Source organism: Tenrec ecaudatus, chromosome 6 (genome assembly GCF_050624435.1).
Source record: "Tenrec ecaudatus isolate mTenEca1 chromosome 6, mTenEca1.hap1, whole genome shotgun sequence".
Lineage (NCBI taxonomy): Eukaryota > Metazoa > Chordata > Mammalia > Afrosoricida > Tenrecidae > Tenrec > Tenrec ecaudatus.
In genome coordinates, this window is record NC_134535.1 from 168,865,575 (window position 1) to 168,937,009 (window position 71,435).

Here is a 71,435-nt window from a genome sequence, read left to right on the forward strand (position 1 = left end):
GATGGCACCCAGCTATCAAAAGATATAGCGTCCAGGGTCTTAAAGGCTTGAAGATAAATAAGCAGCCATCAAGCTGAGAAGCAACAAAGCCCACATGGGAGAAGCACACCAGTCAGTGTGATCATGAGGTATCGACATCAAAGAACAAAAACTCTTATCATTGTGAATGAGGGGGAGTGATGAATGGGGACCCAAAGCCCATGTAGGCAACTGGACATTCCCTTACAGAAGGGCCAAAAGGAAGAGACAAGCCAGTCAGGGTGCAGTATAGCAACCATGAAACATACGACTTTCCTCTAGTTCTTAAATGCTTCCTCTCTCCACCCCTCGCCACCATTATGACCCCAATTCTACTTTACAAATCTGGCTTGACCAGAGGATGTACACTGGTACAGATAGGAACTGGAAACACAGGGAATCCAGGACAGATGAATCCCTCAGGACTAGTAGTGGCGATACTGGGAGGGTGCAGGGAAGATGGGGTAGAAATGAGGAACGGATTACAAGGATCTACATGTAACCCCCTCCCTGGGGAACATACAACAGAAAAGTGGGTGAAGGGAGATGTTAGACAGTGTAAGATGACAAAATAACAATAATTTATAAATTATCAAGGGATCATAAGGGAGGGGGGAGCAGGGAGGGAGGAGAAAAAAGAGGACCTGATACCAAGGGCTCAAGCAGAAAGCCAATGTTTTGCGAATGATGATGGCAAAAAATGTACAAACATGCTTGATGCAATGGGTGGATGGATGGATTGCGATAAGAGTTGTATGAGCCCCCAATAAAATGATTTAAAAAAAAAATCTTATATGGGTAACTCTATGGTCATCCAAAGGACTTTAGTATGTTTGCCCTTAGTTTATTATGAGGTGGAAATGATTCGTGTGCCTTAATTTTTCCAGTTAACCAGTAATTTGTCAATGCCAACTGAAATATGTCGGACACATGAACTAGAAACCAAAGAATAATTATTTCCTTCTTTCAATTGATGAAAAATTGTGTGTGTGTGTGTGTGTGTGTGTGTATTAGCACAATGGTATTCTAGGATTTTTTCCCAATTGAAATTCTTTCTTTTTTTTTTTTTAAGAGGAGAGCACGAACGCAGTCCCCCACTACCACAAATGATGCAGTCGAGTTTTCCACATTTGGGGAGATCGCAGGGGTCAGCACATCCGTAGTGCAATGGATAAGCCTCGCCTGGGGAAACCACCTTCGTGATCATGGCATCCCCCCTGCCAGGCAAGTATCCAGTTGAAATTATTAACAGCATTTTAAACATGTACAACTGGCAATCCAGTCACAAAATACAACACTTAGCACACAGTTGGCTTTGTGGTTTGCCTCTCATGCTCCACTTATGTGACTGCCCAGAAGCAAAATTAAAATAAGGTTTTCCCAGGTTGATCGGAGAAATCTGTCATCTTTCTGTTGATATTTTTCATAATCACAATTTGAGTTTAGGCTTCAACTTGGATTCTCAGAAAAAAGAAAATATTCTCTTCTTGATGCCGCTTGGGTATTTATATTGTATAAAAGCTAAGAAAGTATTATAATCGTGTGTGGAATAATATAAAACTTACATCTTGAAGACTTATTGCTTTTAATATTCGGCAGAGGGAGGCCTCAACAATGCATAACCTGTGAATGTATTTGTTGCTGTTCTTATTGTGGTTGTGTTTAGGAAGCCCCGAGGGTCCCATGATGAAACACTTGACCGCTAACTGAAAGTGAGAGATTTGAACCCACAAACTGCTCTAGAGGTGAAAACTCTCCCTGAGAGACATTCCTGTTGACAGGACACATGGAGCTATGCTAGACTCCTGGAGCTGGAGAAGCCACGTGGGGACCCGTGCCAGCGTTGAGATACTTTCAGTGCCACTGGATCCACAAGACTTTCCACCCACTGGCCTGTGGCCTTTCCACCTGCATTTGGCATCATTGCATGTGCTGCATGAGCCTGAAGAAGAATTTATAGATTGGTATCAAACATATAGACTAATATCGGAATTATGGACTCGATCTGAACTGGGATGTGATGTTTTCTTAATATACAAATATGTACTCTTTGATATAAAGTTCTTTCTTGTTTGGATTTATTGTTTGGATTTATTGCTCTAGTCAACTCAGACTGACACAATGCCCTAGCGTGAGAAGAAGAAATTGACCACTGTCCCAAGGTTATTGATTGGAAGTCATTGGACTTTGATTCAAATCTCTTGGTTTGAAGCTGCCCTTGACAACTCAAGAATACCATGTGTGTGGTATTCTCATACCCTCTTTGCTTTTTTGTGACATGTCTTAGTGTAGCCTTTGTAAATGAGTATTATTGAAAGTTTCGCCCAATCTCCAAGCCTCATTGTCTGCATAGTGTCCAGTCACATTTTTAGTCTGTACAAGTCAACAATTTACTCATTTTAGTCTAATGAGCTATCCTGTGAATATATTTTCCTTTTCCCTATGGTATTTTCAATTATCTATCATTGGCTAAATTAATGATACTATCAACAGAATTACTGTATGCCCCATGAGGAAGATTTATAATGTTCTCCAATAAAAGGATAAAGATATCTCTAAATTGGACCAGGGATATATATAAATCATAGATATGTGAAAGGATTTTGAGTTTGCACTTAATTGTAGCCCAAGTCTAAGAACAATTAATTCTTATGACAAGACCCTACTAAATGTTGCCCTCATGACAGATCACTGAAGATATGGATGGTTCAGCAACATGAGGTGAAGAAACCAGATGTTGCCCTGCTATCAGAAAGGCAGGCATCCGAGGTCTAAGGGCCTGCTTTAAAACAAGCAGTCATCAAAGCGATGAAGTGTCAGCTAAGCCCACACAGAAGAAGCACGCAAGCCTGTGTGACCCAAAGATTATAAATAATAAAATCCAAGACCAGAAAAGGAAACAGTACTGGGGCTTAAATTCTGACACCTGGTTGGCAGAAGGCTATGCATGACAGTAAAAGGCCCAAAGTCATTTGCGGGGTCTCAACGTGAATGCAGCCTCCGGTGAATTTCCTCTGACCACCAAACAGACATATGAACAGCCTGGCTATCCGTCAGAGTGCATTGGAAAGTGGATTCATGCACAGTTACTTTAAAATTAACATCTCACCATTTGTTCTCACTCTTGGCCTATTTTAAAAGTGTACTAGTTTTAAAGATTTCCTGCTGTCCTTTCTATTGCGGTTTTCCTGTTTTATTTTGTTATTGCTGTTGGGCTTTTGTTTGTTTTGTATGTTTTTTTCTTTATATGAAATCAGGATAGGTAAATCTATAGAGACAGTGACTGGATGCATAATTTCTTAGGGTTTTGACAGGAGAAATTGAAGGGAAATGGGGAGCTGAATACAAGAAAGAAGAAAATGTTCTCAATTGTTGTGATGATTACAAAGCTCTTTTTAATATGCTTAACATACCATTGAATTGTATGATATGTGAATTATATACCAATAAAACTGTTAAAAATTTAAAAACTCATTACAGCCTTTGAAACGCTATAGAACAGTTCTAGTCTGCCCTTTATGTTATTCACTATGAATAACCTTTTTCTGATACCATATAACATATCTGTTTTTTTCATTTTTTCCCCAAAATCTCAAGATGTATTACCCATAGATTATTGGATCGATAACATACAAATAATAATGTCAATGATTTGCGATGACTCCATTTCAGACAAAAGTCTATTGCTAACCTTTCCTAATTAGTATTTTCTTTTTGTGAAAAACTGAATTTTATTCCATAAATGTGGTAGATAGAAAAGAGAGATGAGATATAGACTGATACACCATTGAAGCTATGTTTGACTAAATCCCTCTAAATCATCTTATATAAAAAGCTTCTCAAAGTAGCTTCAATTTTTAATTCTGAGCTAAGTTGATTTTAAACCTTAACTGAGTTCTCAAGGAAGAATTGCCCATGTTCATTTTTACTTTCATAGTGGAGAGACCATTTCCTCAAGACTTATTTTAAAATAGAAATGATATAAGCAGATAGTAGACATTCAATTCCTTTCAAAGTGATAAGAAAATTCAAATTAGGCATCTAGGTGGATTTCTTATAAATATATAAAGAAAAAGATTAGTTCATATTCAACTTAGGGTTATGAAATATAATTCTACACTCAATCAACCCCTCAATCATTACACACTTATTGGAGATTTATTATGTACAAGGAGGAAGACTAGGTTACTATTGGTTAAGTTCATAACTATAATGATATACGTGCATACTCCTGCATTCAGAGAGTCTTGTATACTTCAGTTGAAGAGCATAAGATTTAATCAGCAGATTAAATGAAATGAAATGGAAAGAAAAATCAGCTTAAAATGCAACAGCAGTTTAAGAAGAAGCAAATAATGGATGCTGGTATATTTAAGTAAAACTAGGAGGGGCGGACTTTATCCTTGACCGTGGGATATGCTTCCATCTGTGTTGGTCTCTTTTGTTTTCTAAAACAATGCCCAGTGGTTTTCTTTGGACGGGTCTTGTTTTCCTTTGAGGAGGAATTTTTTAGGCAGGGAGTCAAGACCTGAGAAGAGTTTTCACAAGAGGCTTAGAGGAAGAGGGGCCTCGCCTGGAGGAGAAGAATACACAAACTCCCAGAGATGGCAGTGAGCAGAGCTTGTTCCTGCGGGCAGTAAAGTGTTTAACTTGATAGGAGCCGAGGGCTCCTTTTGGATGGCCGTTTCCCATTTGGATAGCCACCGGCAGAAACGCATGGAAACATGTCAGGAATTCAGATGGAATGATCAAGAATAGAAGTCTGCTGCAGGGTTTGAGTTTAAAACAAAAAACAGTGTTATAAATAGTTACCAGTTGCTTAACCGAACTGTAATGAGTAGGTCATTGCGCTGCTGTGCGCCATTAGCGGACTTCCAGTCAGAGACCCCATGTGACAAAGTAGATCTGCCCCCAGGGGGGCATTTCGGGCAAGCAGATTGCCCGGTCTGACTTCCAGGGAGTCACAGGATGGCTTCAAACATCTAGCTTTGGGGTTAGCAGCCAAGGCTTAAGCATTTCCCCTCCAAGGAGACTTAATTGTGAGCCTCTAATTTGGGAAAGGTTTTACTAAATGAGGAGGGAAAGAAAAGGACACATCTTACATTCCAGTTGCTTAAGTTTAGTCATATTTTCGTCTTCTTCCACCCAAAAAGAACGGCGCTTAGTTCACGAAATAACGCTTGCAGGAAGGTGAAGTGTAAGACGGGTAGGAAAAGAATGGAGAAAGGCGCTACTTCCACAATTGAGTGCAATAATATATCCATTGAGGACCCGCTACTTGATAATATGAGGCCAGTAAATGTAAGCCCGACTTCTGTGTCCACGGGGTTTACAAGATAGTAGATGTGCTTAGGAATGTTCTTCAGGTAGTTTTTGTAAATGGCAGACAGATGGAGTTAAACATCCCATGAGCCTTCACAGAAAACCAAAGTCATTTTTCAAGCCGATGAATCAGAGTGGGGGGGGGAGCTTCATAGAAACACAACCTGTTTCCTTGATCTCAAAATAAGGTATGTTTGCCTCTTAGAGACAGAAGGAATGGCTAAGGGGCCTGAGAGAGGTAGCATTTACTCTGGGGGCTATGTGTTTGCTAAAAATATGACGTTCTCTATTAGACAAAAAGAGGGAGAGTGGACTCGAGGAACATGGATGTATCTGTTACCCCTGGTTTGTGCAGCAGGAAGACCACATCTGGCTACTATGTCGAGCCTGTGTGTGCCCCACTGGCCAAACAGGTTGTAATAGTGCCTTAGTGAGCACGTTGTGGTCCATGAAATACAGGCGTTGCTCAGGAGGGGTGGAGAACCGGGTTTGAAGCACTGGGGTACATGGAAGAAGTGGAGACTATCTTCTGATGCTTGCTTTTACATGTTTCCATTCTCGGCTTTGTCCTTGTGGCAACCAAGCCCCTTTTGCATATTCATACCTCAGTACTGAAGTCCGTGGGCCCCGTGTTATCTTTATTCAACAAGGTCCCCCAGAAATTAAAATTCAGACTCCCGGGTGGACCAGGCTTTTGGTCCACATTTCATACTATCCAGCTACCCACTGCCATCAAATCTATTCCAATGCTGAGCAACCCAAAAGACAGGGTGGAACTGCCCCGTGTGGGTTTCTGAGTCTAATTCGTGCCAGGAGCTGATCACCTTGTCTTTCTCCTCAGAGAGGCTGGTGGTTTCGACGGCCCAACATGTAAACGTTATCCCACCTGGGCTCCTAATATCCAGCTCCAGTGGTTGACAGACTGGATCTCTATGTGAACTGAACAAGCTGGCAAACCTCAAGTTACGCAGAACACACCCCTCTTACATTTAGCTCACAGATGTCCCCCTGGCATCCCTGCTCCTGCATTCAAGACCTGTATTGACCACAGAGCAATCTCCAGTATATTTTTCCTTAGCAACAACAAGAAAAAGACAGCCAGTTAATTGGACTGGAGAGACTAATTTGCATATCTTCAAATAACAATTTATTATCATTAAAATAACAAGATACTTGACATTCTGGACTGGGCTAGAAAGACATCCCTAAAGGTCAATTCATTCAGCAAATGGCTATCTAAATATTTAATGGCATGAAAACACTTGTGCTAAGTGGATTCTTGTTTGTTTATGTGAAGAAAACAATGCCGCTTTACACACAGCTGCCAGGTTTTTGGTCAAGAAGATGAAGATAGGCTTGGGAAACCTGGGCGGATTTCACTGGAAAGCAAAGCGAGAACTTCAGGTGCCTCTTCCCAACAATGGCGGTGATTTCACACAATGTTTTCTCCCCAAGCGGCTTGCTATTTCCCCTGGTTGTTCCTCAAGATCTCCTTCAAGTCTAACTGTTAATGAGACCCATGGCTCCTTCTTCACATCAGTTTCTTTCTTGGTGGATCACAACTAATCTCTAGTCTTGAAGAACTACTTGGGGGGTGACAAGCCCAATTTCCCATCTCCAGCTCTGCCCCCTCCCCTGAAATCCAGTCTCAGGTACGCCAGGGCCTTCACTGCGTCACACAGGTGCTTAATAACAAGTAACTCACACGTAATGCATTCCAAACAGAACTTCCCCTCCTCCCCCCGCCCCCAAATAACTTTTCACTTTCTTCCCCAATTCCATCGATGGTAACTCCATTCTCCCAAATTGTTCCGGTATAGAATCTTGGTGTCATTCTTGAATCTTCTCTACTGAGAGACAGACTACAGAGAGCTGTAGGCAGAGTGAGGGAAAAGAGGCCCCTGGGGAAGCTTTAGGAGGAGCAGGACATCTGGAGGGGTGATTTCAACAGCCCAGGACCATTTAAATCTTAAGCCAGCAACCATCAGACCCCCTAGGGCGATTTTTCAATGGCAAACTCAAGATTCTTTTTGCTGACCTATTGCTGACTTACTTCACTGTCCATGCTTGTGCAAGATATAGCGAAATAACTGTAGGCAGCGCATGACCAGGTTCATGATTGGAGCCGAGAAATAGGACCAGACCCAGGATTGTTCCATTCACAACCGGGAGACACAGACAGGCCAAGTACCCACACTTGATAAATAAGGCTGTAATCTGCAATTCACTCATGTTCCCACCTGCTTTCCTTTCCTTTCTAAATAAACTTTGCTTTCTTTCTTTTTTTAAAAAATCATTTTATTGGGAGCTCATACAACTCTGATCATAATCCGTACATCCATTGTGTCAAGCACATTTGTACATTTATTGCCATCATCATTCTCAAAACATTTTCTTTCTACGTGAGCCTTTGGTGTCAGCTCCTCATTTCCCCCTCCCTCCTTCACCCTCCCTCCCTTAATAACTTATAAAACATTTTTTTCAAGTCTTATACTGACCTATGTCTCCCTTCACCCACTTTTCAGCTGTCCATACCCCTGGGAAGGGGTTATAGATAGATCATTGTGATAGATCGGTTCCCCCTTCCCCTCCTCCCCCCCACCTTTCCCTTACCCTCCTGGTACGACTACTCTCAATATTGGTCCTGAGGGGTTTATCCCTCCTAGACTGCCTATGTTTCCAGCTCTTACCTGTATTAGTGTATATCCTCTGGTCTAGCTAGATTTGTAACATAGAATTGGGGTCATGATAGTGGAGGGTAGGAAGTATTAAAGAACTAGAGGAGATTTCGTCCAGTGAGAGCCTTGTGGGGTACGTTTCCGGCAGCAGGGCCTTGACCATTATTAAAACTTGTTGGGCCCGGCCCTGGTCAAAAAAAAAGAACTAGAGGAAAGTCGTATGTTTCATTGATGCTCTACTGCACCCTGACTCCTCCCCTCCACCCTTCTGTAAGGGGACCTCCAGTTGCCTACAGATGGGCTTTGGGTTTCCACTCTGCATTCTCCTTCATTCACATTAATATGATTTTTTGTTCTGGGTCTTTGATGCCTGATACCTGATCCTATCGACACCTCTTGATCACACAGGCTCAGGCTGGTGTGCTTCTTCCATGTGGAAGCTAGATAGCTACTTGTTTATCTTCAAACTTTTAAGACCCCAGATGCTATCTCTTTTGATAGCCAGGCACCATCAGCTTTCTTCATCCCATTTGCTTATGTACCCGCTTTGTCTTCAGCAATCATGTCAGGAAAGTGAGCATCATGGAATGCCAGGTTAATAGAACAAAGTGTTCTTGCATGGAGGGAGTACTTGAGTAGAGGCTCAATGTCCATCTACTACCTTAATACTAAACCTATAAATATATGTTTGCTTTCTGTTTGCTGTTTGTGGTCCGTGAGTCCAGACTGCCCTTCTGAAAGACAAAGAAGCCCTGAACACATCAGAGGAGTTGCAACGCTGCTATCGCACCTACTATCTGTGAACAAATCCTACGGCTATACCTTCAAACCAGACTCCCTGTGCTTTCCCTACTTCCACCACGATGCCCACACCCAAGACCTCTTCTTCTCACTCACTCATTCATTGCCCGATTCTGACTCGTAGAAACACTGTAGCACTGCACAGAGCTGCCTCTTTGGGTTTCTGAGGCTGCAGGTCTGTAAGAGTAATTGATGAGTTTGAATTGCCGACCTTGGCACAATTCATAGCCCACCACACCAACAGTATTCTGACTAGCTTCCCTGCTTCAATGCTACTTCTTTGTTTGTTAAACTTAAGGTGGATTCTTAAGCAGGGATAATCCTTTAAAACAACCTCTGCCACACCCGCCAGTGTATTTCCACCTCAGTCCAAAGCCCTCACAATGGCCTCGAATTCTCTTTATAATCTATTCACCACACGACCCACCTTTGCTCCAGCCACGTTGATGTTCTCCAACACTCCAGAGTCTTCTCTCCCCAGCCCCTTTGCTCTTGTTGCTTCTCTGCCATGACCACTCTTCCCCCCACATGCCCTCACTTTCTCGAGTGTTTATCAGACCACCTATGTGAAATTGCACCGCCTGCCACCACGCTAATACTCCCTATCCCAGACTCTTCTTTGCTTTTCTCCCAAGCACCCATAACATCCTGATGGACGTTCTACTTCCGAAATCAAGCTCACTGCCACTGAGTCCATTTTGACTTATACAGACCCTGTAGCCCAGGACAGAATGGGCCCTGTGAGTTTCAGAGGCTGTGAATCTTTACAGAAATAGAACACCCCATCTGTCTCCCGAGGAGCTGGTTGGTGGCTTTGAACTGCTGACCTTTGCATAAGCACTATGCCACCATGGCTCCTTATTCTTTATTCTCTCTCCCTCCTCACTAAAATGTAAAGCTCAGGAAGACAGGAGATTTTGTCTGTTTTTTTTCACCTATCCCATTGTAAGTGCTCAATGTTGAATGAATAAATAAGTTTATAATGAGTACAGGGGGGTGGCCTCAAAAGGCTTGTGGGAAATAGGATGAAAAGATCATAGAATTTTTTCCACAAACTTTTTAAAGCCCCCCTTATACTTACGATTAACAACAAATATGTATATATGCAAATCTATTTATAGCACAATATGAGAGTGCTTTCATGAAGGGTAGGTCCTTAAGAGTGATCATCACGTCTTATTCGTTTTTGGAACTGTACATCTAATGTAGTGCTTTGCCATCCATATTATAGGCTCTCCAAAAACACTTGTTGAATTTTACTGAATATTTGCTGAAGAGTACAGACTAAAGGTAGGTTCTCTGCGCTCAAATTCCAAATCCTCTACTGACTATATAACTTGTGTAACCTAGGTGAAAGCAATTAACTTCTCTACCTAGTGTTTTTTTTTATAAAGTAGAAACAATAATTACATATGGATTTGTTGTGATGAATCAATAAGAAAATATTTTTAAAGCACATAAATTTATTTATTATTTGTTACACATTATATTTATTGTATGTCATGTTAATTACTTTGCTATACATCATCTCATATTTCATATTTATTTACTATAAATAGACTTAAAGTATTCATTTACTATAAATAGACTTAAAGTGCTTTGGACATAATGAATTGTTTGGTGGTGTCACATTGGTTCCAACTCATGGTGACTTTGTGCACAACAGAACATTGCCCTGTCCTTAACCTTCTTCACAATAAATGATGATGATCATGGAAGTTCCACAAAACTCATAATGAAATGGGAATCAATCTTCAGAGCAGATTTCAACCCTCTAAGCTACTGCAAAGTGAAATGGTTACATGAATTGAATTAGGCAGCCAAATGACAGCATGTCACGCCTCAGCTAAAAATCTGTGAATAGAGATAACTGTCTTCATGCTAAGACACAAATTTCCAATCCAGCAATCAAGGCTTACCAGTATTTGGGCCCAATGGTTAACTGAAAAGTTAATAAGGTGTTCTTCTTTGGAGGGGTTGTTTGTTGGTTGGTTGGTTGGTTGGTTTTTTTCCCCAAAACCACAACATAGATCATATTTCAAAGTTACCAGAAGACTGATTGTTATTTTCAATCTATAGCAAAATGAAATTCAGAGAAAATAAATCATTGGCTTGAGAATTACAACAGTTTGGTGCTTCGTGTGTGTGTGTGTGTGTGTGTGTGTGTGTGTGTGTGTGAGAGAGAGAGAGAGAGAGAGAGAGAGAGAGAGAGAGAGAGAGAGAGAGAGAGAGAGAGAGAGAGAGAGAGAGAGAAAGGAAGTAGTCTGCTTCCATCAATACTTACAGCTTTGGAAAGATCACAGGCAGTTCTGCAGGCTCACTATGCATAGAAATCAACCCCAAAGCAGTTTACTGTTTGGCAATATGGGTTTATCCCTGAATGGCACTAAACTGAAAGGTTGGCAGTTTCACTGCACCCAGAGGCACTGCAGAAGAAGTGCCTGGCAATCTACTTCTGAAACGTAGATTCCCTATGGAGGCATTTCCTATGGGGGGCATTTCCAGACACAAGGAGTCAACGTGAGTTGAAACTGTGTTGATAGCAACTAGTTGTTTTGTGTATTTTTAAAAAAATAATTGCTTAAGATAAAAATATATTTCTTCTTTAGATGACTTATTAGATTTGTCTGAGTAACCAGAGAATTGACAGCATTTGACAGAAAAAACACTAACCCTCAAATCCTGTTGCTTTCCAAATCGTTGAGGTGCCTTTTTAGAAAAGGTATAAAAACTACTCTAGTTGGCCCATAAATTCTTTTACAATTTACAACTCGTCTTTCCAACAAAATACACTTTACCGAGGATGCACCGTTTGCATGACTTGAGTCATTTTCTTCTGAATCAAAGACTATCTCACCATGCCCTATAAGAACCCATGTTTCCTTCTGGATAGACCTGTGGTTCCAGCCCATTGTGTTCTTGTATTTGGACGGTTAGAGAGATATGATCTTAAATGGTTTTACGTATCTCTTACATCGAGGTTTAAAACCTTCCGCATTAACATGCTTCAAGTACATCTAGCATGTTCTAGATATGATAAAAACAGAACATAGCATGATATTTATATTTAAAAACCATATATTTAAAAATAACTGTATTTGTAACTGAGCTGAGAGCAACTGCCTTAGAAGAATGTACCAGATGCTATATAATAGAGTCATATATTTTCTATGTCAACGACAGAAAGATAAAGTAGTATTTAAACACCCAGAAAACCTTTGTTTTTTCTAATGCTAATGTGAAGAGGTATCACAAACACAACAGTGGTGGAAAAGGAAATGGGTGGGAGGAGAGTGGGAATAGAAAGAAATGGAGCCTTTTTGTGTGTGTGTGTGGTTTTAGTTGTTGACGGTGATTGGTCTCAAAACAGGGAGGCGAGGGGCTTCCTGTTGTTGGATTTTGCCTTTCTGAAATTCCCTAAACAACTCTTCCTAGTTCTCCAAGCCGTCCCAGTCAATTAACCTGCCGGCTTTCAAGCATCAAAATCCAGGAAGCTCACATCCCGCAACCCCTCCTCCCTAACTTCCGCTCCTGCTTTCTGCATTGCACCTGTCGAGAACATGTCGGGAGAAATGTGATCAGAGAAGGGAAGCACACATGGTCCAAGTTTAGTGGTCACCATGTCTAGGCATTCTGCAGATAATACATTTACATGGTTGTGCAGGCTGCTCATATAAACTGTTATTCCCTGGCATCTGCACACCAGGGCAGAAGTCCAAACTTGTGAGTGGGCAGCCAGCCATACCGACAGATGGGCACAGGGATGACAGCCAAGGGACTATGTATGTGCATCAAGTATAGGTGTCGAGAACAGGAGCTCCAACTGAGAAGATCAAAATCACTGTCTGTCTCAGGGCTGTGGTGGAGAGTTGTCAATTCATGCCTTGTTTAGTGTAAATGGACTGGAATTCAAGAGACACCACGGGATTTTGAAAAAAATAATCTGACTATGTTTATAATTTGTAAAAACAAATATAAAATAACTTAGACATCTAGAATCAATCCTCTGGTAGCATTTTCTGGACAGAAAATCCGTCAGCTTTTCAGTGAGTTTTTTGTGACTATAAATGCTTCTCTTAAAGAAATATAGAATGGAACCCTTCTATAGAACTGACTCATTAGTTCACCATTTGTTATTAAACTTCATATGTGCATCCAACTGTATTATTTCAATATCACGTTATAATTCTTAAGGAAATGCATCTAATAGATCAATTAAATTGAGTGCCCAATTTGGCCTGTCTGTGAAATTTCAAAAATGCCTGAGAATTTACTTTACATTTTTCTAATGTAAGAGATATAATTCAGAAGGGGTATTAGCTCATTATAATCATATTTTGAGTTTTCTTTCTAGAAATAATTGCAAATCTTAAAACTACACGATTTGAAATACAAATGAGAGGAGAGGCAAGCAGGAGTGAGATTCCGATTCCCTGAAGATCCTTAGCATGAACAGAGAAGGAAACATATGGCTTACACTACTCTCAGTGCTTTTTTCCTAATTAGAAAAATTAAGGAATTGAACCAGTCCATCTTTGGCCTCTTCTAAAATTCTGTATTCCTAATTCAATCAAAATAAAATGGTGCTCTCCTTTCAAAATCGGAATCAAAAGTGTGCGTAGGAATCCCTCAGACTCGTGTGATTGGAATCCTGGAAGAAGGCAGGGCCCCATGGTTCCCCCTGCACCATCCTAGTTGCCCTGGATTCCTAAGCCCTTGGAGAGTGAGGAAGGGTTGACTCATCCCCAGGATCTCAAAGGCCTTTCAGAAACAAACTCCTCCGTAAAAATATTTTTAAACTTTCATTGAAGAGGAATATAAACAGAAAGGGGCACACATTGCGAGCATCCAGTTCAAGAATTGCCCTAACTGGAACAGAGCGATGAAAACACCAAGAGACAAGAAGCCGAACATTGCCACCACCCAGAACTCACGGCTCCCTCCAAACCCACTCCTTCAAGAACAACCTTCCCCCTGACTTCAGACTACATAGATTAGCCATAACTGTCTTGTGAACGTTACATACATAGAGTGATACCACGGGACGTGTTTGGGTGTCTGACTTCATTTGTCCGACATTTGCTCACTTCATTTACTCATGAGATTAATTTGTATCAGTGCATGTCGCTTTAGCATGTCATTCACATTGCAGCGTAGAATTCCAGTTGTTTATCTACTTTACTAGCACTTGGCTAGTCTCCAGATTTGGAAATAGTGTTCTTATTATACACAGTATTCCTAAGAACATTCTAGTATATATCTTTCAGTGAAGCTATGCATGTATTTTTTAGGGCATACACAGAAGACTAGAATTGCTAGGTGATAGATTGCCTGTATATTTAGCACCAGTACATACTGCCAGTTTCCCTGAGTCATAACCGATTTAGACATCCACTGACAGTGTCTTGGAGTTCTGGTTGCTCCTCATCCCCAACAATTTGTATTGCATTTCTGTGCTATTTTTTATTTTTTAAATGATAATAGTTGTATTGCCATATTCACATGACTATATTGTTGTTCACATGTCATTCAATCCCATCGCGTGGGGTTATCCAATCATCGATGCTATCAGCTCTCCTAGATCCCCTTCACATTGATCTGGTTGTATGTTTTTGAACTTCTCTGATCTCTCTTCCAGTCGACACCTCGTGATCACACACTCTGTCAAAGTAGCACCACTTTCTATTGCTACCGCATTTTCGTTATTCCAAACAGAAATCATAAAAAATGGTGAGGTTTTTTAAAACTCATTTTATTAGGAGATTATACAACTCATCACTATCCATACATACATCAATTGTGTAAAGCACATGTGCACATTCATTGCCCTCATCATTCTCAAAACATTTGCTCTCGACTTAAGCCCTTGGCATCAGCTCCTCATTCCCCCCCTCCCTCCCACTCGCCCCTCCCTCGTGAACCCTTGATGATTTATAAATTATTATTTTGTCATCGCTTACAGTGTCTGATGTCTCCCTTCACCCACTTTTCTATTGTCTGTCCCTCAAATGGTGAATTATTAAGCAACAACTCCCCATTTCTCTACCTGTAAGGCTCGGGCAAGGCGCCCTGGTGACTTAGCCAGTTACTCACTAGATTGCTAGCCACAATCCAGTAGTTCGAAACCACTACCCACTCCATAGGAGAGAGACGAGTCTGTTGTTTGTTTGTTTTTAAATTTTTTTATCGGGGGCTCTTACAACTCTTTTACAATCCGTACATCAATTGCATCTGGCATGTTTGTCCATATGCTGCCATTGTTCTTTTCTAGACATTTACTTTCTATTGCGCCCTTGAAGCTTTCTACTCTTGTAAAGATTCCCAGAGTCTGAGGGCGCACCTCAGATCTGCTGAGGGATGAGACAGCTTCCCAGGTTCAAGGTCACAGGAAGGTGAAAGCTTTAAGAAGGTAAACAAGGTCAGCAGACAAAGAGTCTCCACCCTGAAAGGTGTCCGGGCTCATTTCTATGCACCCTCCTGCCTGCTGTTACCAAAAGAGTCATCATCTCTCGGGGACAGGAGAAACCACGCTGCACGTGTGCTCAACGCCCTCACCCTCGGAGTGAAGCCCGTGAGCCGGAGGTTGCACCGGTTTTGCCTCGGTGGCGAAATCCTGCAACCGTGGTGAGCTGGAGGAGGCTCCCGCGGCTGGAATTGCCAATACTTCACAGAGCCCTCAAAGTGAGCGTGCCCCTTCGACTGCTGTCGCAGCAACCTCATCAGGTAAACGTGAGGACGGCTCCAGCCGCGAAGAAGAGGAGAGAGAGGTCAAGACCCTCAGAGTCGTCTCAGGATGCGAATGTACCCAGCAATCCTCGAGATGAGATAGTGGCATTGTTGGTGAATTTCCTGCTGCTCGGGTATCCAATGAAAGAGCCGGTCACAAAGACAGACACGCTGACCGGTGTCATCCCACAATGGGGAGACCGTTTCCTTGAGAGCATCTAAACACATGGAGTTGGTTTGTGGCCTTGACCTGGAGGAAGTGGATCCCATCAACCACAGCCTCACCCATGGTGGCAGGGCGAGCAAGGCAGAGGGCATGCCAAAGACTAGAGTCTTGATTCTTGGGCGTGAGCTTCAGGAAGGACCACCGCGCCCCTGCAGAGAAAGTCTGGGAAATTCTGAATGTGGCTGGGCTGGATTCTGGGTAGAAGCACTTCAGCTTTGGCGAACCTAGAAGCTCATCACCCGAAAATTGATGCAGGAAAAAACCTAGGTACTAGAAGATGCCCACCAGTCATCCCCCATGGTATGAATTCCTGTGAGTTCGAAGAGGCATGCCGGACCCACTAAGACCAAAGTTCTGGTGTTTGGGGCCAAGGTCCATGGGACTGACCCAAGTTTTTCCCATCCACTTTAAAACAGTGGTTCTCCATCTCCCTACTGCCGCGACCCTTTAATAGAGTTCCTCATGTTGTAGTGACCCCCCCAACCATATTATTTTCGTTGCTACTTCATAAATGTCATTTTGCTACTGTGATAAATCAGGCGACCCCTGTGAAAGGGTCTTTCGACCCTCAAAGGGGGGTCGCGACCCACAGGTTGAGAACCGCTGGTTTAATGTGTTCTGCACAATGACATTTATATGCATGTGGATTTTTTCAGCTTTTCCAAGAATGTATGAGAAATAAAGCTTCCTAAATTACAACAACAACAAAGATTTACAGCCTCAGAAACCTACCCAGGCAGTTCTACTCTGTCCCATAGGGTTTCTGTAAGTTAAAATTGAGCCATGGCAGTGAGTGAGAGGCTCCTGCCAACCTCTGGCTCTATGTAATTTCCCATTTTAGAGATTTCTCATAAATAGGATCACACAATATTTTTCCTTTTGCAATGGGCTTACTTCACTCGGCATGTTTTCAAGGTTCATCCATGCCTTAGCATGTATCAGGACTTAATTATTCCTTAAGGCTGAAACATTCACATTGCATGGATATATCACAATTAGTTTTTCCATTCACATGTTGAAAACACGTGGGTCGTTTCTACCTTCTGGCTAGTGTGAAGAGGGATGCTATAAACATACATATGTTATTTGTTTGAGTATCTCTTTAGAATTCTTTTGAATATACCTAGAAGGGAAATTGCTGAGTCCCATAATAATACTATGTTTAACTGGTTGAGGATTCACCAAATTGCTTGCTCAGGAGGTAAAACATTTTACATTCCCACCAGTCATGGCCTTTCAGTGGGTGTAAAGTGGTTTAGACTTAACATGTTTCCATAAAGACCGATAATATTGAACAACTTTTCAGGCTCTGGTTGGCCATTTATGTACCTTCTTTGGAAACCTATCTATTCAAGCCCTTTATCCAATGTTTGTTTTCTGTTATTGAATTGTAAAACTTCTCGATATATCCTGGGAATTAGATCCTTAGCCGATAGTATGGTTTTTCTTTTCTTAGGATATCCTTGCTTAGCTTGATTATTAGGTGAAATTGAGGTCATAGAATGAGCAAGGAAGTATTTCTCCTCTTCTAAGTTTTAGAAGAGTTTGAGAAGAGCTGGTGTTAGTTCTTTAAATGTTTGGTAGAATAAACCATGGTCTTCATTTGCATTTCCCTAATGACTAAGAAAGCTGAGCATCTCTCCAAAGGTTTGATGGTTATTTTTATGAATCTTTTTGAAGTACATGCTCAAGTTTTTTGTCCATTTCCTTTGGGCACTATGTCTTTTACTTTTCTTTATACAAGCCAATAGTTTATTCATCTTAAGAAGAGTTGTACAATACTCGCCACAGTGGATTTTAGAACCTCTTTGTTCTTGTGCTTTACTCTTTTTGTAGAATTTTTTTCATGTGCTGTATATAAGTATGAAAACCATGTGTTCTCCCAATCTTAATTTGTCTTTTCACTTATAAGGGTGTCTTTTGGACCTAGAATGTTTAACTTTAATGTGATCCTGTTTTGTGTGTGTGTGTGTGTGTGTTTAGCCCTATTGATGTTGGGGTTCAGCTCTTTAGGCTTACTTCAAGGTCATAACGATCCCTCCTGGGTTCTCTTCTAGAAACGCTACAGTTTTACCTTCCACGTGCAATTTATCTATAATTTACTTTTGTGAATTATGAGTTGAGTCATATCTTTCCCACACAGATAGTCAATTGACTCAGCATCAGTAATTTCCTCATTGTCCTGTAGTGCTACTTTTATCATAAGTCAGGTAACCACCTATGGGCGGGCCTTTCTCGAGTCTTCATTCTGCTTTGTATGGTGGTATGTTTATCTATGCATCACCAGCATGTTGTCCTAATTAAAGTCACTTTATTGTAAGTCTTAGTATCTGACAGTGCAAGCCCTCCAAACCAGTTTTTCAAGACTGCCTTGGTTGTTCTTGGCATTTTCCCATTAATTTTAAGGTCAGTTTAATAATCTCTGCAACAACAACAAAAAAAAAAAACACTGCTGGGATTTTGATTGGGAGTGTGTGATTGCATGGGGCTTTAAAATCTAGAGGGCAAAAAGAACACCTCCAGGACTGATGGACAGGATCAGAAGAAACATTATGCACTCAACAAGCACTTGTCCAATGGCTGACCAGGGCCATCCTGTCTAAGAGGTGCGGTAGTGGTAAGGACATGGTGGTCGATAAGACACGGCATTTGCACTCAGAGAGCAGGCTAGATCATCTCTGAATTTGACACGGAGACTCTTGTCATCATGGCTCTTGTCTAGTGTGTGGCGATAGGCACTAATTGAGGCATTTCATGGTCATTTGTAGAATGTTCCTGATGTGGCTGGGTACTTCCAATCCTCATCAGATCCCACTTAGGATGTAGAGGTCCAAAGACTGTTGAGTGCTGACAAGGGGCTACTAAGCACAATAAAGTCTTTTATTGAATTCTCATGACACCACCGCCCAACAATGAAGTAAGTTTTGTGGTCCTTGTTTTTATAGACGAGGAAACCAGCTTTAAAAGGTTGATCGATTTGTCCCAAATCATACAATAAGTAGATTATAGGGCGGGGTGGGAGTGGGGTGGTGCCGACAAACTGTCTAGAGTGGCGGGGAATCTCGGAGTTGGTTTCTAGCCCAAGTGGACCTGGACATTTTAGTATTCAGGAATGGGACTTTAAAATACATGACTCAGTTAACTATAATATTATTTGTGGCCACCTGGCTTGAAGCAACCATTTAATACATGGCATTGGAAGACTGATGGCCTGTTTCCAATAAATATTCTGAAAAGCCAGAGTAGTTCCACAACTATTATAGGTGAGGTGCTTCTAATGGTATTGGACGGCTTGAAGAAAGAGATTGGACAAAATAACATTTCTAAGCACTCAGCTTTTGTCACGAACTAAAACTTAGGAAATTATTCTTCAAAAATCTCTTAGTCATTTTGTAGCAAGGCTAATAGACCCAAAAATCAACACTGAGGTTGTTGAAACTCAGTCAAGGTAGAGCCTGCAGGGTGTCAAGTTACCAACATTATCAGATTCCCCAAGTTCACATTTAAACGTTGAATGGGAAAACGTGGAATTGCAATACAGATATAAAGGGAAATTAGAAAAATTCAAGCTGTACTAAATCTCCAAACCCCACTGAGTCTCTCTTGCCAATTGACGTTGATTAAACTCATCTTGCCTTCCTTCAAGATTCTGTACATACCTGGCCTGATGATAATTGTTTTCTTCATACCTGTCTTCACGTACTCCTAGCTGTGTTTGTCAATCTATCTAGTTATACACATAGCTATATATGTTCATATATACATGTGTGTGTTTATACAGCTATGAACACATTTAGCTATCGACTGATTGACAGATGAGTACATCCTCAAATGCCTGGAGGGAGAGAGAGTAATAAGGAAAGCAAACAAAAGCAAGACCATCTATACACTAACAGAATTGTAGAATGATGGCTGATTTATATTCACAATATTGGGAAATGTATCCTAGGGTGTTAGACAAGAGGATGGGACATAATTTTAGATCAGGCTGAGTTTGTGGAGCTCACTAGCTCAAACAGCTGGGAATGGTTCTAATGGTTTGTCCAGTTGATTGAAGGAAACCTGGTTGAAGGAAAGAGACATGTCCCCAATTCCTTTTTATATAATCAAGGAACAGATCCTTAAGAATCTTATAAGGAGTCGATTTATCAAGCTCACCTACCTCTTAACTATGACTGTTTAGAAAGCCAAGAAGATCCTACTTTGACAGAAGTCTTTAAAGTACACATCACTGAGGGGAAGTACCAGCACTTATAAACAAGCTAATGTTATACTGGCCATTCCTCATAGCATGGGGATTTGTCGGGTGAGGTGCGCCCTGCACTTTATTGGTGACTTGAATTGGGAACACCAAGGTGGGAAGGTAATAAAAGTTAAGTGGGTAGTGAAGATACACCCAGGCCAGGTGGTGTGGCACAGAACAGAACTGGTAAATAGAATGAGCTTAACAAGAAACTGTGTTAGAGGCTATTTGAGTATTTTTTTTTCCCCTAGAGCCAAACTAGATGGTCAACCCAGTAAGAATTTACTGTAAATAACCAAAAACTTTCTAAATATAGTGAACAAAGACCTGCTTTAAGCCTTGATCATGGATATTCAGGGCCACTCACCTAATTCCTGAACCCAAGTCAGAAACCTCGTCTTTTCTGTTTTTTTAAAGGGAGACTGAGCACTGTTGGAGAAACGGCCCTGAATAGCACTGCACATATTTGGACTTGGGACTTTCCCAGAGGCACCTGCACTCATTGATCGCAGCAAGTGTACACCATAATGGCAAATACCCACATGTTTTGAGGCAATTGGAAACTGAGTCCAAACTAACTCTAATTTCTGGATGAAATAGGACGCAATAGGATCACTTCTTTTGCTTCTTCTAACCTCTACTTAAATCGTACCAATTGGGTAAGGCTTTCCCAACTGACCACCCTAATTGAAAGTGGGAAACACTTCCCCATCCAGAACTCTCTATCAGTCTTCCTTCATTTAGTTTTGCTCTGTAGATTTTTTTTGCCTTCTTATTTATTTAGTTGTCTTTTTTCTTGCTTTAGGTTTTAAGTTCCATGAGGCAATATTTTCAGCCATTTTTACCCCTGTGTTTAAAGCATAAGAACAATGTCTAGCATATGGTAGAAAGGTCATAAGTACTTACCGAATGCATAAAAGTGGAAAATAAAGTTCTGATATGAATTTGTTCTACACAGTCCTAGTAGGACCCTGAACCCAGATTGTATTTAGTTCCTGTTTTCTTAAGAGCATAAAGGAACGAGTAAAATTATAAACTAAAGGCATCCCCTGCAGATTGTTTGTTTTGGCAAAAGAAAGAGCTACTGTAGACAAAAAAGATCATATTATATCCCTTGGAGAAGCTCTTCTGCCCTTCCTTATACCAGCGAGGCACCAAAGACAATACCCCATCCTTGAGGGATTGCAGAACTCAAGGGCATTATTAAAAAAAATACCTGAAAGTTGTGGGAATAATGAGTGCTTTACATCTCTGTTTAACTCATCTGCATGCTCAGTGAAGTCATAGGATGTCTTGACAAGGCCTGTGTGTCATCCTCAATCACCTAATAGATAAAGAAGCAAGGCAGCGGGTGTATGCCCATGGGATTGCCTTAGCCCAGGGGTGCTCAATACAGCGGTCGTGATCTACTAGTCGATCTCAAATGTAGTGTGGGTCGATCGCATGGCATTAAAAAAAATACGGTTAATTGATAAACAGCCAATCAGATGCAACCTTAGGTGTCAAGCGCATGCTCAAACAACTGCGCTAAGTGCAGCAAAACTGACAAGCTAAGTTATCGCCAATTTTTAGACCTTGTTTTTTTTCTCTTAAACATAAGAAAGGTTGGATTGATTGAGCCCATCTAACAGCGCGGCCCGTCGGGGTCAGAAGTCAGATGCTGAGGGCGGCGTGCCGGGCCCTGGGTTCGATTCGGGTGCAGGCAGGGATCCACTCCCAGGGTGTCAGAGGGAGTGAGGGCCAGACTTCCCTCTGCCCAGTGGCGCCTGCAGCCCCAAGGTCACCTCCTCCAGGCCGCCCGCGGATTTGCCATCAAAAAAGCAGTCACAGTCCAGCCGAGCCAAGGAGATGACCCGCCCCCTTCCACGACGCTCAAGGACTACCAGAACGTCTCTGCGGTCGAGAAGGTTGATGATGTTGCAAGAAAACTCTTGTCTTTGGAAATGGCTAAAAAGAAGGAGAAGCTGAAAGTCAAGCAAGACGTGTTGATGAACAAGATCGTGCAAAACCCTGAGGACACCGGCTCCCTGGAGGCTTGAATTGTCGCCTGACTGTCAAGATCCGCAGTTACGAAGCGCACCTGGAGAAGCATCGCAAGAGTGAGGACCGCCGCGTGTGGGGTGCGTGCTGTGACGTTGCGGGGATTGCAATCAATGACGTGAAACAAAGACAAAGCCCACAAGCGCTACCTGCTCGTGAGCATCGACCAGAGGAAGAAGATGCTCAAAAACCTGCGCAAAACCAACTAGGCCGTCTTTGGAGAAGACGTGCGGGGAGCTAGGCATTGAGCACACCTTCCCCCCGCTCTACTACAGGAAGGCCCACCGCCGCGCGGTGGCCAAGGGGACGCTGTGCACTCGGGTTTACCAGGAGATTCCAAAGCTGAAGAAGCAAAAAAAGGGCCTTAAAAGGTGCCTGGAGACAAGGCCAGAAGAGCCCAGAGGGGCCTGCGGAAGCCAGACCAGAGGCACCCGGGGGAAAAAAACCAAAACAAAACATAAGAAAGGGTATTAAAACGAGTGGGGGAGCTGGACCAAGTAAGAAGACAAAAACGTATCACTTTCATACGGAATGGGAGATTTTGACACTACAAGCCAGCCTTCAGCTGAAGTCCAGAGCGCATGAACAGTTCTGGAACTTACTCGCGGAGGGAAAGTACCCACACATGAGGAAATGTGCTACCTCCTTGACTGCATTTTTCGGCTCCACTTATTGATGTGAGTCAGCCTTTTCCCACATCAAGATCATTAAGTCCAAGTACCGTTCCACCATGACTGATGCTCATTTGGAATGTGCTTGAGGCTGGCTGTCAGCAGCTACTGTCCAGACTATGCATCCCAGGCGCATTCTATTCAGTGCAAGTCATCAGAGTCAACTCAGGTCATGACCAAAAATGTACATAGTTAATTGTGTTGTGTTGTGCAATATGAAGTCATGCGGTTATGCAAGGTACATCAACATACATCGCACATATAAAGAATTCTCAATGTATTTATGAATAGATGTAATAAATAAATTAAAATGAATATATGTCTTGCATTTTTGCAGTTGGTAGATCATTTTGACTTGATCATTTTACAAGTAGCTCGCATGCTGACAAAGTGGGAGCCACCTGACTTAGCCTATCTCTACCACACAGAACTCCCCTGGCCCCCCAAAATGATGAAACGGACTCCCGAGGACGCCCGCCATGATACGGGCGCTTGGTACATAGATGGGCATGCTTCCTTATGGAATGTAGCCAGTGTTCTGAACCAGTCACTGATTCTCCCATGATGACAACAGACAGAATTCAGGGTCAAGAGGTGAATGTAAGAGTGAACTGTACCCTAATGACACATCTGAAAAAATGACGTTTATTTGTTTGTTTGTTTGTCCCCCCTGCCCCTCAGTGACACTGGGTTCTGTCGTAGAGGTGTTAGCATGCAAGGAAGGAATGCTTCCATCAGATGTTAAAATTTTGCTTTTAATTATAAGCTGTGGGTCACATGGACAATTCAGGTTTCTCATACCAGGAAGTAACAAGCACAAGAAAGTGTTATTTGGGCGAGGGGTGGTGGGGTTGTTTGGTTTTGTTTTTTTCAGGTGAAAGAAAAACAAGGTTGTCTCCAGATAAAGAGTAAAAGAAAAGTGTACATAGGTTCGAGAGGGTACGCTGGCATGCCTCCTAATGTCACCTTGCCACTCATGAAAGTGACCGAAACCCCTCTTTGGAGGACCAGCAAGGAATCGGCTCCTTCAGGAAGGATGGTCCGAGTTATTCCATTGGAGTAAGAATCCCAGTCAGCTGAGGGAACGTGTAGTCGAGAAGGAAAACCCAAACATCTCTGGGCTGGTGATTCTCTAATGAATATGAATAAATATAAGTATTTAAAAATAAACATAAATGTGTGTATATGTATGGATTGTGGTAAGAGTTGTATGAGTCCCTAATAAAATGTAAAAGAAGAAAAGAGAAAAAAATGATTAGGGCAAAGACTGTACAGATGTGCTTTATACAATTGATGTATGTATATGTATGAACTGTGAAAAGAATTGTATCAGCCCCAATAAATTGTTAAAATAAATAAATAAATTAATTAAAAAAAACATAAAGGAAAACTCTAGAATCCAAGTCTGTGTTCTTCTTTGGTGAGTCACATATATATTTGTGCATTTTACTAATCTCCCACTTCTTCCCCCGCCCCCACTATTTTATACACATTATAAGCTAATTTCGTGATTAATTTTACGAGGTCGATAGGTTTCAGAATGTTGAAATAGTGATGAAACTTAAAAAAAAATGCCTGTCATCCTGAGATTCTGACTTAGCACTGGATGCAGTGAATGATTGCAGTTTAACCACATTGCGGAAGGAGGCAAGCTTTGTCATTCATTGTACTGGGTCTTACTCATCATATAAATTAAAATAATTTCTCTCCTTCCAAGATTATTTTCTCTTCTCTCCCTCCAACTCTCCCCACCCTCTCCCATTCTTTCTTGCCGCTCATCCTTTTTCTTTCCTCCTTCCTTTGTTTAGAGTTTAAATAGGGGAAGATTTTATGCTGATATTAATCAGTCAAAGGGGTGACATTCAGAACCGGGGCAGATATTTGTCATCATTTTGCCACCCAATATCTGAATTCCCTGTATTTGGAGAATTCTTCACTTAATAAAGCACAGCCTACCATGCTCTATGCTGAACACAAGAAATGTGTATCTAGTCTTTTTCAGGTATTTTACACCTAAGGGAGGACTGTGAATGAGGCTTGATCTTTTAGAAATATCTAGAAATTCAGAGTCTTGGGAACCAGCAATATAAAGATAGAAGTCCTGAGCCGGTATAGGAAGTAGTTACTGCAATTCTCTCCTGTGCCCAGAATCAATGTTAGTGGCCAGCTAGTGTGTCCATCGCAGCGCGGGGCTACCGTGTTGGCTGGATCAGTGGTGGTTAGGTGCTGGTGAGTCTGGTCCAACTCACAGCTACTCACAGGACAACAGAAGGAAGCACCACCGGGTCCTATGCCATCTTCACAATTCTTCTGCTTGCGATTGCATAGTGGTCAGTTTTACAACTCCTGTGTCCATCCATCTCCTGGAAGGCCTTCCCCTCTTTCACTGACCCTCCACTGTACCAAGTGTCTTTCTCCAGGGACTTGTCTTTCCCAATAACATGCCCCGAGTTTGGGAGACAAAGTCTTGCCATCTTTGCCTTTAAGGAACATTCTGGATGCATATTTTCCAAGACAGATGTTTAGGGTTTTTTTCTTTTGGGGGGGGGGGCACTTCATGGCACTTTCAATAGTCTTCACCAATGTTCTAGCTCATATATATCAACTGTTTTTTCGGTTTTCCTTATTTCAATGTGCAACTTTCCTCGTGGCCATTGAAAACACCATGGCTTAGGTCAGGTGCCCTTTAGTCCTCAAAGTGACATCCTGGCATTTCAACACCTTAGCGAGGGCTTACCGAATGCAAGGTGTCATTTGCTCTCTTGGCGGCGGCTGCCAGGAGCGTAGGTGGATCCGAGCAAGATGAATTCCTTGACCTCCTTTTATCATGATGTCACCCAATGGTCCAGCTGTGAGAATTTGGGTTTTATTTACTCTGAGCTGGAATCCATAGTGCAGGCTGCCATCCTTGACCTTCAGCAGCAAGTGCTTCCAGTGCGCCTCGCGTCCAGCAAGCGAGGCTGTGTCATCTGCACATCGCAGGTTGTTCATCAGCCTTCCCTCCAGTTCTGATGCCACATTCGTCTTCATATAAGCCAGATTCTCTGATGACTTGTTCATATATAAATTGAATAAGTGCTGAGAGGATACAACTCACACCTTTCCTGATTTTAAACCATGTAGCATTCCCTTATTCTGTTCGAACAACTGCCTCTGGATCTACGTACAGGCTCCCCTTGAGCATACAGGGGTGTCCTGGCATTCCCATTCTTCTTAAGACCCTGCAGAGTTTGTTCTGAACCACACAGTCAAATGGCTTTGTACAGTCAATGAAACACAAATAAATACCTTTCTGGCATTCTCTGCTTTAGCCAAGATCCATCTGACATCAGCAATGCTATTCCTTGTTGCGTGTCCTCTCCCGAGTCTGGCCTGAGTGTCCGGCAGCTCTTTGTCAATGTACTGCTGTAGTGTTGGATGTATTGTTGGATGATCTTTAGCAGCATTTCACTTGCTTGTGACAGCAATGATATCGTTCCCGAATTTGAACATTCTGTTGGGCCCCTCTCTTTAGAGTGGGTACGAATATGGATCCCTCCCAGTCATTGGCCAAGTAGTTTTCTTCCAAATTTCCTGATATACACAGATGAGTGCTTCATCAGCCTACTTGGTGTTTTGATTGGTGTTCTATTAATTCCCGAAGCTTTGTTTTTGGCTAATGCATTCTGTGCAGCTTGTACTTTTTCCTTTAGTACCTTGATTCTTGCTCATATGTTATGTCTTGAAGTGGTTGGATGTTGGCTAGTTCTTTTGGGTACGGTGACTTTGTGCATTCTTTCCATCTCCCTTTGATAACTTGCTGCATCATTCAATATTTTGTCCACAGACCTTTCAGTATTGAAACACAGGCTTGAATTTCTTCTCGAGCCTTTTCCCTTTAGGTTGTCTAACTGTAAGTCTTTTCATATTTCAGTATAATATTTGACTATCTTCTTAAGCTGCCCTTTAAATGTTTCTGCTCACTTCTTTGACTTTATCATTTCTTGCATTTGCTTTAGCTACTCTCCTACTAAGAGCAAGTTTCAGAGTCTGCCCTAGTGGCAGTTCAACCTTGTTCAATAGGGTCCCTGGGAGTCAGTATCCACTCCTTGCCAGTGAATTTGTTGTGGTTATTGCTTTGGTATTATTTACACCATGAAATTAGCAAAGGCCACATATCGTGGCTTGATTTATTGTTTGTTTGTTTTGTTTTAGATCTTCTGTCTAGGCTTTAAGTGACATAGAAATGTGAATAATACAAGTTAAACCCAAAATGGTTTCTACTTTTCATTCTGAAGCTTAACTTCAGTTTATAAGAATAGCCCACCTTCTAGACAGTAGTCCCCTTCTTATTTAAAATTGTTTATCTTTCTATGTATTTCAACGGAGCTTTAATATCGCTTCTCCTTACGATGATCTCTTCCCACTGTGCCACACATGTGAGGCTCTAGTCTACTGGAGACCTACTTTGTGGTTTTAAAGAATGAAGCCGCTCGTTGTAAAGGTCATGTATATTTAGTGCCTGCTGTGTGTAAAATGCCGGTGAGCTCAAATCTTGATGCCTAGATTTCGGCTGTTTCTGTGAACCCCCAATTGGCTTCTAATAAGTATATCTTTGTTTAAGCTAGACATAGTTAATTATTGCCTGTGATAAGTAAACAAAGTAAAGTAACTAGATTTCAAAATTATTCTAACCATAAAAATTTCTTCGGAACCCCCAAAAGGCACAAAACATAAAAGAAAAATACTGAGAAAATAATCTTTATAAAACAAAATGTTTTCCTTGTTGAAAGTCAACTGTTAAGAAAATTATAAAAACAAGTGGCAGTTCTCTCAAGAAGAGATGAGCAAACAAAACACCCAAACCTGTTGCCATTGTCAATTCCAATTCAGAGTGACAGTATAGGATGGGTCGGACTACACAGTAGGGTTTCCTGAATGTTATGGAAGAAGACTGCCTTCCTCTCTCCCACAGAGCCACAGGGGGTTTGAACCAGCAGCCTTTAGGTGAGCAGCTCAATGGCTAACCACAGGCTCCTTCACAAACAAATGGATAACTTGGATCATCCAATAACTACTCAGAAAAATAAATGTGTAGTCCGAGATCTCATAACAAGGAAAACTGAAGGCCGCTGGTAATTCTATCAAACATTTGAGGAAGGAACAATACCTAAATGCCATAAACCCTTCCAGAAAGTGGAAGAGAAGCGAGGCCAACATTACCTTGACATCCAATGCCAAAAAAGACTGCATAAAAAAGAAACCTACAGGTCAAGAGCTCTCATAAATATGCAGACAAAACTCATTAACAAAATATTAGTAAGTCCCCTCCGGTAATAATATGAAAAGGCTAATATATCAAGACCAAGTGGACTTTATCTAGGAATGAGGTTAGGCTCAGATTTTTAAATCAATCGATATAATTCACTCTTTCAACTATAGAAGAAAAACATTATGATCATCTCAGTAGATACAGAAAAAGACTGACAAGATTTAGAGGAGCTCTGATGGCATAGTGGTTATATGTTGGGCTGGGATCCAAAAGGTCAGCAGTTCAAGACTGCCGGCTGCTCCTCATGAGAACGATGGGGCTTTCTACTCCCTTAAAGAGTTAAAGTGTTGGAAAAAGACTGACAAAATTTAGCATCTATTAATGGTAGATAAAGAAAACCCCAACTGTTAATGCAAGGAACATTTCTCAATTTGAGAAAGAGCTTTTATGAAGAAATCTACAGTTGACATCATCATGGTGAAAGGGAAAAAAAAAAAAGATTTCCCCAGAAGATGAGGACTAAGTCGAGGATGTTCACGTTTATGCCCCTCCTCCGACTACTCCTATTCGGCATGGCACTCTGCGGTGGTCCATTCTTGCTGTCTGCCTTGCAAACCGTTCTGACTCGGTGCCCACAGAACAGAGGCAAGCTGCCCCATAGGGTTTCACGGCTGTCACCTTTGGGAACAGATCATCAGAGCTTTTCTCCCTTTGAGTCATTGGCTGAATTTGAACTGCCAACCTTTCTGTTAGCAGCTGAATGCTTGACCACTTGTGTCACCGCGTCTTCTCTTTCACTAAAGCACTGAAAACAAATAAGAGGCATGCAAAATGTATTGCTATCAGGGCTCCAGTTCGTAGACAGATGGGTTTATTCCAACTAAAACGTGTCCAAACAGGTCTCTGCAGACAAAGGTTCACAGCAGTACACTTGTCTCTGTCTCATTAAGAAGCCATCAAAAAATGCCTAATCAAAACTGGTTTCTAAAAGAATCTGCTGGGCTAGTTCAGTTCAAGACAGAGAAATCAACTCAGAAGGCTCTGGTGACTGTGCTGAGGGATTCCAAAGGATCATCTTAACAAAAATTTCTTGACAAGCACAGGAAGTTTTAAGAATACAGAAAAGTTCACTGGAAGAAAAAGGCCAGGAAAATTGCTGAGGAAAGTTTTCATCTTTCCATCACAATAAAGCCCCTACTCATTCTTCATTCGTGGCAAGTCTGTCCTACAAGGATTTTGTTAGGATATCTTAACCCATCTGAGACAGTTAAAGTTTATTGTGCCAACCTGGTTGATAAACACATGTGGGGTTAACGGACAGGTGGAGAAATAAAAGGCTTGGTGAGCCTCGCCTTTCTAGTTCTCGGGTCTCTTGCTTTCTGATGGTCGGACCAGGGTGCAGCTGCCTTAGCCAGTTCTCTGCTTACTGGTACCAGAGGCAGGAAGGAGAGGACAAGCTACATTTACTGTTTATGGACTACTGAGTTTCAAAGTATGGTGAAGGGAAAATCACAGTGATAAAGAGCAAAGTTGTAAAGCTGAGTATTGTAAGTGCTATCAATACAGTCAGTGTACACCTATAAAAAGCTGAATTGACCAAAGGTGTATGATAGATTGTATTTACAACAAGAAACAATAACTTCTGAGGCTGTTTATGTACAACCAAACCTCTGGGATTTGGTTCCTTGGATTGGAGGCTTAAGTCATGGTTTCCTGGGAAACTTCAGTTAATTGGTCTAACAATATCTTTGGTTCTTCGGTTCCACTTCCTAGTTTATTGTGTAGTGCCCAGGGTCTCAAAAGCTTGCAAGCAGCGAGCATCCAAGGCACAAGACTGCTTCTTATTCACCTGGAGCAACAGAGGAAGGAGAGTTAGGAATAGCAGTAGAAAATATGGAATGTGTGGCCAACTGCCTCCATTAGCAACTGTCTTCTTTTGTCTTTAGGCCAGAAGACCTAGTTCAATGGTTCTCAACCTTCCTAATGCCACAACCCTTTCATATAGTTCCTCATGTGGTGGTGACCTCCCAATCATAAAATTATTTTCGTTGCTACTTCATCATTGTAGTTTTGTTACTGTTAAGAATCAGGCGACCCCTGTGAAAGGGTTGTTTGACCCCCAAAGGGGTTGCGACTCACAGGTTGAGAACCAGTGACCCAGCAGATGCCCAACTGGCATTAATGAACCTTGTGATTAAAGAATTAAAAAAAGGGGGGGGAAATATTGATCAAAAGGGGGAGAACATGCAGAACAGACTTTCAAATTTGTATTAACTCCAAATTTTCTTGAGCCACGAAGACTGAATGAACCCCTGAAATTATTGCACTGAGATAAACTTTAAGAACTTAAACAACAACAAAAATGCCCTCTGAAGTCTTCTTCTAAACAATAGTTTGCCTAAAGTAGTAAAGAATGCCTATCCTTGGCATTATGCTCTGTATTAAACTGACAACAATAATTCAAAAGATTAGATAGGACCCTTAGGGGTCAATGGGTTTATGTTACTGGAGTAAGAGTGATTTAGAAAAAGAGTTGGGACTGGCTGTACAGCTAGCATCATATAGTCGGTGTCACTTGACTGTACAGGTAAAAATGGTTGACTTGGCTTATGCTTCGCTGTGTGTGTTCCCAACGCCAACAGAACCGAATTTATTATGAGCCATAACATGGTACCTAAGAGCATGAAATATTTAAGCTTAAATCAAACAAAAAAATATCTGCGTGCTGACCTCTAACACAATGCTGAGAGAAATCATAGGTGTACATAGGAGTAGAGCTACATCATGCTGAAAGTATTAATACTGTTAATTTGTCAGTTCTCCTTAAAATTGTTCCGGATGACCCCAATTAACAACCCAGCAGGCTCTTTGTCTTCCTTTCTTTTTCTTCTCTCCATGAAAACCAACGAGTTGATCCTAAGTTTTCTAAGAAAAAAGCAAATGAACTAGAATTGCCAAAATTTATATTTTTAAATGAACCAAGTTGAAAGGCCCACACTACTTACTTTTAAGACTTACTATAAAGCCACAGTAATCAAGACGGTGAGGTATTGGCAAAAGGACAGAAGAGAGCATCCAGATATAGACCCACATGCATACGGCTAATTGGATTTTGACCAAAATATGAAAGCAATGCAATGGATGGTCTTTTCAACAAAGTGAAAAAATAATTAGATACTCATATATCAAAGTAAATCCTCTTCAATTCATATCTCATACCACATACAAGAACTGACTCAAAATGGATTATAAAGTGACATGCAAACTCCAGAACGAAACCTTACAAAGAAGTCATTAGAGAAAATATTTGTAACTTGGTTAGGAAAAGATCTCTTAGGTAGAACACCAAATGTACAAACCATTAAAAAAATGCTGGACTTTATCAAATTATTCCATTTCTGTTCTTTTGAAAACACTCTTATAAAAGTGAAAAAAGACAAGCCACCAAATGGGAGAAAATATTTGCAAAGACAAAACACAAATCTTGTAAAAACTGTGTATCTAGAATATGCCAGAGAACCCTGAAAACTCAATAATAAGTGAACAAATGATCCCACAAGAACAGACAAAGGACTTAAGGAGCCACTTCCTCAATCTATGGACGGTAGGTAAACAAAGGAAGGGATTCCCAACCCCCTTAGTCACCAGGAAAACGCAACTTGAAAACACAATGCTAAACGGATAATGAGGTCTGCCCTCGAGTTTTGAAAGTCTGCTTTCCACCGCGGCACTTTGATGAAAGACCTGCAGTAACTACACTACTACCTGTCTTTGCCGACAACGACGAAATCTGAAGAGGGTTTTTGCTTCTACGGAAAAAAGGAAACTGCTCAGAGAGAAGTTGAAGAGGCAGCAGTCAAGCGGGGAGGAGTGGCCACCCAAGTCCTGCTTTTAATTTGCATCCGTGTTTCTTTGTGTTTTCCGTGTTATTTGGTAGGTTTTCCATTTTTCCCAGATAAATTCTTGGTAATTGTTTCTTCACTTTATGCCGTTTCAGCTGGTTTCGTGGAAATGCTTTATTATCATTATTTTTAACAGTTTGATCAACACTTCCTCCACATGCCATCCCATTCAATAATGCCATCATCTCAAAAGAGTTGTACAATCGTCACCATATTCAATTCTAGAACATTTTCTTCCTCCCCATAATCATTCTTATTTATGTTATTATTATTTTTTTGCCAATGGTGGCAAAAATACACACAACAGAATCTCCAGTCGCACAACCTCTGCTTGCATAATTCAGTGTCATTGATTGTCCTCTGCGTGTTGTACAGCCATTATTGATACCCTTTTCCAGATTATTCCACCGCCGTTCACATCAACTCAGTGCACCCTACGCAACAACTCTTTCCACTTCACTTATCAGAACCATCACGTTTTGTTTCTTTTTAAATTTTTTCGTGGTTTCCAGGATATGGCTTTCACATATCATAAGCTTCCCTGGTTCAATTGCTTCTAACACGAGTTGGACATAAGTAATCACAATCAGGTCTAGTGCTCCCTCCCCCATCCCACTTTCATTGTTTGCTCTCCAAGCCCCCTCCCCGTCCATTTCTCCCACCTCACCCACACAACCCCTGTAAACCATTGTTTCTGTTATTATCTCTACGCATCTACTTCTGTGCTTCACAAACTGGGTGAACAGAAACAATAAAAAACACAAAGTGGTAAGGATAAAATCATAATAATATAAAGATTGAAAATACAAAGAATGAGTAAGAAAGAAAAGACTTCCATCAATCTTTTGAAAACCAGAGAAGACGTTTTTGTCATGGAGCAATATGCTTTATTTGGAGGTCTCAGGGGAAGCCTAGTAAAGTGCCTGGAATAAAAATAACAGAGTACGATGTCTGGCAGAGGATGGGGAGCCAAGGGAACGCTCATACAAAGACCAGTGGGGATGCAGTAGAGTGCAGTGGCCAGCCTCGTGCTGCTTCTACTTCCACCCAGTGCATTCTGACTCATAGCAACCTGATAGGACAGAGCAGAACTGCCCCTGCGGGTTTCTGAGACTGTGACTCTTCACCAGAGTAGAAAGCCTCATCTTATTTCTGCGGAGTGGCCGGTGGCTTCGAACAGCTGCCCTTGCGAAGCCAAGTACTTGTCCGTGGCATGCATTTCATGAAAGTGAAGTGGCTGAAGGCTAACTTTCGAAATTCGGGAAAGCACCGTTCATCATTGCATTTCTAAGTTTGAAGTTACGTTTCCCTGAAGACTGATGATGTTTGAAATCCTTTGCTTACTTACCACCCTGTCTCTTTGTTGGTGAAGTGTCTGCTTCTATCTTTTGCCCATTTGTATGGAATCCTTTATCACCAGGGCTCCTCGCTTCCATCAGGCCTTCTTTTTTCATCACAGGAGCCCAAACAAACACCTCAAGTGCCCATCATCTTCTCAATGTGATGTAGCCATACAACGGGATGAAATACCACCAGTCAATTAGAAGGTGTGAATCTCAAAAGAGCACAGGAACTAAAAAGACAGAGTCGGATACAAAAGACTAGATACTGTGTGATCCAGTTAGGTGGTAATGCTTTTTACAGCCCATGGTATTGTGGTTACAGGAATGCACGAGTCTGCCAAAAACCACTGAGTTGTGCTCTGAAATTTACAGAGAATTCAATGTAAAATCAATATAGCTGCTTTAACAATGGCTCCAAACTAACCTCATTCCACTTTATTTTTTTATCCAGTTCTTTAGTACACATCCTCCCCACCCCCACCCCCTAGCAGGCAGCCTAATCACTTCGATGTCTAAACTTGGTTCCTATCGTTCTTCTAACCAGAAATACTTCCTTTCGTTTCCTCTGCTTCACTTTTTTTTTTGTTTTGTTTTTCAACATTCACATCCTGCAAGACCTAAAAAGAGCCCTAGATTTGGAGTGGGAGATTGGGTTTGGGTCCCAGTCCTACCAACTGATAGCGGTAAAGCCTTATGCCATCAGAGCCCGATTCCCTAACTGTAAATTGTTGTTTCCAAATAACATGCTCTGTTTGCTTACAGGTATTATGTCAGTTTCAAGATTCTTACAACTTTTTTAAATTATGAGGGTAAGTAAAAAAGATATTACTACAAACCCATAGAAGCCTCAATTGAACACAAATACCAAAATGGAACGTGTGAAGCTATTGTTCCTGGACAGATCCTGTGCATTTCTGAAAGCAGTGCTTCCATCCCCAAGCCTTCCCCAATAATTCCGGAGACATCACCTCAAAGTAGCAGTTCGGGCATCCTTCAGGGGCTCAACTCAGGCTCCTTTGAAATGCCTTTTGAATTGGGGGAACAAAAAGAAATCCGAAGGAGCAAGACCAGGGCTGTTAGCTGGAAAGGATAGCTTCCCAGTAAAATTCTTATAGGCAGTATTTTTAGAACAAACAGGTACATTGTCGCGACAGGAAAACCAAAAGAACCTCCCTGCACAACTTTCCTGGCCCTTTTCTTACCAATACAGTGATATTCCTGTGCTCTTCCAGAGAATCTCTCAACGTGACCCTTTGGAATCCTAAAACAGTCTCCATACTCTTCTGAGCAAACTTGTTTGCCTTCAATTTACCTGGCCTCGCAGATCCTGCAGAAGTCACTGTTTTGATGAGTTAGTCTCTCTCTCTCTCTCTCTCTCTCTCTCTCTCTCTTTTTTTTTTTGGTACCTTACCAATGCAGCAAATGTACGACTGAGATAATGTGTCGGTAGCTATCCCCTGACCACAAGATGTTTTGTGTGTAATAAATCTGTGCATAGAATACCAGTAGCAATGTTTTCAAACTTACACTCTTATTATTATTTCCATTTCCGATTACCAGTTATATCTGAAACCTGTTATTCCGATGACCAGTTATAGCTATTATTTTTCTCTAACTAGTCTATGGCTGACTTTTCCTCCCGCCTTTCATTGCAATGTTCTCACAAACAGAGGCCGCATCTTCTACATTTGAATCAGTCACAATATCTTATTTAAGAATGAATTCAATTAAAAAAAAAGAAAAGAAAATAGAGTTGGAGACGGTCCCCCAGCTCTTTCTCTGAAGAGCATTGTAGCAGGGCTCGTTTGAGAGAAAATTGTCAGTAAGGGAGATGGGCCTTTAATGTTTGTTTAATTCATTTTCAACAGTTCCCAGTGGAACCCTCCCTCCCAACCCTGTCACCCACTGGTTGACAATGCCCAGCTCGCAGGAGAACATGTCACAAGCCTTCCTTACACCCAATGAAACCCTCGTATCCTCAAAACACATCATTCTGGGCAGGCTACCTCCGCCTTTCAAAAATGCTATTTTCTAGTACATAAGTCTGTAGTAAAATGTTAATCTAGGAAGTTCAGAGAAGCTTCTCAGGATCTTGCAGCTTTCCTAAATAAAACAAAAAACTCGAGTCAATTCTGACTCATTTCACCCTTATGGGACAGGGTAGAACTGCCCCTCTGGGTTTCTGAGATTGCCAGCGGTTAGGGTAGCAGACAGCCTCATCTGTCTCCCACACAGCAGCTAGTGGTTTTGAACTGCTCGCCTTGCGGGTAAGCAGCTGCAAATGTAACCACTATGCCTGCAGGAGTCCTTCTACTGGGATTGTGGGGGAGGTTTTAAAGAGTTTTCTTGGGACTGAATGAACTCAGTTGGGTCCCTCCCTTAACAGTGGCTCTCCAAAAGTTTGGCCTTTCTCGTGTGTGACTCTAATGATTGAAACATCCACTTAGGGAGGAAGGGAAGCTACTTTTCATACAACATTGAATTGGAACTTACAAAGGACAGTTTGAGTAACTGTTTGAAGGTCTTTGTCTGCAGCCATAGTCTGACCAAGTAAACATTCCTATTCTCCAGACCTCCTGGCAATGCCTCCATTAGGCACAGAGTTACAGTGTTCCTTAAATTTCTCGGGGAATTTGCAAATAGTCACTGACTACTATGCAAGGTACATATGTTCTTTATTTGCTCAGGAAGGTAGTTAGTTTATTGTGCCATCCTGGCCAATAAACACATGTGGGGTTAATTGAAGGGTGGCGGGAGAAGTGGCTCAGTGGGCCTCGCCTTTCTAGCTCTCAGGTCTCTTGCTTTCTGATAGTTGGACCAGGGTGGAGCTGCCTTAGCCAGTTCCCTGCTTCAGCTGGCAAGGCTCACTTCCTGCAAGACATCCCTGAGGAGAAGCCACAAGGACCTACCCCGATGCAGCCCTGGGTGCTGGAGCAGCCGTGTGGAGACCCCTGCCAGCGCTGAGATGCTTACACGTTCACTGATTTGGCTTTCCTCCTGCAGTCGGCATCATTGTGTGTGTTTTGTGAGATGGAGGAGGACTTTGTGGATTGGTGTCGGACATATGGGCTAATGTCGGATTTATGGGCTTGGGCAGCACTGGGTTGGGCAGTTTTCTTGATGTGCACTTACCCTTTATGTAAAACTCTCTCTTCTACATATGAGTTTCTGTGGATTTGTTTCTCTGAAGTAACTAGAGTAACACACTCGGTCATAACAATTCTAATTCCTGCCTCGTGACTCCAGTGCCCATTGGCTTTCCTACTGGCCCATAGCTTCCTCTCCCCATGCATGCCCTCACTGGAGATTTTCAGAATGCATGTCTGCCCAAGAAATCCCCTTTGCCAACTTTTTCCATCACTTCATCCCTTCCTCTCAACCGCTTCATAATTTAGACCTGAAGAGTGTCAAACCGTGCGTCCTTCATCCCATAATCACGGAGTCATTTTTTTCTTTAGTGTTGTTACATTTGCTTCGCTTTTTTCAGTACCATATCGAACCTGTGGCTCTCCGTGGAAGGCTATTCCTGGCGGGACTGCAAATTATGGGTTACTGCGACAGTGACTTCCTGGGATCAGATCCAAAAAAACGCTTCTAGAGGGGAATCTGAAAATATCTTGCTTTTGTTCCCTCCGACTTTCCACGAGCCATCATGGAATACCTCCGAACTGAGAGCTAAAGGAATTGCTTCCATCAAAACAAACCCACAAACACTAGGGAAAGACAGAACCTCTCCCTAGGCCTTTGTCAGAGAGAAATGTTCACAGGGAGACTGACTACAACGATGAGGGTTTAGACTTTGAGCTTTTTGAGGGAGTAAGATAATGATGGCTGTTGTTATTTGAAGAACTCTGGAAGATTTAGTGTTTGGGAACACAGGGAAGTGCTGTTAGGTGCTGGATCAGCCCACCTCGATGAGAGCCTTCCTCTTTTTTGGCCCCCTCTACGTTACAAAGCACTCATGTCTCTGGGGCGTGGCGTCTCCTGACTTGTCTGAAGTATGGAAGACAGTCTCGCCATGCTTGCCTCTAAGCCGTACTCTGAAAGTCTTACATGATAATTTTCTAAGTAGAGGCTCCTGTGTTTGTGGTCTTCAAGTGATTTCATCCCATGCACTACAGCTATACATATAAACAGAAAAATATATCACTCAGGAAAAGCAAAATTCACAATTACAGAAATACATTACTTAGTTACAGCTACACACGTGGAGCACGTTACGATTGGACTCTGCTTTACAAGAGCCATAGGAAAGAGATGCCATTCTTACCACCATTCAAGGAAAATGAGATGTGGAGAAGATAAATCTGTAGTCCAAGGTCATAGAACTAGAAGCAGGTGGCTGGGGATTTGAGCCCCGATTCCTCTAACTTGAAAACACATGCCTTTTAAGCTACTACTCTGGACTGCCTTCATTCATTCAGAAAATATGTTTGAGTGTCTATTATGTACCAGGTACTTGTCTAATAAAAGGACTCTTTATAAGAACACAAGAAGAAAAAAACCAAAGTGCAACCATAAAGTTTAAAACCCAGGAGCTTTGGCGTACTTTACAAAGTCACTGCAACTCAATAACATTCTAGTGATCCTTACAGTTTATTAAGATAAAAATAAACTCTTAAAAGAAAGTTGTGAAAATCTCTCTATTTTAAAAAGAGTAGAATACATTTCTGAATACCTGGGTAAGATCCAGTTAAACATTTTTTCTATTCAATAAATCTTATTATTCTAAATAGGTATCAGAAAAAATTATATTTTATTTGTGACTAAAGATACTCTACTCTTTAAATCTGCCATTTAAATCATATTCTTTTTCAAAATAATTATTCAGACAACTTAAGGGAAAAATATTAACAATTATTTTCACCTTAATGATGGTGCATTATTCCAAGGTACAAAATAGTTCTTATCGACTCCTTTATCCTTGTATTTAGCTAGAAGGATCATTTTTCAAAATGTGCTTCCCGTGAAACTATGCCTGAGATTCTGGTTACAATGTCTATATTACCATTAAGGAGTAAAAAGGAAACTCTTAAGGATCATCTTTGAAAAGGTTCAAATCTAAACAAGCCTTTCTCTGTATAATTTCTTCTAGAGCTTTGATAAAGTAAAGCGAAGCTAAATGCAAGCGCTTAAGGAACGCAGATTGTCTTTATATGGTTTACATTAATGAACAGATTCTTTTTCGTAAGGGCCAAAGCTGCCACTCTCGGACATAGGTTTTCCCTCCCATTACCTGGCAGGATGTTTGCTGATAAAGTACTTTTTCAGAAAGTAACTCCTGATTTCAGTATGACAGAGCAACTGTAGGTCGGCCTCATCTGATGGCAGTGAGTTCGGTTTGGGTTTATCATTACTAGGCACTTAGTTACCATGGAGTGCTGTAGCCTCTACCAAGGACACTGACCCTAGCGATCTGTGCTCATGGGAGAGAACACTGCAATTAAAATTCATTTGGGGACAGACAACAGAAAAGTGGGTGAAGGGAGACGTCAGACAGTGTAAGATATGACAAAATAATAATAATTTACAAATTATCGAGGGTTCATGAGGGAGGGGACGGGGGGGGGGAGGGAGTGGGAAAATGAGAAGCTGATACCAAGGGCTCAAGTAGAAAGAAAATGTTTTGAGAATGATGAGGGCAACAAATGTACAAATGTACTTGACACAATGGATGTATGTATGGATTGTGATAAGAATTGTATGAGCCCCCAATAAAATGATTTAAAAGATTCATTTTGAAGGACAAGGCTTTTTTAGGTTTCCAATTACACATTAATCACTGGTTAAAATAACTCATTAAATATTTATACTTTAGATTTGGGGTTCAGCTTATGTTGTTTAAAATAATTAGACAATCTTTTAAACTACATGAAAACATATGGTAAAATATTGTTTTCCTTGTATTAGAACAAAAGGCCCGTAAAATTTCCAGATATTTTTAGCATACAATACTAAAAGGAGTTTTTTTGGTAGAAAAGAATGCACATTGTTTATGGAAATTTATGAAAACAAAACAGAGATGTCTTTGTTGACACTACTGCTTTTATAATACTATTCTTTATTTTAACTCACAAACACTTTAAAGTATTTTTCTAGTCTGTGGATGACTCACTTATATCAAACTCAAAAGCAAACTCCTTGCCGTCGAGTTCATTGTAACTCAAAGAGACTGTACAGGGCAGAGTAGATCTGACCCTCCGGGTCCTGAAGCTGTGTGTCATCCCAGCAGCAGAAAACAGCATCTTTCCTCCTGGGAGCAGCTGGCGGTTTTGAACTGCTCACCTGGTTAGCAGCCCAAGCTCTAACTCACCAGGCTACCTCAGTAACTTTCTATGCTCCTGTTCTAACGGAGCTTTACTGAAATTCTTCTGTCATTTTCAAATGTCAAGGACAGCGTGTGAAAATGCAGATTTGGGGATCATTGGCTCGTTTATTTCCAGCTAGAGTACTATTTTGAACTAAGCTGCTTACTTCGTGATCAATAATTGACTGAGCACTGCAAGTCAAATACAAGTTGACAACTATCTGATTCATTTTAATTTCAAGTGTTGTTCCTCTAAGTGATCCAGGCCTATTTTCACCGGAAAAAAGTAGGAACAAAATTGAATAATTACCCAGATATTAGTAACTCGGGCCCCAGTTTCTAATTACATAGACTAAATTGAAGACTTGACCCTCCGTCATCTTGTTGCTAGTTGTATTTTCTTGGTATTTTATTATATCAAAAAGCATTGCATAAGAAGTGCACCCTAATGCCTTTCTGTGAATTAAAATGATCAAGTACATAATTATTAAAATACATAAATATAATCTTGAAAATGACATTTTAGAGTTAGAATAACTGTGTTTATGTTTTAACCTTAATACAACAATCAAACAAAAGCCTGGGGGGGGGGGACCCAAATCAAACCAAACCTTCATCTACAGGGAAAAAGACAGTGGGAAATGTTCACTCGAATTCCGAGGGGGTCGTTTTCCTCCCTTTCCCCCTTTCTTTGCTTGTCCCCCTTCTTTTGCGTGGCAATTTGAAAGACAGTCTGTATCCACATGGATGAGTTAGACATATTTACCCCTGTCCATTTGTTTCAGCCTATGTATGCATCACTTTCCTGCTCTTATATTGCTAAACCAGGGGTCATTATGGCTGATGCCAGATTAATAAAGCAGAAAGCCAAAGTGGTGAACTTTAGCATTTAAGTAGAAAAAAATCAACCTGCTGCTAAAAGGAACTATGCTTATTAGTATCTAAATGGCGTACTTGATGGAATTTATTAGATGATTGGCCAGCCCCTGGTTTTCATATCACTTCACATGGATATAAATTATGTGGTTAAAGGAGTAAATTTGCTTTTCATAGTACTTCCAGAAGCTAAGTGCATCATAACCTTTTTCATCACTTGCTGAATCTAAAGACAAACTATTGGTTTTTATTTGTTTGTAGAGTGAAATTCTAAGGCACATAATTCAAACTGTTCATATTCAATGTGCTATGAATCTTGGTTACTTCTTTCCAAGTTTCTCTTGAATTAGATTACCTTAAATTAAAATTTGCCATCATTCTTATCCAAATTGCATGTTTATTTCTATTTCCTTTTAAAAAAATCCATTCCTTAATTCATCCTCATTGAAGACTTTGCCATTTTCATCTGTACATTTTAAGTATCCCATGTGGCATGAATTGCTTTGTCTCATAGAAAGGGTCAAATTTCCTGAAGGAGGATACAGGATGTCATGTGTTAAGAGTGAATTCCTAAAGAGCAGATAAGATTCTTATACGCACACAATAGTTCTTAAAACTGAGATTGGGCAGGTGCAAACTCTCTGATAGAGTTCCCTTCATGTGTTAGGCTTACCTAATTACGACTCAAGTAGCTAACAAAATCACGGCATCAAACTCTTGAAGATTGCTCCCAAATTTCACTTATAGAACCTTAAGAGTGGTCTCCTTATCAATATGTTGCCTATAGAATTTCCTGTTTGCAAAGCTGAACGAATTCAGTTCCTCACATCAGGAAATACTCTGAAATGTACAAAGTTGAATTTCCTGATAGCATGATAAATTGACCTTTTAAACTTTATTTTAAACATATATAGTTTTGCTTTTTATTATATTATGATGTTTATTTGATGTTTGCCAGACTCTACACTATATGAAAAAGAAACAGGTGGTTTTAAATGGTGAAAATGTAATTTCAATAGAAATTTCATTACTCTTAATTATTTTTCAAAGTTTTATGAAAAGAAATCCAAAACACCCTTACAAAACCATACCCTGAATTTTCTAAGAGATTTACAAAACAGTATATCACTGATTTTCATTCATGTGATGTTTCATGGTAACTAGCATCTCATTTTCTCTTACATGTTGACACTGTCCATTGAAATATATATTTTAAATGACAAAATAGTATAGTATAGAAACTAGACTAAATTATGTGATAAAAACAGTGTTATGTCTACTTCCATTAATAACTAGTAGGAATTGTCAGCAATGACCAGTTAGGAATAGTTAGCAATGACTAGTTAGGAATTGTAATATATATATATATTTTTTAAAAAAGCTTTGGTGTCCCTTTGAATTCTCAGTTTATTCTATTTGATTCCATTTGAAACCATGAAATTCTGTGATTCTGGATGTGCAAAAACTTGAATGTTTGTATTTCAAATCACAATCTGTGCCTTACCTGATTAAATACGTAATAAAAGATAGTATCGAGATTACAGTAACTTTGCTAAAGTGGGTTTGGAGTTATACTCTCAAGTGTCATGTAGAACTCAGTTAAGGATTCCTTCCAACTGTTTTAAAGTAGCTTAAGAATCATTCCAACATCATTAATAAGTACCTGCAAGGCTTCACAATTACTAGCCACCAGAGAATCAGAATTAGAGGATAGAAAAGAACGGTTTCTTATGTACAGACCGTTTTTACGTGTCTCCGATTTTCTCCTCTCTAGGCATTCCATGGGTAGGGATAAGACAACTCTAGCACACACAAGCAGGTCCTTTCTGCGAGTTCAAACCTCTGGAATTTAATTGGCTCTTAAACATATCGATTTTACTCGAGGATCTTCAATTTAATTCTTCAATCTAAAAGAATACTTTTCGTCAGCTGTCTTTGCACAAAGCAAAAGTTCTTACACAATCTAAAAAGAATACTAGAAAAAAAAAACTAATTTCTAACACTAGTAGGCATAGCAATGAGGCCTTTGGGACAAGCTGACCACATAGAGCAGTGGTTCTCAACCTTCCTAATGCCGTGACCCTTTAATACCCTTCCTCATGTTGTGGTGACCCTTCAACCATAAAATTATTTTCCTTGCTACTTCATCACTGTAATTGTGTTACTATTATGAATCAGGCGACCCTGTGAAAGGGGCACTCGACCCCCAATGTATCTAACACATTGTTTAAAATTACACCATATAGCTCTTCAAATTTTTTTCTTGATTAAAAAAAATTTTAGCCCTGTCTACCTTAATATATGAGTCAGAATCAATTCAATGGCAGCAAGATGACCTTAATTTTTGCAGTTTAGAAAGCAAGATATATTATTAATGTGAAAACATTTGGGATATACGTTGCTATTTTCAGTTGCACATAACCGTTCTTTGAAAAGTTTCTTTGAGGCCAAATTTAGTCTATTGGCTTTAAGCCTGAGGAATTTTTCAAAATTTTAGTGAAAGTTCCAGTGATGGTTTACCCTGATCAAAGCAAGTTTTTAAGACAGTATTTTTCACACTTTATATACTGATGCATAGTTTTCCCAACAACATAAAATACATTGAGTTTATTCTTGTAATATAGTCTACATCTGGATAATAGTACCTTTTAATGATCACACTTTTATGTATTTCAATGGCTTGTCAAACACACACATGTTCTGCATTTAAACCAATAGTTAATCCTGTGACTCCTTCAAAGGGAGTTGAAATAAATGTACCTATAGTAGAAAATTTCAGTTTTTCTAGCATCAGGAAACATTATGGCTAGCACTTTTGTGTGAACTGGAAATTTACCCATCAGTTGGGCCTAACACATGAATACATTTAGACAGAAGAGGACAAATACTCTGTAACAGAAAGTACTTACATATGTGCAAGAGAGGAACATGACGGCTATTATGGAAATAACCCTTTTGAATTTTCCAACTTTCATGCCTACAAACTCACAACTACTTACTTTCCTCTTTTAAAATAGCATTTTAAACACTATGCTCTTGCATTTGTTTTCTTTTTAAGCACACTGAAAAAATAAATTAGAATGATCAACTCTCATTCTACATGGTATTAACTATCAATTTTGTGCTCAGTGCTAAGATACATGTGTAGTAAACTTCATATAATTGGATACTGTTGATATTGTTTTAGCATTTACACAGCTGTGCCCTGTACAACATTCCCTCTGTAAATCAGGTACCTTGAAATTTTTACACTTACATATTAGTACAAGTGAGAAATATTGAGACGAGACAGCAATTGATAGGTGTTTGTTTCGTGAATATGCATGGAAGACTTTTGATTCCTTTACTGAGTTCATAATCTCATGATGAGGACCTAGTGCACATGACCTTCAACCTGCTGCTGATGGCTAATTATTTCATTTGTGTTCTGTTGCAGTGAAATTAAGCACCCCCTTGTATTAGTGCAAAGTTAACTGTATTCATTAAAAACAATTTACTTTCAAGTTGGCACTTCCATTATGCCAAAGGAAAGACTATTTCATATTCAATCTATGATTTCAAATAATCTATCATGAAGACTGTCTTGCCTCATCCCTCTCATGCATTCTTCAAAACCTTGTAGTTCTACTTTCCTTGTTGTTTTTTTAAAATGAAAATACCTACTTTGTGTTTTTCTTCTTTTTGCCATGAATCTCTCTGGTTCCCCAAACCAACTTTGTAGCCGTACAAAGGTCAAGTTCAGACTGCATTTGAAATCTTTAAAATCATCTGAAACAGTAATCCCTTTCCAACAGTAATTTCCTTTCCAATAAAGATCATTCTAAGATCATTCCCAAGGATATTTTGTGAAAACTGTCTATGACATTTTATGGAGATTTCATCGAATTTAAAACTGGACGCCTAGACATAGACGCATGAGTACAGTAAGTAGCACAACATTTGTATCAGTTTGCTTCGAAAGGAGTTTACTTGCTGCATCAAGTCAAATTTTTATGAAGTTTATTAACCCCCAATTGCTTCAATACATACAGTACAGTACGTACACCCCCACCTACTCACGCAGGCAAGAATCAATGGCTGTATTTCACTACTGACAATGAAAAATGAAAAAAGGGGTGGAGGGAAGGGGGTGGGGGAGAAGCAAGAACGATATAATTATATTTTTACTGCACCACTCCTACAAGGGCAGCGCAGTGAGTTCAACGGATGGGTTGAAAACAAAATTCCAAAAACCAGTTGTCTGAAGTCCAGCTCCCCGCAGGTTTCGCGCTGAGCATCCAGCAGGGAGGGCGCCATTTGAGCTGGGAGCCCAGAACCCGCACGCGACGGACCCCAGGCCCCAGGGGGCTTTGGGGGAACGCTCGGGGGGAGGGTGGGGGAAGCGGTGACAGCCCCAGGTGAGTCCCAAGGGGAGAGAGAGCTGCGGGCCGGTGCACAAAGCCTCGGGGCCGCCCCCGCGCTGGGGCTCCGCGGCCCCGGGGGCCGGCGCAGAAGTGGGGCGGGCGGGGCGGAAGCGGCGGCGGCAGGCGGCCGGGGCCCCGGGGTGCGGGGCGGGGAGGCCGGCCGGCCGGCGGCGAGGCCCCGGGCGGGGAGGCCCGCAGCGTGCGCGGCCGCTCGGGCCACGTGCGCGCGCGGCCCCATCAGCTGGGCGCGCGGCGCGCGTCACGTGGTGCGCGTGTCGAAGGTCACGGCGCGCTCACAATGGAGCTCTCGGAGTATGTGCAGCAGGGTTTGCAGATGCTGGCCGATCCCGGCTGCTTCGGCCCCGGCGCCTTCGCGCTTCTGCTCCGGGCGGCTTTCCAGAGCCTGCTGGACGCCCAGGCGGACGCGGCCGTGCTAGGTAAGCGGCCCGGCGCCGAGCTGGCCCGGCCTGGGTGGAGGGGCGCTCGGAGCAGGGGAGCGAGGCGCCGAGAGAGGGGCGAAGCCCCGGGAAGAGGAAGTCTCCCTCCCGGCTCTGCCCTTCGCTCCGGACGGAGTGGGAGGCCGCGGCGCTGCCAGGACCCCACCGCGAGCCCTGGGCATTGTGTCGGCCCCAGTTGGCACCTGCATATCGCCGGCTACCCGCTCCTGGCCTGATTTCTCCTCCCAGCCTCTTTGTTCCTTTGTAAAGCCCGCGTGGAAGTCTTGTTTGTGGCCTAAACATCTATTTTCAGCCTGGTCCGGAACAGCGGCTGTTTTGACACTTGGACTTAATCAGAGGAACTCCCTGCAATTCAGGCTGCCAAGGCTGGGCCGGCAGAGGCTTAACAGAGGCTGTTTCCTAAGGAATCGCTGGGTCAAGCCGTGTTGACGTTTTTCCAACTTAAAGAATACCTCCAGTTCCCAGGCTCACGAAAGCAGTTTAGTTCAGGGTGTTTGTCCCAGGTCCTACGCCTAGAATCTTAAAGTTGGATCCATTATCCTTAGTTCCGCACCAGCCAAACAGGAGGCGACGTCTCTCCTAAGAGGTCGGGTCAGTGATCGCACAGTGTATTGTCAGTAGGAATTGAAAACATATTTTTCAAACAGATCGCTTTTAGACAGTTTTCTTAAACAAATATGCCAGCATTCAAAGTTTTGTTTTCCTTCCGAACGTTCGTGAACTAAGCACTTGTACACAAGTATGAAAGTGGAAGTTGTCGAACAAAAATAGTTACCACCACCTGGGTTAATGTGAAAAAAAAAAAAAAAGGAATGACTGTCAAGACCTGAAAATACTGCTCCGAGTTTGAAAATGCTAGTTCATATTATGAATGTGCGCCCTGCCCTCTCTCAGTGTATCAATGCCCATGGAGCTGGTTTCCCTAAACTTAATCTGTTAAGAGTAAAAGTTGGTTCATTCTAAAATGTATACCATGTTTTTTTCTTTGAATTTACTCCAGTGTCAGGATGAGCACTGGCTTGTTATTTTTTTTCCTTTGAAAGGATTATAAAAATACATATATTTAAAATAGTAAAGCATAGCAGAATGTCATTAAAACCAGAAACTATTTGATGCTCTTTTGTTTTGCATTTGACTTTCTAATATTATTTACAGTTGCTTTGTTAAAGGACGCCCCCCCCCACACGTTAATTAAAATGTCCTTTTAAGAAACATGACTGTGAAGACTTTACCATCAATGGCAATTAATTTATTTTAGATCACCCAGACTTGAAACATATCGACCCAGTAGTATTAAAACATTGTCAGGCAGCAGCTGCCACTTGGATACTTGAAGCTGGAAAGCAAAGAGCTGACAAATCAGCCCTAAGGTACAGCAGTTAACTTAAATGCCCATTTATTTTCAAATAGTACCTCTATGGTTGCAATTCCAGTTTTTTAAATGGAAATTAAACTTTTCTCTCTCTCTCTCTAGTACTTACCTAGAAGAGTGTAAATTTGACAGAGAGCGAATAGAACTGTTTTGTACGGAATACCAGGTAACTTGAACTTTTAAAAATTACTATTTTTCTCTTACTCTTTTTGCAAAATGCAAAAATTATGTTTTCTTGCCTTTTTTCCAGAATAACAAGAATTCCCTAGAAACCCTACTGGGAAGGTAGGTGAGATATATAAATATATATACATGTATGGTGTCAAGCTGAGTCACTTCTCACTTGTAGGTATGAATGGAGAGGGCTGGTGTGAAACTAAAAGGGGGAAACTGGGGCATTGGCCAAAAGAAAAAAGGCCAAAGATTTAGTGAAACAATTGAAGTAAAGTTAATGTTTTTAAAGATAAAGTTTATTGACACAATCAAGTCAGTGCTCTTTACTATTCCTAACTTGAAAATAAAGTTTAACAATGTTTTAATTCAGATTGGATTAAAATTGTGGAGATGGGGAGGTAGTCAGAGGCCATTCTCAATAAAGATAAAGTAGAGGACGTTTTCCTGTAGCCATTATGTACAAAGCATCATTGTATCTTGTAGTCTCGGCAGATCACTTCCTCATATAACTGATGTTTCTTGGCGATTGGAATACCAGATAAAGGTAAAGTTTAACCAATTGTTTTCTAGGGGGATTTAGGGAGAACTTTTATTTTAAAAATAAAGACGGATATGCATATGTTGTTTTTTAGACCAATCAACTTCATAAGCTGTACAGACCTGCATATTTGGTGACCTTAAATGTAGAGGTATTTATATATCATATCTAAAAATTCCATATGTCTTGAAAGCTAAAAGTCTGTTGAGTTCAATAAACAGCATTTTCTTTCCTAGAACACTGATTCAGGATCCCCCCCTGAGATTAATTTCAGCTGCAACATGGAACAATTACAGGTACAGTGATAGGATCTGTGAATATATCTGGATTTTAAAATAGATATTGAGAATTAATTATGTTTATGGAAAGTTAAAAACAATGTAGCCTTACCAGTCAGCAGAGAGTGGAGATAGAGCGGAGTTAAGGATTTAGCAGGAAGGGAGGCTTCAAGAGCAATATTTGAACATAGACTTCACTGTAGGACTTAATAGAAAATTAATCTATTTACTGCCCCCTTCAATTAATGTAAACTTCTGAATTGTAAATTCTTTCTATTCATGATGAATGATCCAATAGAAAAAAGCAAAACCAAGAGCATAGAGATGACATTTATCTTTTTTGCTTTCAGAATTGGAATTAAACTTTCAAAGTGGGATTTTAAACAGTGCTTTTAAATAACTTCTGATAAAGGGAGAAGTGTCCTTAAAAATTGTGGTGCTGTTGAAGTGGGCAACTCAAGACTAGCGAAATTCAAAAGTACATCGCTTAATGGATATGCCAATTTATTTCCTAACAGTGAAAAAATGACGATCATTATTTGAAGTATTGGTGAAATTATATTTTTTCCAAGGCATATCTTGCAGTTATTTTAGTGCAACTGAATCAAAATTGTACTAAATGTGCACGGCATCACCTTTGTTAGAAAACGTAGGAAATCTAGTTCAGAAATACTTGGTTAGAAATCCTGTTTCAATCGGAAAGAACAAATTTGAAGATGAGATATTTAGAGGAAAAGTTCTTTAAAAATCTTTGGCGTTAGTTACTTGTTAAAAGTTATAAACCTCGTGAATTTTAAACTTGTTTAGGGAGTGCCTCCCGACTTCGTGCATCTTTGCAAAACGTGGGTACTTCTCCCCTGAAACGTTGCATTTATATGCATTTTGTAGGACTTGGTGGGGAAACTTAAAGATGCTTCCAAAAGTCTGGAAAGAGCAACTCAATTGTGACTCGGGGAAGTGAAGTATAAAGTGAAGTCTAAAGACCAGGAACACCTTGCCTTCAGCGGAACCATCGCTTGGAGCTGGGCGTCGAAGCAGTTTTCCTCATTCATGTATGATACTCATCAATGTTGACACTTGTGTTTTTGTACATTGAAATTCAGCCAGCCTGAGTGTTCGAATCATATTTAGTATTAACTATACATTTATCCATCCTACTTTGATCATTTCCCCAAGTTTTTCGACAATAGCACATGTTAAATATTACACCGAATAAAGGTCTGTCGCCCCTCCCAAACACACGCAAGTTACATTTTGTTGGGATTTGAGTTTGTGTGTGAAGTCATTACTTAGGTGTGGATAGCTATGATTAGCGTTAACTTTTAACGATCGCCATTTCTCCGGATTGATGAACACAGGGGGAAAGGGTGTGATAAACCGGGGTTTGCAGTTGAGCCCCAGCGCGGAAAGGAGTGCGGGGAAGCAGAGCAGGCATGGTGGCCCGTTACCTGTGCCCTGGGGGCGGGAGGGCTACTAGTAGCGGGAGCCCCGTGATTCCTGGACCCCCCGGGGTGCCCCAGGCCGGTCAGCCCCTCCCGGCTCAGGGCACCCACGAGCCCTCGTCCCCAGTGGAGCCTCAGCCCCGAGAGCCGCTGCCCGCGCACGCCCCGCCCGGCGGGCGGAGAGGGGAGGCGGCCACTGTTGTTTCCACGAACCCAACTCGGCCGTGCGCCTGGCGCAGGTTCGGCCCCGCGGCGCCGAGTGGGTCGCAGCCCACGGAGCTGGAAGGGGGGGAGGGTGACCGGGCGCTCTCCTGGCAAGAGCCCCGGGACGAGCTCTCCCATCCAGGGCGGAGGCTGGGTGGCTGAAAGAAAAGAAATAACGGCGGGCGGAGCGGGGGGGGGGGGGGGGAGTGCGGGCGGGAAGGAGCGGCGCCCGCGCCGAGAGACCCTGGCGCGTGCGGGGCGCTGTGCAGAAATGTCTCCCGCAGCCGCGCCGTGCAAGTGGGAGGGGGCCGGGGCGCGCAGCTCCGAGGGAAGGGGGCGGCCGCGGGCCGACTACACCGACACTAATTCCCAGGCCGCCCTTAAGGAATGAGGGGAGCACGTGACCCGGCGGGGGGGGGCGGGGAGGGGGCGGGCGGACTCCGAGCCATTTTGGAGCCGGTGTCAGTTTCCACTCTGCCTTCAGCGGTGCATTTTTTTTTCCACTCTCCCCTCCCCCCCACCTCTTCATCCTTCCTCCCCTCCCCCCCGCCTCTCCGCACGCACACACACGGCGCCCCCCACCCTCTCCCCACCCCCCCAGCAAGTATGAAATAATAATCGTAGTATTAAAGGCAGAGATCGGGGCGAGACAATGGGGATGTTGGCGAGGGAGCCCCGATCCGGATTAGAAACACCTCCCAGCCCCGCAGAATAATACTGATCGCGCCCCCTCCGCGCGCTCCCTCCCCCGAGTGCGGAGCGGGAGGAGGAGGTGGCCGAGGAGGAGGAGGAGGAGGAGGCCCGAGAGGAGGAGGCGTTGGAGGCCCAGGAGGAGGAGGAGGAGGAGGCCGCCGAGGCGGAGGAGGAGGAGGAGGCCCAGGCGGAGGAGGAGGAGGAGGAGGAGGAGGAGGAGGCCGGGCTCGGGAGCCAGCATGAGCTGAGCGCGGCGGCCGCGGCTCCTCTCGGCTGCGCTCGTTGCCCATTGACAGCGGCGTCTGCAGCTCGCTTCAAGATGGCCGCTTGGCTCACATTCATTTTCTGCTGAACGACTTTTAACTTTCATTGTCTTTTCCGCCCGCTCGGATCGCCTCTCGCCGGCTGCTTTTTCCGGGTACGTAGGAGGCGAGGCTCCTCCGGGACGGGGCCTGGGGGCGGCTGGGGCCGCGCGGGGCTCGGGCCGCCCGCGGGTGGAAGGGGAGCGGCCCCCCCCGCCCGGCGCCTCGCCCGCGCCAGCCCGGAGGGCGCTGACAGCGTGGGCGCCCGGCCCCGCGCCGCGCGCCCGCCCGCCGGCCCGCCGGCCCCACGCGCGCCCGGCCCGCGCCGCGCCCGCGCCCGCGCGCGCCCGCCCGGCACGGCGCCGCCGGGACGGACCCGCAGCCCGCGCCGCGCGGCCGCCGCCAGTCGGGCTCGGCGCCGCTCCAGCCGCCGCCGCCCGCTCCAGCCCGGGACGCGGCGCGGCCCCACGTTTCAGTTCCCCGCGCCCCCGAGCGCCCCTCGACACCCTCGCGACGCACATGGCCCCCGAGGGGAACCCTCCCGGTTCCAGCCGCGGCAGCCCTCGCGGCCGCTGCGCCCTTTGTTGAGAGGTAGATTTTGATGGAACGGGCACGGGCTCCTGAAATCGGGAGCTGCCTGGGTCAAGTGGCTCCCCTCCTCTCCCGGAGAAAGGGCTTTTAAGGGGGTTCAGCGTCCAGAGAACGCCCCCATTTTATAGGAACGGGTGCTGCGGGGTGCCGGGGTCCCGCTGAGGCGGGTGTTAGCTGCGAGAGCGCCCGCACAAAAATGTTATTAACTTAAGTTGGAGGAACACTTGTATGAAATTGAATGGCTCGTAAGATGGCGGTTCCCAGTCGTTTCCAAGGTCTCCTGCAATTGTGTTTAAAATGGTAAAGTTTGGGAGGTGGTCTTTGTTGGGCGTCCTGGGTAAGTTGTCTTAAAGATCACTTGGGAGGTAATTTCTGGCGAGTGGGCGCTGCGAATTTGGAGCTTTTTGTAGGAGTGACGATGGTGACTGGACCTTAGTCTTGCGTGAGATTCCTCTCTCTCTTTGCTTTCCCCCCCCTCTCTTTCTTTTTCTTCCTCTCAGAAACCTACCATTGTTTTCCCAGCCTCTGCTTTGGTGTGCCATTAGAATCATGACTTAATTTCACCGCGTTTTTTAGGTTTTGCTGCGTGTTGACATAGGTCTTGGGGCAAAAGGATGCTTTGGGAGAGGAGAGTACCTACCGAAAAGTTCGTGGCGATATGTTGACGCAGCCTTTGGGGCTTGGCAGCGTTACTGCACGATCTTTCCCCCAGAGATTTACACTTGATAATTGAGAGTAAGCAAGTAGAGAGACTTTGATCACTCCCGATTGCAATGAAAAGGATTTGGTGGGCTTAGTGGTCCTAGTTCAGTATTTGGAAGAGTGCACTGTATTAACCCCTCCTCTCAAAGTAGCCAAAATTGCAAGTGTATTTCTCTAAATCCAAGCTAGAGGTGGTTGGTACTCTGAATGTTATGGGCAGCAAAGACTATATGTAAGACTCAGCACCAAAGTTCTGGAAGCACGATGACTTGATGCTTAGGATGCCAAGTGCTGACCCATACACAGGCCAAGTTTGAGAGTATATATAAGAGATTTGAGTTGTATTTCAAAGTGGAGGCATTCAGGCAGCTCTTAAGATGTCGATTTTATGAGCAAAATGAAGCCTTTAAAAAAACAAATGAGTTCATTCTCATGCCCCTGCCCCTAAGTTCAGTGAAACTTGTTTGAAAAAAATCCTACCTGTGCAAATTGTATCCTTAGTAGCAGTATCTTTATATGTGTGTATACACCCCTTACCACCACTCCTCCACATGAGAAAATCCAGCAGTTAGCTACATTGGGTAGCTCTCTATGTCCCAAACAGGCAAACATTTTCTTAGGAGTCCTGTGAACCCCAATTTAGCTTAATACTGGCATTGGTTGTGTTGGGCTGTGAATGCAAACTGGGGTTATGGAGTTCATTTGCATTTCTTAGATTGCAAATAGTCAAGCTGATTGTTCATCAAAGAACTTGCTTCTGTTTTCCTTCATTTTGACATTACTTATGTTAGGCCTCCCACTAAACTGACAGCCCCAGCTGGGTGTGTGGTAGTGGCAAGTTTTAAATATTGGATATTTTTACCTTTGCCTGGTTTGTACCGTTTACTTGCTTAGCTGGCATTTTTTTGGGGGGTGTGTGGTGGAATCTAGAAGGTTTTCACCTCTCAGGTCCAAGAGGTGGTTTTTCAAGCCAAATCAGACCTGTCAAGAAATGTTTTGGGATGTCTTCATTAGGTTGCTGGGACTTTTAAAATGTTTCAAACAGGATAAGAAGTGATTTCTATATAAGTAACAATGTGATACATATTAGCATTATAAATGGTGATAGGATTGTGGCCAAATTCTTCTGAACTGTAGGGGAGGAATTGTGTGAATTAAGACTTCCGATGAATTTGAAAGGGTTTTAGTCAAGTATGTGTGACTTGAACATTCAAAAGCCAACAAACTAGTGTGTGTCTTGTGTTTGGGTGCTATTTTTACTGTAAGGCAGAGGAGAAATAAGGTAGCTATTTTATTGGCGTTCCTTAAACTTCATGATGGATGACGTTAGTGTGATAGGCTTTCAGTCAAGACACTTCAATCGGATCATCTTGCTAACTATCTTTCTAGGAACACTGAGACTTCACCCAGCGTTTCCTTTAAGAACCAGGGAGACTGGCCGTTTTAAAGTCATCTGCCATTGGGTTTAAGTAATCCTGGGTATCTTTAGGACTTTACCTGCAACTCAATTTCAACCCCACTTAGATTTATAGTCACAGAGTTTTGACAGTAGCCTTCTGAAAAAGGAATCCCAAGACAATTGAGGAGCCACACAAGTTTTCTAGTTGAGGTCTCTGGTTGTCACTGTAGGCACTTTTTGAAGGGCCCCCTCTCCCCTCACCCCTCTTCTTTGAAGTATTCCTTAACTTGCACCATTGGGTTTTGTTCATTGATATCCCCTTCTTCATTAACATTCCCTAAAACTTAACCTTAGGTGGATCTTTCAAGTTTTACAAGGTCCTCTTATTTCTCTTCTAGGCAGCTTTCACAGTGCATTTCAGACAGGTCTAGAACCAGTCATAACGCCAGCTTCTGAAAGGAAGTGATAAGAACTGCTACTTCAGGAACACTAGCAAAAGTAATTGACACCCCGACTGTCCACCCGTGGCAGTTCCTCATGAGGCGTTTTCTGAAATACACGATCCTGTGAGAGTTTGTATGGACGTCTTGCTGAGAAAGGGACGTTTGTTTTCCCCTCCTATCCCAACTCCGCATTGACTAGGTGTTGATTTAGCCTTGGGAATGGGCTGGTTACATGATTCCTTACCTATTCTCACTAGTGTCCAGATGAAAGTAGTTTGCCTTATCTCCAGTTTTAGTTCAAGGAAAGCCCAGGGGTTTGCCCCTCCCCCTCTTGTACAACAGATTCTAGTTCTCAGCCCTTTCAAAACTTTGTAGCGCTCATCGAGTCCACTGGAGAAAGTCATATTAGCAAAGGGAGTGTCGAAGAGGTTCGGGGCAATAGACATCACTGCATTTTGAGCCCTGCCGGTTTCGGTTAAGTGCACAGTGGTGGCAGTTCTCGAAAGATCGCTCCTTGCAATGTTTCGACTTAGCGATTGCTAACCGGAGGGACCCGAGGAGGGGTCAGTGTCTGCAACAAGCTCCTGGTACCAGGTCACCGTGGAAAGAGGCCCCCGGGAGTGTCCGGAATGGCCGGGCAGTGTCGTTTGCATTCTGCTTTGCCAGTCTCCGCCGAAGGCTCCGTGGCTTCCCCAAGCTGCCTGCCCTGTCGCCTGGGTCGGAGTCCGGGATCTTCATCGCCCGCGGCCTAGGGCCTCGTGGGGCCTACCCCACCCACCCCTGCGCCGGCAGCGCCCGCACCACCACCCCCCGCCGGCCCCGCCCCCGCGCCGGCCCCGCCCCCGCCCCGCCCCCGCCGCCGCCGGGCTGCCCAGCACGCCCGGCCGCCTGCCCGCTGAGGCTCGGGGCTCAGGCTGGGTTCCGCGAGGAGTTGCAGCGGTGGCCGGATGCCAAGTGTAAGTGTAAGTTGCTATGGAAACCCTGACAGAGGCAAGTTCCGAATCCGCAGCGAGACGGAGCCTTGGGCGCCGCCGGATCCGCCCCTTGCATCCCGGCCCCCAGGCGGCCGCCTCGCTCAGGCCCCAGCCATGGTGGAGCGGCTGCCTCGAGGTGCTTCTCCCGCGGCCCCGGCACCCAGCTCCGGAAATGCCAGGCATGCAGAGGGGAGCGAACTGGTTTTCCCTTTGTATCGCGCCGAAACGCCAGCTTGTAGTTGCTGGAAGCGCCTAACGCCGCCAGCACCCCTGGGCAGCCAGGGCACGCGCTGGGATGTTCCATTGAAGAGCCTTGAAAAAGTTGGACGAGAAATTCGGAGACGTGGATTGGGCCCTAGTGGCTGGTAGATTGGTGCGCGGACCGTGTGGTGCCTGCAGCAGCTTTGGGGCTGCTAGGTTGGAGGACAAATGGAAGAAAGAGACCCGAAGGCTCGCGGCTCCCAGCCCCCATCCCAGTGCTTTTCTCCCTCCTGGGATGACCTGGGAGAGCAGAGAAGTAACTCTAGTTGGATCCTTTTTCACCATTTCAGTAGAATTGATTTGAATCTGATTAGTAAATTCCTTCCGTGGAAAACATCGCAACAGACCAGCTGTCCTGTGTTAAGAGGAGCTGTGTGCAGCCCAGCGGCACTTAACGCATGTACTGTTACTAAGAGTTGGAGACAATTCCTCTTTTCTGAGAATTTTAACCGGTATTTCTGTGTCTTGCAGGACATTTTATTAAGCAAAAATGCATCGAACAACAAGAATCAAAATCACGGAGCTAAACCCTCACCTGATGTGTGTGCTTTGTGGAGGATACTTCATTGATGCCACAACCATAATAGAATGTCTACATTCCTGTTAAGTATCGAGCCCTAGACCTCTCTTGTGCCTGGTGTATCGCACATTTCATCCTGAAACTTGAAAACTCAATTCTCACAGGCCTTGGGTCTCTGGGGTGGGGGGTGGGGGTGGGGGTGGGATAAAGAAGCCATTTTCTTCTCTTGTATTTAGGAGGAACTTTTTTGCTAACATTTTATTTTAAAGTGTATAATGTGTACGTGTTCTCAGGACATTGAGTTAGTTTACTTAATTGGAAATAGATTTTGCTATTGCTAGATTTTGGTTTCTGACACTAATTTGAATGCTTTAACCTTCCATTCTTACCTTACAAAAACGTTTGTGTTCCTGCCTCTAGTCTGTAAAACATGTATTGTGCGTTATCTGGAGACCAGCAAGTATTGTCCTATCTGTGATGTCCAAGTTCACAAAACCAGGCCACTCTTGAATATAAGGTAGGAAGATGTGCAAAATCCTTGTTTGTAATAATCCTTGGTGCATTCAGTTTAGTGAAGACTAAGAGTATATTTCTTCTTTCACAGAAAATTTACCTTTCCATCTTAAATCCTTCCGTTTTCATGGTGACAAACTTTAAACAGTTCTGTATTGTGGTTTTTGTTGTTGTTCTTTTTTTGTCCTCTAAAAATTGAATTCATGAGACTTGCGGAAATGTTGGAAAAACGCTGCTGCTAAACTTTTATTCATTCTAGCTAATTTAATGACTTGAAAGGTACATTTTTGACTTAGTGACTGTGCAGTGTTGGGTGTTGGTGAATATTTAATTACAATAATTTTCTAAAAGAATTTTACACTTATAATTGGTGTTTCATTTTGTTGATGAATTACAAGTCTATCACAATAATGGAAAATATGAGACACAAATGAAACTATTAGAAAACTGCCTATAGTCTTTGATATTTTTAATAGCTTACTTTTTTAATTTATTCTTTTTTCAGGTCAGATAAAACTCTTCAGGATATTGTGTACAAATTAGTTCCAGGGCTTTTCAAAAGTGAGTCCATTGCCTAAAGAATGAATTTTAAAAAGATTATAGAGTGGTTTTACATGGTATAAAGGGTGCATAAATGCTCTTTCTTTTCCAGATGAAATGAAGAGAAGAAGGGATTTTTATGCAGCTCATCCTTCAGCTGATGGTAAATTTTTTGTCACAGGGAAAATGTTTTATTTAGATGGAAAAAACCTACCCAGTGATTACATTTTATTAAAATTGCATTTTATCTAAAGTACCAATTCCTCTCTTTGTGTGTGAGTGTGTGAGATCAAATTGAATTTCAAAATGTCTCTCTAGCTGCCAATGGCTCTAATGAAGATAGAGGAGAAGTTGCAGATGAAGATAAGAGAATTATAACTGATGATGAGATAATAAGCCTATCCATTGAATTCTTTGACCAGAACAGGTAAATTCTCCAGGAAATATAGTTTACGCTAAATATATGTCCCAGATACATTATGTTACTAATAAATTGTTTCTTAGATTGGATCGTAAAGTAAACAAAGACAAAGAGAAATCGAAAGAAGAGGTATGTTAACATAAATATATAAAAGAAACAGGGTTTTGTTTGTTGTTTTTTTTCCGGTTCAAAAGGATTTATGTTGCCCTTCATGATCTCTAATTCACATAGGAAAGTATTGTGTTTAATGTTTGAGTGATCTTCATACTTTAGTTAATTATTAGAATGTTTCATATATATGATTGCTGTTTTCATAAAATATTTAATAATTCCAATTTAACACTTCGACATATGTTAAATTTTCTAATTGTATTGGAATCTCCCTTTTAGTACGTAAGAGAAATAGTAAACTCAAAGAATGTTTAGTTGGGAATTCAGTGACACCCAGCTTGTGTATGATTTCTTTTACCATTACTTGAGGCAATCTAGTTGAACAGATTTTTCTTACTTGAAAATTAGGAACGGAAACATTTTAATTTTTCTTAAATGTACTCTTAGGTGAATGATAAAAGATATTTACGATGCCCAGCAGCAATGACCGTGATGCACTTAAGAAAATTTCTCAGAAGTAAGATGGATATACCTAATACCTTCCAGGTATCTACTTTGTGTAGTCTTTATGCATTTTGGAAAAGCTTAGCTTTTTTTTTTTTTTAACATGTTGAATTTGGAACGGGGTAGGGGCGTTAAGGGGTGGGGGAAAAGCAATAGAAAAAAAATTAATTTAGCACCGAAATTGGTAATAACTCTTAAAACATCTAGTATGAATCCTCTTTCATGCTATCAAAACAAATCTGATTTCTTTTCCTCACTTAAACTTGCAAGAGGAATTTTTGTTCTTTGTCCAATTATTTGGACAAACTGTTTTTGAAGAACTTTTGGATTATCTTAGATGATGAAAAATGTAATTTGTCTTTGTTGTTTTTTATGACACTTTGCAATTGAAATGTTTCAATAGATTGATGTTATGTATGAAGAGGAGCCCTTGAAGGATTACTATACACTGATGGATATTGCCTACATTTATACCTGGAGAAGGGTAAATAACATTATCTAATAATTTCAGGTTATGATGGCAAGATATATTTTAAGAGTTAAGACTGATTTGCTATGGGGAAAAAATTATACATTATCAAGGGTTCATGGGCGAAGGAAGGGGAGGGAGTTAGGGGGAAAATGAGAAGCTGATACCAAGGGCTCAAGTAGAAAGAAAATGTTTTGTTTTTTAAGAAAATGTTTTGAAAACAATGCTGGCAGCATATGTATGAATGTGCTTGACCCAATGGATGGATGGATTGATTGTGATAAGAGCTATGAGAGCCCCCCAATAAAATGATTTAAAAGAAAAATAGACTTATTTGCCTTCCTTTTTTTATAGAACGGACCACTTCCTTTGAAATACAGAGTTCGACCGACTTGTAAAAGAATGAAGATCAGTCACCAGAGAGATGGACTGACAAATCCTGGAGAACTGGAGAGTGATTCTGGGAGCGATAAGGCCAACAGCCCAGCAGGAGGGGCTCCCTCCACCTCATCTTGTTTGCCTAGCCCCAGCACTCCAGTCCAGTCTCCTCATCCGCAGTTTCCTCACATTTCCAGTACTATGAATGGAACCAGCAGCAGCCCCAGTGGTAACCACCAATCTTCCTTTGCCAATAGACCTCGAAAATCATCCGTGAATGGGTCGTCCGCAACTTCATCTGGTTGATACCGGGACTGTTAAGGGGAAAAGATTTTAAAGCCCTGATTTATATAGATATCTTCATGCCATTACAGCTTTATAGATGCTAATACATGTGATTATCGTCCAATTTGCTTTCTTTTGTAGTGACATTAAATTTGGCTATAAAAGATGGACTAGATGTGATACTCATGGACGCTAATTGATATGAAAGATTGTTTCTATGAAGAATTGGTTTTGGGGAAGACAGATTTTTTTCTGTGTGTTAGGAAAGATGTGAAATGGTTTCTGTAACCATCGTTTGGATTTGGAAATGCTCTGCAGATATAAGCATTGGGCCATAGTTTGTTAATCTCAACTAATGCCTACATTACATCCTCCTTCATTGTTCTTGTTATTATGCTGTTTTGTGAACCTGTAGAAAACAAGTGCTTTTTATCTTGAAATTCAACAGAACAGAAAGAATAAGCATAGAATAAAGCATTCTATGTAGCCATGTCACTGTGAATAACAATTTCTTGCATATTTAGACATTTTGATTTCTGTTTCATTTTTCCTTCTTCGTTGCTGCGTGCAAAACCGATCAAAGGAAAGTAAACTTCAGTTTTACAATCTGTATACCTGAAAGCGGGTATTACCGTTTATTTTACTGACTTGTTTAAATGATTCGCTTTTGTAAGAATCAGATGGCATTCTGCTTACTGTACAATGCCATATTGGTATATGACATAACAGGAAACAGTATTGTATGATATATTTATAAATACTATAAAGAAAGTAATTGTGTTTCATGCACTCAGAAATGGTTATTAAAATTCTCCCAACTGGTTGTTCGACCTTTGCAGATACCCCATGTTTCAGCATTTTTTATCAGCATAGACTGTTTTTAATGTGGAAATCTACTCGTAAATTCTGTTTCATTGAGAGCCATTGACAACACATTATAATACTGACTTTCCTCCAGTGAAACATGCTTACTTGTCAATTTAATCCTTGCCAGCAAGGCAATACCCGATTAAAGGATCTGAAAGGTTAATCACTTTCCATTGACTGTGATATAGTTGATGGGTTTTTAAATGTACATTTACCACTATAATTCTAAAATAACTTTTTAAGGAACCAAGTTGCTGGAAAAAGGCATTTTATCTAAAATATCATTTTATCTAAAATATCATTTTATCTAAAATCAGTGGCATAGCAGTAATTTCAAATTTAAGAATTGACGGCTGAGAACATTGAAATATGCCGTCTAATATCTACAAGTGAACACTATGCGCTTCTACAAGTTGTTTTTTTATTTTAATAGAGTGAGCATGTTGAGTTTTAAATATGTATAACCCCAACAATTTTCAGTTTGTTGTTTGCTCGGGTCGAACTTCATGTGTTTTCATCACCCATCAGTTATTTGTAAGGGTGTTTATTCTAAATGAATATTGTTTCATGTTTGTACGGGAAAATTGTAGCTAAATGTTTCATTGTCCCACCCACCCACCAGTCTGTAAAAGAAGCACAATTCTATTGCTTTGTCTTGCTTATAGTCATTAAATCATTACTTTTGCATATATTGCCGCTTTTCTGCTTTCATTAAAGTTACAGCAAATGAAGTTTTATTAAGCCACAAAATTACATATATTTTTATTTTGCCTGAAATGTGTACATTCCCCTACTGTAAGTGCTGTTTCTGGTTATAGATGTTAAATTTCATTTGTAGTTGGAAAATAATCCAATCAAAAGGATATTCATTTAGAAATTAGCCAAGAGCTTCAATAAAAATTTGATACAAAAAGCACAAAGCATGATGTTCAGAAGTTTGGGAAATCCTAGTGGATTACAAGAGGTAAAAGTTAATTAAGAAATTGTCTTAAATTAGTGATTTTTCTGAGAATTACGTGCTTTGTTGTATAAATGCTTGAAAGACCAAAGATTTATTTTGTATCTAGTTTATAATCTTTGATGTAACAAGTTATCCGATTTATCAATTTTAGTGCAATTAATTTAGTTTTCTAAACTTGTAAAAACGTTCATGTTACTCTAAGACAAAGTTAGTTAATGGAAGTTTCAATAGATTTTTACCTTGGATGAACATATGTATATAAATGAAAATATTTCTACAAATGCTAGTATTGGGTCATTTAACTTGGACAAAACCAAATGATGTCAAGATCAACACAACTCAATTTACATTTGAATTTACATTTCAACCTCTTCAATGGGCTTTTTGGAATTATGTGAAATGTTACATTTATGGCTTAATATTTAATATATTAGAAATATATCCATTTTAAAAGGATAGTTATATCCTCACTTTAAAGTTTAAAAAATTGCTTAATAGGATATTTCAGCTAAAATTTCCAATTTCCCAATGTCTGAATAAAGTGGTAAAGATGTTTCCAATTGCCCCATCACAGTTCTGACAGATTTTAAAATGTTAAACTGCCACTCAAAACAAGTTTCAAAGCTGCTAACTTTGTAACCATCAAATCAGAGTACATAAAAAGCTCTAAGAACTCTTGCTTCTAGACCTCTTCTGGGATTCTCTCCCACAAAGTTAGTGCTAGCAAAATAGTCTACAGAAGCTGCCGAAATTGATTTCACAGATTTTAGCTTGACTGCAAACAGAAAGGAGGCTGGCTGCTGTTGTGTAAATAGTGATCTATCTTGTTTTACACATGTATACCACTTTACAAGTACTTTTTGTTTTTAAAATTGCCGGCTGTTAATTGGAGGGGGCTGAAAAAGTTGCCCTTCTGTTGACTTAATTTACCAACCAACTTTGTGTGTGTGTGTGTGTGTGTGCAAATGCTAGGCTCTCGAAGGTTAGGAGGAGCTTTCTCCATCCTTGACTCTTTTCCTGTATTTGGAGGTGCACTCATAAGATAAGCCAGATTTTGTTATGAGAACTTAATTACCCATGTGAAATGTGCCTTTCATCAACAAGAAACGAAGACAACCTTTTAAAAATGGGTTTGGTAATCTGGAAGAAATAGGATCTTAATTCTAACAATCTGCACATGGACCCCAGTCTCTTAGAATCCTGGGTTGGGAAGAGTGTTACTTCAGAGGATAAATCCTTTTTTACATTTGTAAGGTCCAGTAAATGACTCACTCCATCCCCTGCATCTGGAACTACATTCTGATTCAACGTGGTACCGCTGACACGGAGGTTCCAGCTAAGCTTATATTCTTCTATACAGTATTTCTCATCCCTCCCCCCTCAACAAAAAAACAAAACAACAACCCAAAAAGGTCTTGATCAAATGATGCTACATATCATTAGGCTTTGAGATCCGCATCTAACAGTATACTACTTAAATTTCCCTTCAAAAACCACGTGTCTTTAAGATGTAAGGTGGAAAGACATAAGGACTGCTCCAACGGGATTTTTCTGGGGGATGTGGGTGGCCGAAGTTGGCCTAGAAATGGTGATTTCACTTGAGAATGTTTCTTCTTGTATCAGTGGATAGGACATTAGGTAATTTTTTCTAAGCTCACTCTCCCCAAAAACTTTCGACTTTTCCAAAATGGCGAATAAAAATCCTGAAAGAAAGTGGAACCAGAGAATTCAGCTAGATGGGTATCAGGAAGAGAAAGAAGATCAACTTCCCAGGAAAAGAGACCTAGGAAGGCTTTGAACTGTTGTTCTCGCAAATTTCAAGATCAGCCCAGTGTTGGTTCTGAAAAGTCTCTGAAAATGTTTACACAGTAGAGTGTTTCCTGTTTCCGCAGTTCATTTTTTTTAAAACGTTTTTTTTCTTCTTTTGGTTCTTGAAACGGATTTCCTTTATTTGCACCAGTTTCTTTTTCTGAGTGTGCATTTTCTAGAGTTGTCACATGAACTTCTCTATCAACTTGTCTTCATGAAGTCGACGACATCAAAAGTCCTTTATCTATAGAAGGGCTACTTTAGGACCCTTGTAGACTGAAGAAGTTCAAGTGCATTTGGGAAAACTTAACCTCGAGTCTCATTCAACCCTCCAAATAAATAGCGCTCAATAAAACTTTAAATAAATGAGTTAGATTATTCTCATTCTTCTACCTGGTCTTAAAAACTAAACAAAACACCTTCCAGTGACTTTCAGAAACAACCTCCCCAAAATAGCAGCCTTTGTTCCCTGGAGTTGCCTAAACGCTAACAACAGGACTTTAGGGGTTGATTGTTAGGTCGTCGTATAATCCAAACTTCACTATGGTCAAGTTCAGTCTTGAACTGGCACTCTCCACCTGGAGATTTCCAACTCCCCGAGAGAGCGCTGCAACTCCAGTGTGATCTGGAATCCAGACTAAGAAAGACCTTGGAAGACTTCGAACTCCAGGGAACATGGGAAACAGATAGGCTAACAAGAGTCTTGCAACGTTGGGGAGGGAAATCATTGGGGATAGGGAAGTCTGCCCAGCAGTTACATATTTACGTAGGGGTAGAAGACGTTCAGAGAAACCCAGAGAGGGGCACACTATACTACTCGGCGTGGGAGAAAAAGAATCAGAGGTAATGGAAGAAAGAAGCATGGATTTCCAAAAAGTTCCCTACTGTTTCAAAGCCCGGTCTCGGAGGGCACCGAAGCCCGCAAGGAGAAAAATCACCTTCTTCGTGGCCAGGGCTTTACCAAAAGGGCACGTTAAGATAGTGGGGGACTGGCGGGGAGTGCCCATCTCCCTTTCCTTATTTCTGATCTGCAGCTTCTCCAGCTCCTCTGAGCCTTGCGCCGCGGGGACTCAACATTGCGGGTCGCGGGCGTCCGAGTCGCCGGGCACCGAGAGGCCATTTTGCGCGTGCGCCGCTCGCCGGCCGCGTTCCCAGGCGCCTAGGATTCGGATCCCGCCAAATTTGAAAGCGAGATGGCCAGGCCGTTCTCCGGTGGGAGAGGCGCATAGACGACGCCGTTTCCCTAAAGTCGGAAGCTGAGGCGAGCAGTGACCCCCGCCGGGGTGCGTGCGGCCTCACCCGGGGATCCTCTGGGTGGCTGATCTGCCCGCTGAGCCGGGCGGCGGGGCCCGGGGCTCCGCACCGCCTGCCAAGTGCGCCCAAGCGCCTCCCGCCTGATGCCCACTTTTGTCGTCCCTCTTCCCTCTTCCCGCGGCAAATCCAATGCCTTTCCCCCTTCCTTCAATTGCGAGGTACCCCTGTGTGTGGGTTTCTGCAGGTCAGATATTAGACTTGATTATTAACAAACCATAAAAGTGCCAATCTTGAAGGTTTCGGCGACCGACAAAATGCAAAGGTAGAAGGTCCAATGGACTGCAAGATTCTGGGAAGGAGAGCTGACGACGCTTGACGGCTTCCAGGAGGTGGTGGCTGCAGGATTCGGACAAAGGTCCGCGCACACCTGGAAACCCAAAGCCGACGTCTAACAGTGTTCTGCAAGCCATTCGCACCCGGGGGCAGGGACGGGCGCTCCGAAGGCTCTCTCGCAGAGTGGCGGCCTGACCCCGCGGCAGACACGCTTCTCGGGCGGCTTTGGGGGGAGGGGAGGCGACGGCGGGCGGGGGTGCGATGTGCCCCCCAAACTCTGGGGAGCAAGGCTGCGCGGGAGGTGCCCGGGCGCAGGTTAGTTCGCGGAGCAGCGAAAGGACCTAAAATGGGCGACGCCGGCAGAGCCCTCTTTATCAGTGTAGCAGGCCGCCGGAGCCGCCATTTGGTGGCGGATTTCGGTATTTCAGTAGCACGCTGGGCTGCGCGGCACAACTGGTGCGTGCGTGTGGTTAGAAAAATGCAAATTGCCGCGAGCCCGCCGCCTCCCGGGGCATCGAAGCCACCTCTCCCACGCTGGTGGACCGTTCCGGGGGCTCGGTTTTCCCCGGGGCGTCGCGGTCCGCAGGCCTGCGGAAACCTGCTTCGGGCCTACGGCGACCTTGACCGCTGCGCCGGGCCGGTGTGTCCCGGGCGGAAACCGAGCACCGATCGACGGGCCCTTGTTCCAATCCTTTACCTCCGAAGAGCACCGGAGCCCGCAGCCGTCGCCCCCGCTCCCACCCAGCCCTGGGGAGGTCATTTCCCTGGGGTCGCGACTGACATTTTTTTGGGCTTCGCGCCCCTCTTCAGGCGTCCCGCTTCACACCTCTCGGATGGAGGAAGGGAAACGGGGCTGGAGGCCGAGGCCTGGGGCGATGAAGGCCGCCCAGAGCCCGGAGCTAGGACCCCGCGCTCGCACTTGGCGCCCTGACTCGAGTCCTCGGGGGACCGGGAGAGCCAGTTCCTTCCGTGGGGGGCCAGGAGGCCGGGGATCCCCACCCGGGCTTCCCAGTCTTCGAGGGTTTCCATTAACACGCGCCCCGCCCCCCTCCTGCCCCAGCGTGAGCGCCCACTGCGTGGAGAACAAAGGACGGAGGAGGGAGCGGGAGGAGCGCGTGCGGCCCCGAGGCCCCGGCCCGCCGCGTCCGTCCGAGAGTCTGGGGAGGACGGACTTCGGGCCGGAGCTGAGCCGCGGGCGCTGTGCGAGTTGCGCGGCCCAGCCTCGGAGCCCGGCCGGAAGGAGCCTGGTCTCTGAGCCACAGCTGCCATGTTGCATTCGCAGAAGGACGCCAGAAATTTGACGTTTCTAGGGCCGGGACACCCCAAATCCAAGCGCCCCTTGGCCCTGCTAGCCGCGCAGCTGCGGTCAGAGCCCAGGGAAGTGGCGGGCCGCCTGCGGGAGCGCAAGCCCTGGGCGCGGGCAGAGGAGCTGCCGCCGCTTCCCTTCGCCGCCCTGGTTGCACGGGCTGCGGAGCTTCGCGCTCGGCGGAGGCTCGGTTGCCAGTAGCAACCACACGACGGCGATTTGCGGTCAGGGCGACCGCCGCCGCCGCCGCCGGTACCGCCGCCTCCTGCGCCGCCTGGGGGTCGGGCACTTGAAACTGTGGGGGCTGCCACGGCGTCTTCTTCGGTTCCCGCCCCGTATTCTCTCTCCAGCACCCACAGCCCCCCGCCCTGGGCTAGCGATCCCGGCTGGCCCTGCCCCCACGGCAGACAATAGGGGCGGCTGGACGCGCACACCACCGCGCGCGCCGCCCTGAGCATGGGCACCTGCGCCCTGGAGATCGGGGCGCTCTGCCCAGTCCCAGCCCCAGGTGCCTTTCCTTCGGGAGCCGAAATTCTTCTTCACTGGCCAGCCGATTACAAAGCCTTTCTTCACACCAGAAATAAAGGCGGTGGGAAAAGAAGACAAGAAAACCTAGTCCCTTTCCAGTAATGCGGACACAAAGAGGCTATGGTGGTATCTCCTCCTGGTAACGGAGGCTTTCCTCCGGTTAGAGCTACCGGCGCGCGCTCTGGTGTCCCCTTTTCTCTACCAGGGATATTTTGCATGAAACCCATAATGTAACCACTAGAGTTGGCTCGAACAGTACCTCTAGATACTTGTTCATGGTGTGCGTGTCATCTGGGGAACCACGCCAGCTCTTAGCAGTGAGGTGGACTGAGTAGCCAGATGCATAAAGAAAATGAGTGACATTAACCCTTCTGCTTTTTCTGATATCTGCGGATCTGGGTACGGTGTTCTTTTGGGTTTTGTTTTTAATAGCAGAGCTCTTACTAGTGTGTTAAAACAGGTAAAGAAGTGTCTTCAAACTAACCAGCAAAGTCTTTTATTTAGATACTAGGGTAATTCAAGAATGGTGTACATTGCCAAATTTCTTCCCTGGTGATAACTGCCTCTGGTAATAATAGCCATTGAGTTAGTTGTTCCTCACGGATTGAAACTTAAGGTACAGATGCGCTGGAATTTCTAAGTTTAAAGATCCTTGAAGACAAGCTCCTGTCTCATTTACTTCTCATTCTCCAGGGTCCTTTAACACAGCTCAATGGGTGCTTCTTGGGTTCTAGAGGATTCTAGAAGTCTCATAGCCTTTAATAGGGAGGGGGGAGGACAAAAACGACCTAACTAATAACGAGTATAAAGCATAGTATTTTTTAATGAACTCAATGAAAAGCTAAGAACTTTCCAAGTTAGTAGTATTTACTAGATGTCCTCTTCCATGCATACTTATACCTAACATTTTCAAATGTGGTAGTTTGAAATTCCAAAACATCTGACAGGTGTTTCCAGAATTCTAACGGGTGGGGGGAATGAATAGTGCATTTTAAACTTTAAGAATGTTGAACTTTGCTACTTTCTACACACACACACACACTGTGCTAATGTGGTTAAATAGCTATAAGGTGAGATTTTCAAGTGGCTTTCATACTTTCCATATAGCAGAGATGTAGCATTAGCTGTCTTGTAGTTTAACAGGAATGCTTAAGAGGCTAGTGTTGGATATTGTAAATCTAAGACAATGTACCTTGTAATAAGTCTCATTGGAATGAACTCCACAACATACTGAACGTTAATGTCTTAATTATTACATGGAGGTCAAAACTCGACCATACCTCTTAAAGGGAGAAGTTATTAAAGGTATGAAGTTATTAAAGTTTCACCTTAAGTATCAAAATACCAAGTTCATTAAATAAGACAGTTTATTTCAAAGGAGAAAGTTAGCACGATTTGGTTCTTGGAGGCAACCTAACGACCTGTAGCTTGCCTACCACCCCCACCATCACCTTAAACATAGGAAAGCAAGGCTTTAGTGTAAAGCTCCTTTCTATGGTCTTTCAGGAAAGAAAAGCTCCAACAACTTGCTTTGGACCGAGGTAAAGAGATTATCTCCCTTTTTCATCAAGACTGTGTCTTTCAGTGAACTGAAGAATAAGATCAAAGTGCATTCATATTCATGTGAATTATCGCTATTGACTTGAATAATGATGGATTTCATTGTTTTATTTAAACTGAAACCAGGAACGCCGGTGCTTTTGAGTCTACACCCCTAAGGCTGTAGAATTTCTTCTATGAGCATTCAAAAGCCAAGCAATTAGGTCTGACAACCACGTCACTTCCATAGTGTACTTCCGTACAGAGTACTTTTCATTGGAATCGGTTACATTTCTATAGAGTCCTACTACGAAATGCTTGACTCCTTTCCAACCTTGGCAATACAATTCCTAAGTTCACTTCCAAATTAGCTGTGTAGAAATTGCACTGGGAAGATATGGTGACGTTGAGAAAGCATCTAGCTTTATCAGGAATTCACTCAGGAGAGTATTTTTGCTTTGAACATGGTACATTACAGTTTGTTTTCCAAGTATATGAGGAACTCTGAGTATGCTAGTGAAAATGGGTTTACCAGTGGTTTCTTCCTAAATATGCCTCATGACAATTAAAATATTTTTATTTGGGTTCTTTTCGAACTGTCCTATCATTTTCCAAAGAGAAAAAAAACCAACACTATATTTACTGGAATCTACCCACTTTCACCACATGGTCATTCTATTGAAATCATTTACCTATTAAAAAGCTCAACACTTTGGAGAATGCTTCTTGGGAAATACAACAAAATAAGTTTACAATCAAGTACTCTAAGAAACCTTTAAAATAGATTTGTAAAATGTATTTTCATGACCTTTATATTCTCAATTCATAGAATTTCTCTAAACTTTAAGAGTGTGTTACAAGACAAGTCCATTATATAATCCTGCTCTGCAGTAGGTTTCTTTTCCCACAAAAATACTTCCTTCTAAAAAGCACCTGATATCACTCTTAAATTTCTGCTATACAATTAATGTGTACATAAGCATCACCTTACACACACACAACCCCATTCCCCCTAATATCTTTCTATTAAATCAGGCTAAAAGTAGTGCATCATTAGTACCACACTACACTGACAGAAGCTTGTCAATGTGCTTCTCTGAGATTTAGCCAAAAACTGAAATTTATTTGTATACTTCCACATTTATATGTAAGCTTTCAAGGTCTTTCACCTTGATTTTTTGTTCACCTTGACTTCTAATTAAAATTTCCACCAAGAGGGGGAATCACTTTGAAAAATAAATATGGAGTAACAGGTCAATTAAAGTAATCCAACTTTGGCAATATTCAGATATTTCTTCTGAAATAGTAAATAGTCACATGGCAGGAGTTATGTTTTGTAGCTGATTTGGAACCTACGAGGGTGTAAACTGGAGCGCAGCATCACTTGGAAGAGTGAGACCTCCCAGCGCTCAGGCTACATTGTAGCGGAGCTCATTCTCACTCCTGACAATTTCTGTAGGGGTAACAGACCCTTGGGGCGGATAACCAGGCTCAACGCTGTTGTGGAAGCAATCTTGAAGACCTCCTCTCGGGAGGTCTTCAGTATTTCCCTGGAGCTAGAGAGGATACCACGGTTCTTCAGTAGAATCACCCCGCATGCAGTTTCTTAGGGCTTGAAGTAGAGAGATGATGTAAAAAACTTTTTTAAAAAGTGAGGCTCGCACATGCGCAGTGAGGTGAAGCGGTTCCCCCACCCCCTTTCATTTTTTTCAATCAATGACTAATGTCTCCAAGCTCACTTAGGGGTCTTAGGGAGCAGGTTGATGTAAAGTGTGAAAGGTTCAGCTTGAAGTTCCCATCCCCCACCAAAGAGGTCTCCCTGGGGGAGCAGGGCACCTCGGCAGCTGGGCTTGGCTCTGCGGGCTGCGCCCACCCTGCGGTTCCCGGGTCTCCGCACACTCCGGGCTCGAGCCCCCGGAGTCGGCCGCACCTGCCAGGGGCTGGGAGGCCCCTTCCGGGGATTTCTCCCAACCTCCAAGGGCGGTGCGGGACGCTAGCGGCCTGGCTCTGGAAGCCAAAGCGAAAGGTCCGGAGGTCTTCGTTTGACACTCCTTCCCCGCAGCCGACCGTGGCTCGGCGGGAGCCCCGCAGCCCCCGCGGGGCCGAGAGAGGAAGAAAGAAAGTCCGTCCTCACCGCCCCACACCCGAAGGCCCCGCGATCGCCGCCTGGACTCGGCCCGGCCGCCCTCGCTGCGGGCGGGCCCTGCCGGCGGCGACGTGTTTCCGCGCTGCAGCCCTGGGCCGCGCGGCCGCGCCACTTCCTCCCGCGACGGCCGCGAGCCCCAGTCATTGCCGGCCCTGGCGCGTCGGGGCGCCGCGGGTTCTCCTCCGAGCGCCGACGGGACCCCAGCCCCACCGACGCCCGGAGCCCTCCGCCCGCCGTCAGTTAGCCTGAAGCTGCAGATGCCACCCACACCTCGACTCTCGCCACCCCCACCCCAGCCGGGGCGCCCTGGCCTGAGCGAGTCGAGGCGTCCTTGTCCCCTTAGCTGCGAAGACCTGACGTTTCCTTTCCTTTAGGGCCAAACGCCCTATCTACCCAGAACGCCAATGAACTTGGAGGCTCGCGCCCACCTCGGGAGGGGTTCTGCCACTCCATCTCGCGACGCGCCCTCCCCAGCCCGGGTCTGGGTGCGGTCTTGGTGGGCTCCGGGGTTATCTCCTAGCTTCTATCTTTGGGGCTTGGGTCACACCTAGTAAATAGGTGGAAAAGGTGTGTTGTCTACTTCGCTTGGACAAGACCAACAACAACGCCACGGTTGTAAAGTCAAACTGCCAAGCCAAACTGCCAAGCAGCATGCATTTGCTCCGGCGCGTGCGCTCCCGCTTGGGTGGGCGATTGGAGTGGACTGACAAACTGATGGATGGATTGACGTTTATTTCAGGGCGCTGAGGGTTTTCGACCTAGTGAACCTAGTTTGGGGTGCCGTTTTTAATTGCTTGCAAAAAGACTCAACTCACTCTTGAAAAAGATGTTCATAAACACACCAAGATGCGATTTTTTTTAACCCATGCCATTGCCTGCCTTAGAAGACGCACTGCTCAACTGCAGACCTCAGTTGTAGTATGGGCGGAATCCGCCTCATCATGGCTTTCTTAGGAAGTGAGAAGGACGCGTTTAGTTTGTATCCACTGAGTTATTGCAAAGGAAAACTTACCTTTAGAACTTTGGGAACCGGCCACATAACTGTCATCATAATATTCTATTGGCTTTAACACCAAAAAGAATCATAAAAGTTTAAAATGTAAGGCATAGATCTTTTAAAAGGTTTGCAAAACAAAAAATACGGACAGGGGGTAGGAATAAAAAAACCTGTTGTGGATAGATATATTAAGCTTCTCCTTGGCAGAAGTGCCCAGTTATCGCCTGCTAACAGACTAGGTGGCACAACTGGGTGTTAGGCTTGGACTTAAATGTAAAGTCCTTTGGTTATTTCCAATAGGAGGGCCGTTGCAACATTTAAGACAGTCCTGTGTTTGCTTTATCATGATCGACAAGGTTGTGGCCGCACTAACTTGACTAGAGAGTGTAATGACTTTTAAAAAAATTCAACTATGTAAATGCTTAGTTATTTCAATACTTTTAGGCGTGGTATTGGCAAAGTGATTATTGTATCCTCATAATGTGAATAATGATGTACAACAAATGGCTTTTAAAATACTAACATGTTTGATTCCTTTTGGGGGTGATTTTGCATCCAGAGAAAATTGCTAATTTTTCTTTAAAAAAAACTAAGAAGCCTTTTATTATATGACGCTTTAGATTTTCTCACCTCTTCCTGTGTCTCTCCCTGCCTTTGCTCCCAAAGCAAAACACTTTGGCCATCATAGCCCTTCACTCCTTGACAGTCATTCAATATATGCTTCTTCAAGGAATTAATAATTCCATTATATGTGTATCCCCTGCTAGACTCCATATCTTGGAAGACAGGCATATTCTGTTGCTAGCCAAGACCAAGTCACACAATGATATTAAATTGTGTTCGGCGTGATGAAAGGATGTACCTACATACACATTCACTTCAACCGCAGTTTTTAAAATGTGGATCCATTATTTAGCTTGCACATTTAAAGCTTTAGAATCCAAGTAGGAACTGGGAAAAAGAAACAACACCTATTTGTTGAAAGTCACAGTGCCTTTTAGGGATAAGCAGAACATATTCCCATGGCTATGGGATTTTCTGAATTCTCAAAGAAATAAGACAGGATTTGAACACTGGCTTTATATGGCTGTCTTTCCCAGGCTCCTTTGTAGAAATAAAGAAGGGATTGAATGCAAAATGTTTTTGAAGACAAATATTTTATTAGTTTTTAACTAAGGGAGCCAAAAGCTTCTCATCAAATCTCTAAGGGCAATACCTTCCAAGTTGCTCAGAGAATATGCTACTGCTTTCATTCTCAAGTGTATCGTTTAAGGTGGCAAGCATATTGTATGCACAGCTGATTTTAAAGTCAGAAC

The 71,435-nt window shown here is 42.9% G+C and overlaps 2 protein-coding genes, 1 non-coding gene and 1 pseudogene across 5 annotated transcripts; 3 read left to right on the plus strand and 1 right to left on the minus strand.

Annotated features, from left to right (window-relative positions):
• Positions 1–1,087: 1,087 nt before the first annotated feature.
• Positions 1,088–1,250, minus strand: LOC142452310 (U1 spliceosomal RNA). Its single transcript, XR_012785326.1, has one exon. It is a non-coding gene; the product is annotated as a U1 spliceosomal RNA (small nuclear RNA).
• A 20,421-nt stretch (positions 1,251–21,671) lies between these two features.
• Positions 21,672–36,819, plus strand: LOC142451743 (small ribosomal subunit protein uS15m-like; annotated as a pseudogene).
• Positions 36,820–45,005: 8,186 nt separating this feature from the next.
• On the plus strand, positions 45,006–48,877 carry COMMD3 (COMM domain containing 3). The gene is made up of 8 exons (XM_075552481.1): positions 45,006–45,244; positions 46,524–46,635; positions 46,740–46,803; positions 46,888–46,922; positions 47,295–47,355; positions 47,444–47,500; positions 47,586–47,645; positions 48,516–48,877. The coding sequence occupies exons 1-8, from the start codon at positions 45,106–45,108 to the stop codon at positions 48,573–48,575; spliced, it is 588 nt and encodes a 195-aa protein (XP_075408596.1). The 5' UTR covers positions 45,006–45,105; the 3' UTR covers positions 48,576–48,877.
• A 1,309-nt stretch (positions 48,878–50,186) lies between these two features.
• Positions 50,187–59,937, plus strand: BMI1 (BMI1 proto-oncogene, polycomb ring finger). 3 transcript variants are annotated; one of them, XM_075552478.1, is made up of 10 exons: positions 50,187–50,384; positions 55,110–55,240; positions 55,579–55,675; positions 56,177–56,232; positions 56,324–56,374; positions 56,530–56,638; positions 56,716–56,761; positions 57,191–57,289; positions 57,651–57,731; positions 58,071–59,937. In XM_075552478.1, the coding sequence occupies exons 2-10, from the start codon at positions 55,129–55,131 to the stop codon at positions 58,398–58,400; spliced, it is 981 nt and encodes a 326-aa protein (XP_075408593.1). In that variant the 5' UTR covers positions 50,187–50,384; positions 55,110–55,128; the 3' UTR covers positions 58,401–59,937. The 3 variants fall into 3 exon arrangements, with proteins under 3 accessions (XP_075408593.1, XP_075408595.1, XP_075408594.1); XM_075552480.1 differs by lacking the exon at positions 50,187–50,384 and adding an exon at positions 50,838–50,859; XM_075552479.1 differs by lacking the exon at positions 50,187–50,384 and adding an exon at positions 54,240–54,359.
• Positions 59,938–71,435: the final 11,498 nt, after the last annotated feature.

Bases quoted from the DNA above. Each gene is read 5' to 3' on its own strand.
- BMI1 (XM_075552478.1), top strand. From the start codon at position 55,129: ATGCATCGAACAACAAGAATCAAAATCACGGAGCTAAACCCTCACCTG. The intron at 56,233-56,323 runs GTGAGTCCATTG...TTTCTTTTCCAG, and splicing joins AGTTCCAGGGCTTTTCAAAA to ATGAAATGAAGAGAAGAAGG. The intron at 57,732-58,070 runs GTAAATAACATT...CTTTTTTTATAG, and splicing joins ACATTTATACCTGGAGAAGG to AACGGACCACTTCCTTTGAA.
- COMMD3 (XM_075552481.1), top strand. From the start codon at position 45,106: ATGGAGCTCTCGGAGTATGTGCAGCAGGGTTTGCAGATGCTGGCCGAT. The intron at 46,923-47,294 runs GTAGGTGAGATA...TGTATCTTGTAG, and splicing joins CTAGAAACCCTACTGGGAAG to TCTCGGCAGATCACTTCCTC. The intron at 47,501-47,585 runs GTATTTATATAT...TTTCTTTCCTAG, and splicing joins TGGTGACCTTAAATGTAGAG to AACACTGATTCAGGATCCCC.